Genomic DNA, 71,882 nt, shown 5'->3' with positions numbered 1-71,882 from the left:
AAAATTGTATCAATATACAAAATGTCTTAAACAGGGGTAAAAACATGCATGCACACAACCTGACAAAATAACTTTGCATAGGTGTACAAATATTATAAACAGAAATAGGAGCATATTCAATATAACAAATAACAAAATTTGAACTTGTATCAATATACAAAAATCTATACCAATGTAAATTGTCCATAAATAATAGTCCACATGTATTCATTCTATTATTATTAATGTGAGTAAGTTCATCCTAATCTACCTCTTATCCCATTCGGTTATCCCTCTTTTTTATTTATCTAGGCCTATATAATTTCTACCTCAACCCCTAACCCTATACAAGTAATAATTAACCCCTAAATGGTGTCCCTAACTGTGAGGACAAACTTTGTTGGGAGAGGGGACATTGTCTTCTAGAATCGCTTCCAGTTGTCATGGGGGTGATGTTCTTTCTATGGGGTTCTCTGAAAGTAAAATGATGGTTAAGTTTCAAGATTGCTGTTTTGTATAATTGCAAATGATCTCTGTGTAGTTGATAGGGTTTTTCTGAAGTTCTTATTTGAAGTTCTGACCAGAACGTTGTAAAAAGGTGCACCATTTCCACAGCTGGCACCCAAAAACCAGTCTCATGATAGTGTTATCAGCATCATGACATCATATCAACCAGGTGAAGTTGTTGTTATGGGACCCCATCTACTTCCTGGAAGTTTTAAAGATTACTACAGGAAAATCTACTGTTCATTGTTGAAAACAATTAATCATATAGATATTATATATATATAATATATATATTATATATGTAATATATACATATTCAACATTATTCATATAGATATATATTCAACAAAAGATGTGATATAGACAAAATGGGCATGGAGAAAAGTAAAATATTTCCTTAAAATCTATCTACTTTCTGTCCCATACCAGATGACTCCTGACATGAGACAGAAATTCAGAATTTTTCTTTTAATAACATGCTTGAATTTAGAGAAGGATAGCCATTGTCCAACTCCAAAGCCAGGTCTGATTTTTAAGTAGAGATGTATACATATCCAGATAATCAAATTTCACCATGCAGATGATACAGCGTCATAAGGCAGATTTCTCTTTGCTTGGTGATTCTTTCTGGATAGCTATCTTTTCATCTTACGTATCTAGAGAGATCAAGGTCTCTCGATTTTTTGAAGGTAAATATTTTCCTGAAAAGGCAAGAACAGAACCCTGCCCCAACCCTTATGAGGTTTTCTTACCAGCTGCATGATCGTCACCTCTGTGTGAGCTGTCATATTTCTCTCTCAAGAGGTTTCTCTTTTTCAAACCAAATCTTTATTCATTTTGATGGTATCCATAGCTTTTCTTCTCCTGTGGAAACAAGAGTGAAACCCCTTCCCCAACACAGTAAATTTCCTGGTTTCCATTGTGAGGTCAACACATCCTTGAAACATACTGGCTGATTTAATTCAGAAGTTTTTTTTTCTATTGTGCAATGTCTCCCCACTGCTGTTGTTCCTTTCTCATTAGTGTTAAGAAAATTCTAGGTTAATAAAGTATTACCCAATCTATTTCTGAAAGTATTTTTCATCTCTTTTTGTTTGTTTAGCATATTCTTTATAGTTTGATTTGATATTTCTATTACTGCCTGACCTGTATAATAAGCAAAAAACTGTTTCATTTTCTTAGACACATATGCTGGACCATTGTCTGTCTTTATTGGTGCAGGTATACCCATGATGGCCATAACTTCTAATAAATGTGTACTTATTGAATCAGCCTTTTCTGAGCTCAAGGCAGTTGCCCATTAAAAAAACCTGAATAAGTGTCAATGGTGTGGTGTACATATTTTAATTTTAAAAATTCTGTTGCTCTTGTACCAGCTGTTCTAAAGCCTGCAGTTTTTCTTCTGTTAAAGGCTATTTTTTAACCCATATGGGTTTCTCAGTTAACCATTTTAAAGGCAAGGCCATTAGTACCTCTGAAGGTTTGCTAGTTGATTTGTGTTCTTGTGTAGCCTGAATTGTTGGTGACCTTTGTTTATACTACCTTATAATATCCTTCCCAGAAACATGGGTTTTTGGGACTGCAGGAATGTTAACCTGGGCATTCCATTGCCGCAATAGGTCACAATCCCATAAATTCACTGCAATATTAGCTACATATGATCTCAGCCTTCCTTTCTGTCCTTCTGGCCCTATCTATGCATTCAACCCACCTCATGCTTTATTTCACTTGAGATAGTGTTCCAATTCCTAGGAATTGAATATCTGCCTCCTGAAGAGGCCAATCTGGATGCCAAGATTCTGGAGTAATGATAGTCACGTCCACACCCATGCCAATCCCTCAATTGCAAAGTCATTTATGCACACTCTTAGCTTTGGTCTTTGATCATTTATGGAAGTCTGCCAAAATATATGTTTCCTATTTTCTACTGGAGTTTTTGATTCATCCTCCATGTCTATAGCATCATCCATAAAAGTATGATTTTTTTATAGTTGGCACTGGATTGTTTAATTTTTCTGTTGAGACATATTTCTCCACAGTAACTGGGAATGACTCGATCTTGTTTGACATGGGGCCTGTGAGAGGCCCCCCCAAGGAGTTTTCTGGTGGTATTGGGTTGCCTTGTCTGTCTTTTGTTGACCTACATTCATTGGTCTAATTTTGGCCTTTGCCACACCTCCTATATATATGCTAGAAGGCTGAGTCCTCCTATTCTTGCCATTCTTAGAGGAGACATTATTCTTAGGAATTCCTTGTCTACAGTCCCTTCTTAGATGTCCTATTCTACCACAATTAAAACATTTGGCATTTTGGTGTCTCTTCATACCACTGAAAATCACTTTTTCTACCCAAGCCTCAGTACTATAGTCAAATGTTTCAACATTCATTGTATGCAAGATCCATTCATCTATGGGTGCTGATCTGACCTTTAAAGTCCCAAGGATCTTATTGCATTCTAAATTGCCATTTTCAAAGCCAAAGATTCAATAAATATATCTCTAGTTTCAGGGTCTGTCACTCCTACTTATACAGCCTTAGTTAATCTTGATAAGAAGTCAGTAAAGGGTTCTCTCTGGCCCTGTTTAACCCGAATATATGACTCAGTCCTCTTTCCTAATTCCTGAATCCTTTCTCAAACATTTAAAGTTGCTGTGCTACAAAAGAACAAGGTGCATTCATCATAATGAGCCTGTTCCTGAGGATCAGAGTAATGACCCTCAACAAGAATTTGATCTTGGGCAGTCTCAAATCTTGTTTTCTCCCGTTCTTCTAAAATTTTTGCCTCTTCCCTCCAATAACACTTCCAAAGCAGCTGAGGTGCATCTTCTAAGACCACTGAGATTAACTGAAGCCAATTGTGTGGGGTAGTCTTATTGCCTGAAGCCCATATTTTCACTATTTTCCTGAAAAAAGGTGAATGTAGTCCATAAAAAAATTATTGATTGTTTAATTTCTTTTAGATTGCTCATATATATTGGTTCCCATGTATATTCTTTGACTACCTCAGGGCACTTTGTGCCAGATGCTCTTTCTGTGGAAATTACAGGATATGCAGTTGTAACTCTGTGTAAGTCATCCTGGGGTCTGGCACATACTAATGAGGCTAAATTCTGTCCTTGTACCTTCTGTCCCTGCTTATCAATTTCAGTAAATTCCTCAATCTTTTCAATTCTTTTTACTACTGCCTTTTGTGAAGTCTGAATCTCCTGTCCAATGTTCTGTTTGAATGCCCTCATTGATGATTCCAAGGTTTGAAACTTGTCCAGTAAAGATAACATCTCATCCTTGGACAAAATTTTGATGGTGTGCATATTACCTTCCTGGAGAGATACATTATCCATTAATCTGTCATAACTTTTCAACAGATTCTGACTGTTAAATTCAACAGCACAAATTCTTTCAGGTAAGTCTGTCAAATTAATGCTATCCCTCTCCATAGTATTGATCTTCTCAACTAGCTGTTCATTATTAGTCTGTTAAAACTGTATTATTTCTAAAATGCCTCATTCTTGGCCTTGTTATCAAACCATTTTTAACGAGATAATACAAAAAACAAAACTAATTTCTAGAATCAAATAAAAGGATATAGAAGGAAAAATCACATAAGCCTTGCAGAATACCATTCATAATATAAGCCAAATAATCATTGAACTCCTGGATAGTTATGCTATCAGTAATTTTTATAGTTTTTCAGATCTTGCCTATCAAAAGGCAATTACAATGAATTGGAGTAGGTGTAATGATCATTATTGGCCAGCAGGTGTCTCAGTTGCAGCTGTGTGACCGAGAGATGCTAGCAGCATGTGCTGCTGATTTAGGTACTGAAAATATGCTTTGTTTAACAAATTAAGAGCAATTATTAAGGCAATCAAATGATTCCGAGAGTTGGGGCCCAGGATAAAGAGAAAGCCCAAAGTTTTCCATAGTGCGAGTTGTGGACTGTGTGTGCTGAGAGGACTGCAGGCGGCAGCATGTAGGCTGGCATGTAATGCACTGAGCAGCAGCGTGTGGGTTGTGAGCCAGCTGCATCTGAGTGCTGTCTAGAGCCAAGGGCAGGAGAGTCAGTGCCCAATGCACCATGCAGCTGGTGACCCAATTCCAAAAAGAGTGGACTGGTCCCCACATTTGGGTGACAGATGATGACGGAAGTTACAAAATAATCCCACACTAGTTCAGGATTGCATATAATAAAGGGTTATTTATTTAGGGGTAGACTTACAGATCACAGTTTAATATCACAGTCCTCTGTATGAATGGAGAACAAGAACTGAATCTAGCAGGCAGAGCAAGAACTGAAAGTGAGAGGGTGAGTGCAGTTTACAGATGCATTTACAGTATGAGACCACATCCAAGTGGGCTGGCATCTTAAAGGCTATTGGCTGAAGGAGCTTCCACAGCACAGTGGAATCTCACTTTACTCCATACAGTATGTCCCATAGGAGCAGGGATTTTAAATGCTTCCGTAATTAGCAATGCCACAAAGTATAGCTGGTATATTTTCATTCATTCATTCTTAGCTGTTGAAGTTACACAGCCAGATTTCTCTCCAACTGAATTTCTGGTCATAAAAGTAGACTTCTATCAGGGTTTCACTTTGCTCCATGCACTTGAATGAAGGGTTTGGATCCACTTGTGAGTGCCATCAGCCTTGAACGCTGCTGATCTGTGAACCTCACTAGTGGCCACGACTGATTATTGGTTCTGATTAATGGTGGCATATTTGTTAACAGTCTGAACTTCAGACTGTTGACTTTTCATGGACGAGTGCCTGTGTGGGGATTCTCTCACTCTTGTAACTAACTATTCTCCTAAACCTAATTTGAGATCTTATCTGAATGTTTTATAAAAAATACCTTTCTTGAATATTTCTGCTTTGTTCTTTGTAGTTCTTAGCCACAAAGACCATTAAATGGCTCTATGATAAGTTGAGTTGCAGTGTCTAAAGAGATGGGTTAGAAGACCAGGTTTTGCATAGAGACAGACAGATCTGGGGAGTCTGGGGAAAACAGAGAGCTTAAGGTTCAGCAAGAGACTCTATCTCAAGGGAATAAGGTGGAGGATGCTAGGGTAAGTCATTTGAATTCCTCTGGCTTCTTTATGAACATGCACTGGGGCACACACACATGCACATGTGCCTCAAATGTGCACACAACAAATGTGTGGTGATGTACACCTGTAAATTGCAACGCTTATATGGCAGAGGCAGGAGAACTTCTGTGAGTTCAAGGTCAGCCTGGTCTACACACCAAGCTTCAAGTCAGCCAGGGATCTACATAGGGACACAGATTCTCCCTCGGGGGGAGGGGGGAGAAATAAAAAGTGGGTCAGTCAAGTGCCTAAGAATTTCCATGGCCAGATTTTAAGGCCTCCTGTAACCTACCCTGATTTTCCTGAGTGTACAAAAATGAAGTATTTTCTATTGCCCTTTTGCCATGGATTCTGATCTCACCAAATCCACACTTCTTCACTATGCTTCAAATGGTTTCCTTAGTTTGTCACACAAATGTGTATGTATATTACTGTGTCCATTTAGTTTCTCATATACCTATACATTTATGGTTTCAGAATTTTAGTGTTAATGACAAATTGCAAATTCTGTGATTAAGGACTATTAAGAGATGAAGTACTTATCACAGTGGTGGTTTGAGAATGATCCCTATAGGCTCATATGCTTGAATGCTTAGTCCCCTTAGTGGAACTATTTGGGAAAAATTAGGAGTTGTGGCTTTGTTGAAAAAGGTGTGTCACTGGGAGTGGACTTTGAGGTTTCAAAAGCCCACAACCATGCCTAGTCTTTCCCTTTCTCTGACTACTGCTGGTTGTCTGGGTTTCTGTCCTCTCACCAGGTCCCACAGTCATTTAGTCCCAAAGAAATCACACAGAGGTTTGATTAATGATAAGCTGATTTGATTGACCCATTAGCTCAGGCTTCTTATTAACTCTTATTGCTTATATTAGCCCATTATTCTAGTATATGTTAGCCACATAGCTCGGTACCTTTTTTAGCAGGGCAGGTCACACCTTCCTTCTGTGTCTGGACAGGACTACAGAGTTTCACTTTTCCCAGAATTCTCCTGTTCTCCTTGACCGGCCTCTATTTCCTGTCTGGTTGTCCAGCCTATACTTCCTGCCTGGCTACTGGCCAATCAGCATTTATTTAAAACATAATTGACAGAATATAGACAATTCTCCCGAACTACTTCCCACCCCCCTTTTTAAAAAAAACAAAACAAAAAAACAGGAACATCCATAGTCCAGTTTTTGGGAATATGGGCATAGTCTTCCAGGCTATTTCTTGCTGGTTGAGGGTGTTGATAATCTTATGGGGACCTAAAGAAAATTTAGAATTATGATCAAGTCATGACTGGAGTATCCTGTGAGTCTTGATCATCTCAGGCAGCAAACTTGAATCTGTTCTGGATATAGAACTCAGACATCCAGGACATCGGCTCCTACTGAAGATTTCTCAGGTGGTCTTCCTTGATCAAACCTAATTTTTCTTAATTCAGAATGAATCCACAGCCTCTCATTTCCTGTGGAAACAAAAGCAAGATCTCTTCTCCAAAGTAACATGTCTTTTGACTTCAATTTTATTTTCAAAATACCTATCTTGGATTAATTCAGCAGCATTTATAAGCAAGTATCTTTTAGAAGCAGTTGCTTCTTCCTCAGCATTCAAACAATTCAAAGAGAGCATAATAACATACAGTATCCAGATTCTCTGTGTATTTTCCATCTTTATGTGACTTTACTTTAACCTCTATTTCTTTTATTTTTACTTTTATTTTTTGAAACAGGTTCTCTGTATAGCTGCAAGGTTTTACAGCTAAAGCTGAGTCAGGAAGCCTCTCTTAAACAAGAGCACTTGCCTCTAGCAAGCAGAGCCTACCAAGGGAGTGCTGCTATCAATAAGCTGTGCTTAACTCTATCATTTTATGTCTATAATCAGTTCCCAAGCTGTCAGGCTTTATGTGGATGCAGTTGTCCACACATTGGGTGCCATTTGTTGGCTGAGGTTTCTGTCCTGCCCAGTTTCTGTAGTCATTAAGTCCCAAAGAAATCACACAGAGGTCTACATTAGTTATAAACTGATTGGCCCATTAGCTCAGGCTTCTTATTAACTCTTATAACTTATATTAACCCATTATTTTTATCTATATTAGCCACATGGCTCAGTACCTTTATCAGCAGGGCAAACACATCTTCCTTCTTCTGTGGTTGGGACAGGACTGCGGAAGAATGAGCTTCCTCTTTCCCACCTATTAGCAGATTAGGATGTAAAAGGTCTCAGCTATTGCTCCAGTATCATGCTTATCTGGTCCCTTCCATGGTGGTCATGGACTCACCCTCTAAAACTGTCAGCAGGTCCCCAACTGCTTTCTTTTTTAAAAGAGTTACCTTGTTCATGTTTCTCTCAGCAAAAGAATAGCAACCAAGACACCACCTCAAACTGACTCAAGGTCGATGACCACAAATATCAACCAATCACTCATCTGTTATTAAGTCTATGGAAGAGACTTTTTGTCTATTGTTTGAATCTCAAAAAGAACAGCTTTCTTTATCTCCTAAAAGCAGATGAGCTAGTTGTTTTCCTCTTGTGCACTGATAAGACAACTGAACTTCAATCTCTGGAGCCTGGTCTAGTGGGGAAAGCTCTTGTATGACCCTTTCCTCTAACTCCAGGAGAGCCCCTGTTAAAAAACTATGGGAAGATTAAACACCTCAGGGCTGGTAAGATGGCTTAGCAGTTAAAAGCACTTGCTGCCAAGCACAACAGCATGTGTTTGAACATTTGGACCTACATTCTGGAAGAGAGAACAGGCTTCTACAAGTTGTCCTCTGACCTCCACACCAAATAAATAGAAATGTAGTAACAAAAGATACACTATAGAGCAAGCACTGATCGTATGATGTGTAGTGTATGAAAACAAGTGTAACTAATGTACATGTGCCTGGAATGTAGAACTTATGTTAGGCATTCCATTCTAGTTAGCTGCCCATTTACTCTAGGGACCAGAAATAAAAATGTATTCTATCAAAGGCCATTACATTCCCATTTCTTTTTTATAATAAAAAGATAGAAGATCATTACATTTCCATGTCTTTTTCTTTTTATAATAAAAAGGCAGGAGTTTAGGCACAACAGGTTAAAGGAATTGGGGCAGCACAGTCTCAAAACTGCTTCCTGCTTATTTGTGGGCGTCACCTTGGGGGGTTCTGAGAAAGTTGGGTACTTGCCACATTCTGGCATTGCTGGTCTGTTTGTTCCTGTCTGGTGTTTGTAGTATGGAAATGTCTAGTGTCTCTTACACCTATTTAAGATACTGGCAGAACAGAGGACAAAGTTAAGTTTAGGAAAAAAAATTTGAGGACCAGGGAATTGAGGGGTATGTACCTGACCTGTTTATGGTGGATCCTTCAATTCAGCAACCTGGAACTCACAAGAATTCTTTAGGTTTGTGAAAACAGAAATTTTAGATATATACATTATATAAACAGTAGCATATTTATGTCAGAATGATTGTGACAGATATTTTTGCAGATTGAAAAGCATCTTTAAGACTATGAAAGGCAGCAGGAGAAATTTGACAGCATGCACTTGTTCCTCACACCTTTATAACCTGCAGGTACACACCTTAATAACTTGTATTTGTAATTTAATGAAATTTGTTTGGTTTGGCTGTCCTTTTAAACTGACAAAAACCTCTCAGCTGTCAAATTGCATCAGAGATCTTTGAGAAGGATAAAATTTTTATTGAGTTACTGATTAAAAACGACAGAGCACTTACTCGGCTGGCACCTAGAGCTACTCCTCAGGGTCCTCCATGGTTACTGAAGGTTGTATTTGCCTTTTGCCGTTTAGCGCAGGGTCTACCAGGCTTCAGATCCGTGGGCTAAGAAATCTGTAGCAAGACAAGCCTACATTGACCTGAGCAGCTAGGCTGTTGATTCCAGTGATTCTGTTCACTGTCTGGTGAGCTTCAGTTTAGGTGAAAGGCAGTGTTGCCTGGTGGTCAGCACTTGGCAGTTAAAGAAAAGTGCAGATGAATGTTGTTTTGTGCCCATTTGTCTTTTGTCTTCTTTGGAGGAAATAGAGTACGCCAACCTGTCTCTTTTTGTTATGAAGTCTTTTACTAATCAAATATTTAAATGCCATATTCCCCAGATCTCTGAGCAGTTGAGGACTGTTCATCAGGTATAACTACAGTATAGAATTTGCCTGGAGAGTTAGATCCAAGCTTGACTGTACTGGCTCTCAACTTAACAGGTAAGATTTATACTCGTAAAAGGATAGAAAGAAAATACTGCTTGCAATAGAAGGTTAATGGCAAAACTGACAATAGTAGAGAACATCTTAATATATCTTAAAGCAGGGTATGATTAAATATACCATATTGTTGTAAGAAACTTAAAAGTATATACCAATTTAAAACATGAAACTTATTGCTTTGTAGTATGGAATGAGATACAATGAACATTATAACATTTAACAGTAAACATAGGTGTATTTAAGTTACATGTATGAACACACACACACAGAGTGAACAGGAATTGGATGAAGTGGATGCTCTTGGTGGGCCCTACCAAAGGCATGCCACTGCACAAAACATAGATACAACAGAGTCAACAAGAGGAATTTAGAGACAAAAACATAAGTAAACTGGGGAACAGGCAGGGTATACTTTGGTAAAGATGGCAGGACTTGGTCACCTGACTTGGCTCTCAATTAAGATGGCAGTGAAGTCACCTGACCTTAGTTAAGATGGTGGTAAGGTCACCCATGTAACAGAATTAACACTGGGGAATCAGGCAGGGAATACCTCAGTAAAGAGGACAGAACTTGGTTACCTTACCTGGCTGTCAGCCAAGCTGGCACCTCAGTTAAGATGGTGGTAATGTCACCTGACCTCAGTCAAAATGGCAGTGGTCACATGTTGTATGGAAAAGCCACCCAGTAAAGATGGCGGTGAAATCACCTGACTTCAAACAAAATGGCAGCAGTCACATGTTGTATGGAAAAGCCATAATTTTTGAACTGCAGGAATTTTAAGTTTAATAAGAGAAACATTAAATAATTAAATAGAGGTGTCATCTGCCCTGTTGATGAGCCGCCTTGCCACAAGCCGCAGTGGGGAGCAAAAGGCTGGAATTGGAAAACAGTCGCCTTGTGGATCCGGCCAATCTTGTTGACAGCAGTAGCAGTGGCAGGGACAGTTTAAGGAAACTCCTTCCATTTGCCTGTGTGCTTAACAGTAGTTAGAAAGCTCCCATAAAAGTGGAGCTGGTGGGACACCAGCAGAGTGAGGGTAGGAGCTGAAGAAGTAGGCGTTAAGGCCTGGGGTTTTAGGGCCTCTAAAAGGCATCCCAGGGAGGAGGCTGGATTGATGGGCTTGGATGGCTTGCTACCCATAGCTGGAACTGTGAAAAACCGCGAAACGGTGACACCACAAGGCCTGTAACAGGATGCCTCCCCCTATAGGCAGCGAATACCTCAGGACCTGTAGGAGAGTATCCTCTGCCTACAGGTAGAGTGCTACAGCCTGACTGGATCTGGTCAGGGAGACTTGGAAACCAGAGAGGCCAGAGGCCGCTCCCAGCGACCTTTCACGGCAAGGGGGAAAAAGAAAATTGAGAAAGAAGAATCTGAGGGACCCTGGACCCCCCCACCAACCCCGGGCCATCCAAAGATGATTTTAGATAAGGGAAGCAATCCAGAGACGAATGTCAGCGAAGGGCGCAACCATAGCTCAAAGACCATGGTTAGGGTCTGTCCCCCCCACATCTAGGAACATCAGAAGATTTCTGGGAGCTCAACGGTCAATTCCTCAGGTTTGGAGAAATGGTTAAGCTGACGAGAATGGGAGAGACTCACCAACTGAAGCCAGTGGTTTGTGTAAAAATCATGCTCAGGCATATGGAACACATGGTTGTTGTGGAAAAAAATACCTGGTTCTGGATCCTGACCCCGGGATAACAACTTGGGACAGGAGAGCCTCTCGAGTCTCACAGCACCAATGTAATGGATTAAGTAAAATGCTGTGGATACCCTGAGTGGCTGCAGCAGCAGAAAGTCCTGAGAACTGCCAGTCCCAGGCAGGAACAGCACAGTTCCCAAGTGGCTGCAGTGGGCCACAAGGGGCGAGTCCCATGAGGAGACAGACAGATGGGCATGCCACAAGAACATGCCACAGGTCTCCAAAGGCAGCTGGTCCCAGGGAGGGAGCCATGCAGCGGGTGAGAGACAGGCATGGATAGACATGCCATGGAGAATGAGGTTGGATATTTATTTAGTGGGTTATGGAAGGGGAGGGGATAAGGGAAGAAGGGGGAAGAACAGAGAAAAACAGAGAGAGAGAGAGAGAGAGAGAGAGAGAGAGAGAGAGAGAGAGAGAGAAAGAGAGAAAGAGAGGGAGGGAGGGAGGAAGGGGAGAAGTGGGGAGAATAGAACAAGGTAGAAGTTGACTCTTCAGGGAAGAGAAGGAAAAGAGAAGGGACTCGGGCTAGAAGCTGAAGATCAGCTTGCCTTGGCAGACAGGACAGGGAGTTGGGCATGGCTTGTCTCTTAAAGGGTCAGAGCAGACCCTCAGAACTCCTTGTTTTTAGGGTTAAGTTGATTAAGTGGAAATAAGACAATATTTAAAAGAAATGTTCATTAAATATTCTACTTGTTGGACAAAAATAATTCTTCATTTTTGATACAGTGTCTTACTGAACCTGGAGCTTGCCACTCTGAGTAGACTAGCTAGTCAACAAGTCCCAGGAAACCTGTCTCTGCCTCTCCAGAGCTGGGATTACAGGTCACATTGAGGGGCTTTTGTGTGAGTTCTGAAGATTCAAATGTTTGGTCTTCATGTTTGAACAGAATCGATTTATTTTCTGAGCCATTTCCCCAGTCCCCATAGACAGGATTCGTCTGTGTAGGTTTGGCTGTCCTGGAACTTGCTTTGTAGACCAGGCTGGCCTTGAACTCAGAGATTCACTTGCTGTGCCTCCCAAGTGCTAGAATTGAAGCTGTGCACCATCAACACGGGCTAAGCTGATTTACTGAGTAAAGCAAGCACTCCAGAAATTGAGGTGGGCTATCTCTAAGGGAATAGCAGGTCTGCATAGTGGATTTCTAAAGTTGTATGAAACACTTAAGAAAGAGGCATATTCATGAATATGCCCCAAATCATGGTAGGTCACATCTTAATTTTAGGGTGTACTCTCCTGTTGGGAGCCACCTGGAGGCACAGGTGGTCCTGCAGTTTGGAGGTATACCTGGCTTAGCCACGTGGGGCTGAGCACCCTTGCCTGCACCCTTGCTTGCACATGCTCAGACCAGCAGAATGGCATTAACCAATCAGGACAGCGTTCAAGCCTCTCCACCGTTTAAAAGCAGCTGCCTCGGGGCTCAACTTCCTCTCTCTAAGCTTTCTCTCGTCCCTGCTCTATCTTCCCTTCCCCCAATTTTCCTCAATCAAAGGGCTCCGAATAAAGACATGACCAGGGAAGGAATTCTCGTTTTTAGTGGCGTTCATTCCTGCTGGTCAGGATGCGCGCCGCAACTGGTGCTCGAAACCCCGGGACGCCGAGGGACCCTGACAACTACGCCGGGGCACCCTGAGAAGGAAGCGCCCAGCAACGTGCTGAAAGCCCGGGAGAAAAAGCCGAGATCAGACACCAGGACACAGAGAGCCGTGAATTTCAGAACTCTGAACACGTGGAGCGGTGAGTGACGTCAGTTAAATCCTCCAGAAAGGAGGAGGAAAAAGAATGGAAAAAGTATAGGCCTAAAAAGAAAAGAAAATAGAAAGAATCAAAGTTAAGGTATCTGAAAGAAGGTACAGAAAGCAACGGGGAAGAAAAATCCCTTAAGTTCAGTGCAGGAGGAATGTAAATAAAAACAACAGCAAAAAAGGCGAGGTTTACGGTTGGGAGATCCGCGGCTTCCTCCGTCCGTACTCACTGTTAGAGACTCGGGGCAAGAGTCTCGTAGGGAGGCTGGCTTGATCGAAGACTGCCTTCCCTGTTCTTAAAGAGCCACACAGTTTTGGAGGTGATTTTCGCCTAATTTTGTTAAGAGAGCTCAGTCTCTGGCTCTCACGTACAGAAAACTTTAATTTTGATTGAGGAAGTAGCCGGGCGGTGGTGGCGCATGCCTTTAATCCCAGCACTCGGGAGGCAGAGGCGGAAGCTGCGTGGTGAGCAGCAGCGCCGCTAAAGACGGAGAGGGGCCAAACTCTGAACCGCGTTTCCATAGCAACATGGGCGGGCGGAGGAAGCTCATCGGCGGAGCCACATGCTGAGTGCTCGTCACTCCCCGGCCCCTGGGAAGGTCTGAGACTGGGGCCCCCGCGGCCCTGACCGGGCAGGAGAGGCCCCCCCTCGCCGGAGACTCACGGCCAGCGTGCAAGTTCATTGCCTGAAGTGAGGCAGGGTGCACAGATCGCCCGCGGAAACACGCACGGCCCGGGGCGGGGCCATGCGGAGCGCGCAATAATGGGCCTCAGAGGCGGAGCTGTGGCAGCCACCGCAGCTGCCACCGCTCACAGCCGCTGTCGCCAAAAATTTAGTCAGATAAAAACATTTGTCGCCAAAAATTCAGTCAGATAAAAACATTTATCCCCCAAAAAATTCACAACGTCCCTTTGTCAGCAGGAAGTAGTCAGATCGAATGCCGACGTCCATTTTCCCTCAAAGAACTGGTCCTAATTATCATAATAAAGGCGCGTCAACCTGGTTACCATTACCTATTGCCTCAAGCAACGGGTGGAATAAAACAATGCTACCTAGAGGGTTTTTTTCGCATTTGAAAAGGGGGGCTGGAGAGATGGCTCAATGGTTAAGAGCACTGCCTGCTCTTCCAAAGGTCATGAGTTCAATTCCCAGTGACAACTGTTTTGGTTTTAGACAATAGAGGGGGACTACCAGTGACAGCTTCCCCCAGAGAAAGGATTTCTCTTGCATTCTTTACACTTAATTTTTAATTCAAAATTTTGCTGGTACAGGCAAACAAGATTTGCTTTTTGAAACAGAGATCTGCAAGTCTCTAAGTTCAAAACCAGCCTACTTCCAGTACTGATTGTGCTGAATTTTTACACTGAGATTTTTAGTACTCTTAAATGTTAATTTGGGAGGAGAGTTTTGTTTATGTTTTTCTAGGAATGCTGACATACATCTGGGTGCCAGCAAGACTGACCAGAGAAATGAAGGATCCTGCAAGGAAAGATTCATGCGGAGACAGCAGAGATGACCTTCTGGGCGGTGCCAAGAGCAGCTGTTTCACACCATCAACTTGAGCAACACCCTGTGCAACCTCTTATCTCTTAACAATTTTCTGACTGACTCTATTTTGCCTTTTCCTTCCTTAGGAATGGGTGGGAGCAGAGATATTCTTGGCATGCTGTGTATAGGTGGAAGTGCTGTATGTCTTTGATTGGTGTGCTACCTGCTAGCCCAAGTGAGGTGGGACAAGGTCTTTGTGACACAGGCCTTGGCAGCCTTGGAATGTGTATCCTCACCCCAAGTTTGGCTCTCAGCTTCAAAAGAGCTCATAGGTAATTAGCCATGCATAGCCTTTGCACCCTCTAGGGACCAGATAGTCCCACAAGCACGGAGGAAGGTATGCATTGGCGGAGGGTGTGTCTTGTTTTTCTTTTCTTTAATCGGTCCACACATCATGAGGTGGGGACCAGATTGGAAAATAGTTTTGCCTTATTGCTCTTAAAGACAATAATAGGGGGAGCTGTTGGGAGCCACCTGGAGGCACAGGTGGTCCTGCAGTTTGGAGGTATACCTGGCTTAGCCACATGGGGCTGAGCACCCTTGCCTGCACCCTTGCTTGCACATGCTCAGACCAGCAGAATGGCATTAACCAATCAGGACAGCGTTCAAGCCTCTCCACCGTTTAAAAGCAGCTGCCTCGGGGCTCAACTTCCTCTCTCTAAGCTTTCTCTCGTCCCTGCTCTATCTTCCCTTCCCCCAATTTTCCTCAATCAAAGGGCTCCGAATAAAGACGTGACCAGGGAAGGAATTCTCGTTTTTAGTGGCGTTCATTCCTGCTGGTCAGGATGCGCGCCGCACTCTCCCAAGATTCTCTAGAAAAACGCATAAAGAGGATGTGTCAAAACCATGATAAGGCAGGTAGGCAAGATGGCTCAGGCACAAAACAATCTCCAGAATCTACATGAAAACTGCAGGAGCAGACATCCTGTTTGTCCTCTGACCTCCACATTCATGCTATGGCACACATCTACCCTTGATCCCCAATTATACACACTATAGTAATGTTTTTAGAAAAATACACAATGTAAATCACAATGAAGCTTAAGTCTTCTTAAGCTTTTTTAGGATGTGATTCCTTTGCTAGGTCACATGTACCACCTTAGTTTGGTAAAGCAGGAACCACCGATCTGCAGCCTTAAGAATGCTTAATAAGACACTGTGTCAGGACTCAGCTGCAGCTCTCTGGCTGACTTATCTGCTTTCTGAGACTGTTGAAGGTAACATGTCTGATCTCTGGACAAGCTGTCAGTCTTGGCTATTGTCCCAGTCAAAACAATAGCATTTAAAACAAAAAACAAAACTGATGCCTTATGGAAGTCGGGTTCAGGGTTTCGCATCAGCTTGTCAAATTGTACAAACAGGAACACCAGGCTTGAGCTGCCTTCTAGGCCCTCCCTACAGCTCTACTGATCCTAACTACCATCTTCAATGTTATCACATTTAAGTGTTCAAATGCAGACGAGATGAAGCTGACCACAAAAGGGGATGGCCAGATGTTCACTTCTACTGAGTGATAAAAGAGGTGGGGTGGTGGTGGTACCTGCCTTTAATTCCAGCACTGGAAAGACAGAGGCAGGCTGATATCTGACTTCCAGGTCAGCCTGGTCTACAGAGCAAGCTCCAGGCCAGCCAAGGCCATAGAGAAAACCCTGTCAAGAAAAATCAAAAGGGCCAAGTCTATATGAGATGGATAAGCCAGCACTAAATTCATCCACAAGTCACCTAGTATTTGATCTCTCAACAGTGTCTGTAGACAGCCACGCTCTTCATTGCATTTCCCTAGTCTGACAACGGGACACTTTTCCTTCAAGCATAGAGATGTAGAAACAGATGTGACAGACTTGGAGTAGGACTTTAAAGACTTGCCCTGTGTTTTGTCTGCATGTATGTATGTTCACCACATCCATGCCTAGAGTCCTCAGAGGTTCAAGAGTGTGTTTAATCCCTGCAACTGGAGTTATAGGCAGTTGTGAGCTACTATATGGGTGCTGGGAGCCAAACCCAGGCACCCTGTAAGAACAAAAGCTCTTAACTGCTTAGTCATCTCTCCAGCCCCAGGATTTTGGATACAAATTATAATTCCAGTAATTGGTAAGATATAGACCATTGAAAAATGTATGAATTCCAGTAATTGGTAAGATATAGACCATTGAAAAATGTATGAACACTAATAAGGACCAGGCCAAAAATAACTGACATGCTCACAGGAATGCTGTTTGGAGCAGGGTCTTAGTTCTCCTATACCAGCTATCTAAAGTTCACCTCATTCCCCTTAGCTTAGGTTACTTACATTGATAACTATCTTTGAATTTGTTCTTTGGGGGAAAAAAGGGTATGTGTGCATGAGATTTTCTTAGTAAAATTCCATCCACATTTGGGTCTGCCCCTGGTATTTAACAGTTAAAATTACAATTGACAATGCAAACATGATTTTATCAGAAGGATACCTTTTCCAAGTCCCTTTTAATAGTTTATCTGGTATTCTGACAACTCCTTGCTAACCAGCTACATCAATTATTACTCACAACAAGTTTTAAAACAAGTTTATTGAAGAATATTCTTGTGAAGGCAACCACTTTTGATTTGTCATTTAAAAAAGTTCCATTTATGCTGTGTACTAAAGGTCATGTAAGAGAACAGAGCCACATGCTTCTCTCTGTGGAACCCTTGGGTAGTATAGCACAGTGTTGTCATTTCTGCACCGTGAGAATAAATTAAAAAAAAGTCTCTTCTATGTTTGTCTTCAAAAAGCGATGAAAATAACAGAAGGTGGCATAAAAAAGCCGCATTTCTCTACTCATTCCGCAGTATTGGAGCCAGTATCTAGAAATAGGAAAGAAATCAATTCAAGGAGCAAATCCTAAATATCAGTACTTTAGGTACATCTAGAGAAGGACTAACAGTGTGGGGAGGAGGAGGCAGGGAGAGATGGGCACTCCAGTGAGGCTCAGTCAAGTTCAACAGCTTCCTTCCCAAGGCAGAGGAAAGAAACAGCCTAAGCCTCCAGCTATCTGCTGTGTGATATTGTAAATAGCTTTTGCAGGCCACATCCTGCTGGGAAATACAGCAACCTTCTGACTCTGGCTATTGCTGCCCTTTTCTCTGCTACTTTGTTGAGAACACAGCTTAATTTAGGATGCTAATTTTAGAAGTATGAAATTTTATAGCAGCACCTGATTTATTAGGAATTTTCCTAATTAACTGAATTTAATCTTTAAATGCCAAACTGTATTTTAAGCATGTCTAAGATTTCATCTTTTCCTGTGGATACAGAAAAATGTAATCCACCACAACCATTTTCCTTCCTTCCTTTTTTTGGGGGGTGGGGTGTGTTACACCCCTGGCTGTCCTAGAACTTGTTTTGTAGACCAGGCTAGCCTCAAACTCAGAGATCCAATCTTTGCTGAAGATCAATTACCATGGTTTGCTTTAAATTAGGTCAGCTCTCCAGAGAACACCTAACCGAAGTAAAAAAGGGTAATTTTGCTTTTTGGGTTCAAATGACTGAAACTGACCTTCTACCGGTCACATCTAACCTGCTCAATTCAGTTGTGACTGGTTAGCAACATGCAGCTGTTTAAAATTTAAATTAATTAAATTAGTTAATGAGATAAGATGATAAAAGTTTTTAGTTGCCCTGGTCACATTTTAAGTGTTCAAGGGCCATGCACGACTACTATGGACTGCAGATGAAGAACATTTTCATCATTACACAAATTCTCCTCAACAGAACTGGTACTCATTACCTGCTCCCTTCCCCAGGGTTAAAGATTGAACCTAAGGTCTCATATAAGCTGAGCCCTCTATCAATATGCTGTGTCTCTAGCCTCTTTTTTACTCTTTCTGATAGAGTTTAAGTTGCTCAGGCCAGCTTTGAGCTCACTCGGTCACCTTTCACCTTCACCGAGGCAGGCCTTGAAGATAGTATTTGTTTCAGCTTCCCAAGTAATAAAGATTACTGGTCTGTACCACCTGGCCCATTTATATTAATGAATTTACAAATATCTAGGAATTACAAAAATGCACAAATTCAATGGTTCAATAAACACCCAAAACCCTAAGAGTTATACGGATGTTATTAGCTTAAATTACAAGAGAAAAAAAAACATGAAAGTATAAATTATTTTGAATACAGAAATTTATCCTGTGGCACAGCAAACAGTACTACTTTTGTAGAAATGGAAAACAAAACAAAAAGTGACTCAAATGTACACTGTCCCTAGTAAGAACAAAAAAATCTTACGTATCTGCTGGTTAAACTAAGAAATCTCTAAGACTACTGTGAGGACTCCTATTTAGCTCTGATAAGTCAGTGCAATAGTGCTAATTTCCTAGACTTTTTGACATCTGGAAGACTTTTTAGCCTTTAATCCCAGCACTCTGGAGGCAGAGACAAATGGATCTCTGAGTTTGGCCAGCCTGGTCTACAAGGTGAGTCCTAGAATAGACAGGGTTACACAGAGAAACCGTGCCTTAAAAAAATAAAAATGAAAATAAATTAAATAAGTATAAAGGACTAAAAATTTTATGTAGCTACCAGAAATCAGATTAAAAATACTCTATATGAAAAAATGTGTGTAAAACATGTCCACATATTACTATAAAAATACAACCTTAAGACTTGAAAGTCTGACTTTGGAAGCTAACTTTCTGTACAAGTTTATATATGGAACTTTTCTGTATTCTCTACATTTCTTCAGTGATTAGATATCTTTAAAAATACAGACTGTAGCTAGCCATGTGGCACATGACTTTAATCCTAGCAGTTAGGCAGCAGAGGCAGGTGAAATCTCTGAGTCTGAGGACAGCCTGGTTTACAGAGTGAATTCCAGGCCAGTCAAGGCTACAGAGACTCTGTCTCAAAAAACAAAAACAAAACAAACTTGATACGAAAGTCAAGAAATGGGGCTATTACTTTCTATCTTTCCCTTGCTTCTTAGAAGCCCCTTAGAAGCTTTCTTGGAGTGGAAATCTTTACACTCCAGGGACTGGTTCTTCAAACGCAGCTGTTATCAACTGAAGTAATACACAATAAAACATAGGGCTAGAACATGACTTTGTGCAAATCCAGCAAGTACAAGGCCTTGGGTTCTATTTAAAAATAAACAAAAGGAAATAACCAGTCACTGAGCAGAGGGCAGCGCTGCGCACTTTAACAAATCAGAGGACTGGGGCTCTCCCATTATAACTGCAAAGTTCACGATTAGTTTAAATCAGCTTTAAAATAATTAACTTGTTATATATAATGTATAGGGTATTCAGCAACACATAAGTTTTAAGCTAAATGCTCAAAGTTACACATAGTTTCTTAGAGAAAGGTGGCAGTGAGAAGCCTGATGACTGCTTCAAATAAGCAGCTCAGTGGAAGGAATTTAGCAATTAGCTTACTTTCCTTGCACATGAATTTAATCTGTGTTAAGTGTCTGTTTGCCATCTGAGCATACAGATGTAAGGTCAGTAAAGGAGATAGATGTAGAATCCAGAAGCGAGGTTTTTATCTGAAGGTTGATCTGGCCACTTTCCCCTGAGGCTTGCAGATAGATCAAGATAATTAAAGAGGAGAAAAAAAATATTTCAACAAATTTTACTTTTACAGTAATTAGGGGAGCACTTACTTTTACCATCACAGGCTACAATTTTCACTTTATCCACTTTAATAAGTTCTGTCACCTCTCTGAATTCAACATCATTCAATACAAAAGTCCAAACATTATCGCAGAATCTGTATGTATTTAGAGAGCCCTTTAAAACAAAACATTGAGAAATGCCATGAGAAGCCATTGTTTCCCCTCATGCTTTATTCCAAAGTAACTCAAGAGAAGTTAGCTACCAAGTACATAGCTCCTAAAACAGTATGCTTAATGTTTAGCTTACTTAATTTATTTTCTTAATGTCATCTACGTAGAAATAAGTAAGAAACAACCTGGATAAGTCAGCTCAGGGAAGAGTTTAAAAATATTTTTGCTAACTATTTTTAGCGCTCTAAAACAATCTGCAAATTACTTACCTGAAATGAAAAGCTGTGTGAAAGCTTAAATTTGTATGTCTACTGCCCTCTTGTGGATAAATTATGAAAGTCCATTTGATCTCTTTCTTTTGAGAAAGGGTTGCTCTACATAGCCTTGGCTGTCCTGGAACTCACTATGTAGACCAGGCTGTCCTGGAACTGTGCCTCTGCCTCCCAAGCGCACCACTATATCTTGCCCATTTGATTAAAAATACTAACTTTTATATGTGCGCATATATATACCTGGTACATGCTTGTCTGATTTTATATGTACTATAATGCATGCAGATGGCTGTGAAAGTCGGGAGAGGGAGTCTGATTCCTTGATTTGGAGTCACAGGCAGCTGAGTCACCTGATATGGGTGCTGGAAACCAAACCCACATTTTCTGTAAGAGCAATATGCATGCTTATCCATTAAACTCTCTCCTGCCTAGTTGAGATTGGCTTCCAACTCAAAAGAGATTTGCCTCCTGAGTGCTGGGACTAAACATATATACCTAGCTCCATTTGAACTTCTTTTACAAATACTTAAGGCTCCATATTTCACTGGGTGTTCATTCTCTAAATTCTATAAAAGCAGAGATTTCTTAGAAACATTAAGACAATTTAAATCCTGTAACTGGCTCAGACACATCACTGTCTTCCAAACCAGCCTTTTCTGTGACTGTACTGTCACTCAAGGCAGAAACTTGAAAATTATCAGTTTGTCTTTCCATTCCACCACATCCATAGTGTCAAGTTCCGTCAGATGTGCCTTTTAAAATTTCTCCATTTCTAGCCATCCCTTTTAGAACTGTAAGTAAAGCTGCTTTGACCCTTCTGATTCAGCTGGCTAAGAGGCATTGTCTTCTGCCTCTAGCTTTATTCCCCTGTAATTCACTCTTCATGTGAACACCAAAAAGGCAAGTAAAATTGTGTGGCTCCTATGATCAACGGTCCTTCACTGACCTCCTAGTAACATCAGTACAGGATCTGGATTTGTTGGGGGGTCCTATGGTTTCTCTGAGGTTTCCTTAACATTAGAACCTCCTAAAGAATTGTTGTCTACTAAATTTATTAGCTCATTCATTCACAGCCATCAGTTTTTAAAATCATCCTTATACTTAGACTCAGTTTTTACCAATATGGATGATACTGTAGGATCATTTTAAGATTTTTCTGTTTAAATATCTTGTGCTGAACTTTACATGTGATTGTGTACATGCACACATAGTGGATATTAGGCTTTTGTCCATTGTATTGGTGTTTAACCTAATACTTCTTTTTCACACTTAAAATGCTTCATTTTATGTCCAAGGATATGTTCCTGTTCCTAGATAAAAACCCAACTCCCTCAATGTTTTTATTAAAAGGTCAGCTGCAAAGGATAGTGAACCTTTATTGTATATAATTTTTAGTTACTTAGGTATCTTGCGTTTTTGTATATTTCTTGAGACTCAGAATCTAGTACCTTATCTATTAGACCTAGAAGAATTGCACTTTAAACAATTTTAGATTTATTTTTCTTTCAGAGTTCCTTTGACTCAATACCGATTTTATCAGTTGTCTCTAAGAAATAGAATCTTTTAATGCGTATCAACAATAGATGATATTGTGTTGTTAAACTTAAAACCACCTAAAAATTACACAGTACTCATTACTCACTTTTAGAGATAAACAACAAAACCATGTAAAAATAGAAGAAACTGTGTCATAAGAAGGAATACTTTTTTTTTACCATTTAAATATTTTAATTCTTACTTATTACTGTTTGAAGCTGAGTATTATGATGTTTAATTGGCCATTTCTTCCATCCTCTTAAGGGCACACAGTGGCTCTTTAAAAGTCTAGTTATATGTATTAATTCTATGTGAATTTACTTTCTAAAATCCTGCTATTGTCACGTTTTTGACATTTTACTAATAAATTTTAACTTACAAATATAGCTCTAGTTTTTCATACTTAAGAATTCTTTTTCTTGTAATATCCTACTGAGTAGCATAACTTTTGAATCTAAAAATTAGCCTATATAGTATAAAACCACTCTATTCCTTAAATGGGTAGATCCAATCTTATTGGTAGATCAGCAAACATTATTATACATAAAATGCATACTGATACTGATATTCAATCAAGCAATGTGACTTGGAAAATTAAGTAGTGGCAACATGTTGTCTCTTTGCTATACGGTACACCAAGCTAAACAGAATGCTTTCTGTATATATAGCTTGCAGAGCTGGGTATAGAATCCTCAGCTACAGCAGCAGCAATGGGAAAAGAAAAAGTAAACCGGAAAACCAAGTTGGTCAGGGCCAACTCGGAAAACTGACATAAAAACAGTATGCATAAGAAACACAAGTGTTCAATTAATTTTTGTAAAAGAAACTCATAATAGACACTTCTAACAGAGCAATTAGAAGACTATCAAGGTTTTACTGCCTCTGATAAGTAGTCCATCAATTTTCTAAGAGGTCAAAACTTTTGCAGTTTAACACAGATCAACTTAAAAGTTGAAATTTCAAGCTGGACAGACAGAAAAAAACTTTGTCTGAACCCCTACTATTAAAACCTAAGAATCAACCTGTCAAATTTTATACTCTTAGAGACTCTCTCCCCCTCCCCCAAGACATGGTTTCTCTGTGAAGAAGCCCTGACTGTCCAAGAACTCAGTCTGTAGACCAGGCTGGCAGCAGAGGCAGAGATCTGCCTGCCTCTGCCTCCCCAGTGCTAGAATTAAAGGTGTGCACCATCGTGACTGGCTGATACTCTTCTATTTGACTATTTATGCCTGTAATTTTTAAGCATGAAAAGCTGATAGACATTTATATTTAACATAAACACATGTTTTATCTCTTCAGTAAAACATAAGTCAAATGGGGACCTCATCTATTTTGTTCACTTTTGCATTTTTGATACCTAGCACAATGTCTATTACCTAATAGGCAGTTAAATGCTTAAGAAAATAATATTTACTTTTTTTTGTATTTTATCAACAAAACACTCACCTTTCCTCAACTCCTAGGTTTTCTTAAATGTTACTCATAGATTCTATTCCTATAATGGTCTTTGTGTTTTAAATTTATTTCTATAGTAGGGCTTTAACTTGTAACATAGCTTAAGGTATTAGAGAGATACAACAAGGTAAGAGCAAACACCATTATCCACACGTGTCTCTACCAACTCATATGGTAAACTATTTTGCCACATTTCGCAATGAATTCTTAACCCCAAATTACCACAAAATTGAGAGTGGTACTTTGTTCAAAGCAGGATGATTCAAAAGGCGCTCAGCTACAAAAATAGACTTTGTAAGGCAAGCTCTCTCAGGATAGATGGGAGGCAACATGAAGATTCTACAGATAACCAACCTTTCCTGAAAGGTCACATCTGAGAAACAACAGAACAAAAGGGTTACTCTGTCACTTACCTTCCACCTTGCAGTTAATACTTTCAGGCCTTTGAAATTTCAGTAATTCTTCAGGGACAAAAAAGCCAAACACATACAGGATGATTTGTGAAACAATGAAATTAAAATCTAAAAGCAATTATGTATCTCATGGAATGAAGAAACTTCATACAGCTGATTTAAAAATTTCTATCAGGGCTGGAGCGATGGCTCAGCAGTTAAGAGCACTGCTCTTCCAGAGGTCCTGAATTCAATTCCCAGCAACCACATGGTGGCTCACAACCATCTGTAATGAGATCTGGTGCCCTCTTCTGGGATGCGGGCATATATGCAAACATAGTAAGTAAATAAATCTTGAAAAAAATAGTATATCATTCGATTATTATACAACAAGTTCCCAAAACAGACTAACCAAATCCTCCTGTTATGCTGAGCAGTCCACATAAGCTCTCAGAGTAACCTGTGCAGACTTCCAGATACAGGAAAATATCCTTACCCTGAAATTGACTCTGTTCCTGACTCTCTGAGCCAATGCTGAATTTATAGCTTTATCAAACTGAAGTAGAACTTGAAGGGCAAGCTGGGGGGTGATCTGTTGAGACTGAGAAAAAAAAAATGAAGATCATAAATTCACTAAGGAAAGAACATTAAAGACAAAATAAAGTAAATTAATTATAGTCTAATAGTTAACAGGAGTTAACCAAAACTTCTGAAGCAGAAGTCCTTATTCCCGTGCTCTATCTAAGTGACAATGAAGCAAAGCCTGACAATAACTTCTTTACTATCTTTACAAAAAAGGAAACTTGCAGTGAGTTTGTAAAGCCAGGAAAAACTCTTCCTGTTCTTTCAGTGGCGAACAAAGTATTCAACAAATGGGAAACCAAGTTTTTTCCTAATAAAAGACTCTATATATAAAGAAAACAAAGACAAATCTTAACAAAGTCTACGTAGTAATGCCAAGACACATGGAGCCAGGCATGGTGCTGCACACCTGCAATCCCAGCGGGTTGGGAGCAGCGGCAGGAATACCAGAAGCTCTAGACTATTCTTAACTATGGAACACATTCAATGATAGCCTGGAACCTATCTCAAAAAAACAAAAGCCACCTCGCTCCTACATCTCCCTCCAGATCCCAAAAGAACATAAATAAAAAATATTTAATACTTTCTTAGTTGTGTGATTTGAATAAGATTTTCTTCTAGAACTAAAACAGAAATTTAAAGTTCTAACTCAAATCTCAAAGAAGCCTTCATTATACTGGCCAGAACTACTTTTAAAGTGATAGAATATCCCTTTCTTCTAATTTTGAGATGAGAAGACTACATTTCCAGGGATCATTTCTATACTTTATCACTAATAATAAGGGGAAAATCATTCATTTTTAATTTTTTTTACAAAAAAAATTGAAGACTTATAAAGCATGTTTAATATTTGGCCCCCACCTGTATGAGCTCATCAAGGCTCTCTTGAAGACTGTTTCCCAAAGTCGTATTTCTGTATAACTGATATGCCATGGCTTAAAATGAAGCAATTACTTTTTCTTCAGGCTTGCATTGATGTCCTACAAATTTAATATAAAAGACCAATCTGTAACAATGTAAATTATATATAATAGTCTACTACTTCATGTATTCTAACATAGAACTATTAGAACTTGTTATCGATTACTATATTAATTACTGTATAAATTAAAGAATTATTCAAAGTTGATTTATCTGATTTTAACATTGGTATGGTATTTATCTTCTTATCTTCTTTTTTGTTTGGTTTTTCGAGATAGGGTTTCTCTGTAGCTTTGGAGCCTGTCCTGGATCTAGCTCTTGTAGACCAGGCTGGCCTTGAACTCACAGAGATCTGCTTGCCTCTGCCTCCCAAGTACTGGGATTAAAGGCGTGTGCCACCACTCAGTTGGTATTTATCTTAATTCAGTATGCTGACATATTCATTAAAATCTTCACTCTTACTTTCCCCACAGGTTTCTCTTAAGTTTAAAATTTTCCATATAGCATCCATTCTACCTGTTGTCACATAGTGACATGGCATCTGTATTTTGGCCCTTTATTTTTATGTTCTCTTAAAATTCCATTAGAGTTCCTGCCAAGAGGATGGCACTGTGACAGGAAACAGAGACAAGGTGAACAAAGACAAACTCCGGGTCCTAAAAATCTGACTCTACAAAGGTAACAGACACATTAAAGAGGTGTAAAAAGGAGTGACACATTTTATCATGTAGACTGCTTGTGGACCAAGTTGGCTTCCCACTCTTCAAGCAAAGGAGGAAAGCCCCTGGGATGACAGGAGGGTAAGAAAAGCCACAGAAGTGAGGAAGTGTAAGGTTTGTGGACATCTGTAAGTGCGGGCAGACTGTAGCGGTAGGTGAAGCCGAAGCAGAGGACAGAATGAATTTAGTCCACAAGGGAACTGCAGGAACAAAAAGTCCTTGAAACAACATTTCAGGCAAGAAAGGTACAAACCCTGCTTGCTTATGGGACCTGAAAATGTTGACAGGAGAATATTCAAAAACTGTTTACTGTCCAGAGATGGACATACTCAAACAATCACTATCAGATAAGACTTGGCAAAAGTAATGACCAGCCATCTTTATATACAGTTGGCCATTATCTCATCCAACAGATCATTCTGTGATCTTGGGACATTCCTTTAGCTATTGCGGAACCATCTCAGTTCTTTACTCCCTACTGTATTTCCTGTTTTCTTTGGCAATTCTTCCTCAGCTCCATAACTTCCATCTCCTGTGTGACCCTAAGGCTTCTTAAGTCTTCTCTTTACTGGCTTTCCCCTTAAGTTATTCCATCTAAGCTTATGTTGTTAAACCCCATCTATATGTTGATTACTCCAAACTTTTATCTCTTGTCCTCACTTCTCTCTTTGTACCCACAAGAAAATTGCTTATTTTACACTGAAAAAAAACCAAATAGTTGAGACATCTCATCCTGCAGGTAAGAGCAACTGTAGGGGATCTGGGTTCAGTTCTGAAGCACCCACAGTGGATAAATCACAACCAGCTGTAACTTCAGCTCCAGGGGATGCCATGTCCTCTTCTGACCTCTATGAGCACCCACATACATGTGTGCGTGTGCATACATACACACACACACACAGTTTCACTACTACCAATTACTAAGGTTGACACACGGTATTGTCTTCATCTACCAGACTAGATGACACATGAAGACAGGGAAATCCAGTTCAGCTATGTATTTACCACTCTGAACAATGCATGTATTATGTATTAAAAGAATATTTGTTGAGTAAAAAACTTGGTGGCATGTCAAAAACACTAGAAATACATTCATGTGGGGCACATTTCTACTTTATTGATGAAATCAGATTGGTGGAAACTAGAATCTCAGCACCACATCCATCTACTCACCTACTTACACTGCCTGTACCCACCCACTGTCTTTCTGTCATTACACTCAACACGCTTTTATCTACATGCAATTTCCCACCTTTGTATCAGGTCTCTTTCTCTAGCATACCTGAGGATATTGTCTAACAATTCAGTCGTTCCTTCTTTCTCTCATCATCAATATCAGCAAACAAACTGGCAGTTAAACTTCTCCCACTGTGGGTAGAGTAACAACCACCACTATTCAAAATCACTTCCCCTGCCACCTACATTCTATTCCTGTTTGGTAAAAGTTAAGAGTTATTTGACTCACTGTTTCCAGTTCTCCCTTTCCCCTAGTCATACCGAGCTTTCGGCTCTAAGTGTAATGAAACCGATGCTGCAGGCCGCTGATCTTCACCGACTAGCGCATCAGATATAGCTGACTTCGGTTACAGGATCTCTGCTTGGTACTTCACTTTGGGGGTGGTCTTCTTAGATTCACTGGTTTAAGCGGCTGATTGACCCTCTTGTCTGGAACTCAGAGATCTGCCTGCTTCTGCCCGCTGGGTGCTGGGATTAACGGTGCACGCCACCAGGCCTGTCCTGTCCCCACTCTTTACAATCACAAGACAGTTTCTTCCTTTTCCGTCCATTTGTGAAGGGCTACCATTCATTCTTATGGCTTTAAATATCAGCTGGTGATTCCCAAATTCACATGTCTTCCAAACAATTCTCAATTCTGGTATTAATTTCCTAGTCAAAACTTCTACTTGTCTTTTGTATCTCTCAGCTGGAGTAACATCAAACTTCCATTGACTTAGACAAGACCTTTAATGTCGCTTTCAAAGTCACGTGAACCACAGAGACGTTCAATTTCTAGCAAATCTTGTAAATGCAGCCTTCAAAATAGACGCAGTATCCAACCATTTCTCAACACCTCTATTACTTCCTTGTTCTAAGCCACTATTACAAGGCATCTGGATCACTGAAATGGTGTCCCGATTTCACTTTATTCCACACTTGTCCCCCACACGCTTTATAATTTACAGTGTGGTTATCTTTTGAAAACGTGGGCTAGAAAAATCTTTTTCTCCCACGGCTTTCATCTGCACTGACAATCTGGCTACCTTTTAGGTCTGGTCTTACTGTCTGCCTCTAACCCCTTTCTTGGACATCCTAACTTCCCTGAGCATGACAGGTATGTTTCTGCCTTTCTGGTAGCTAGTCTTGCTGCCTGAGATGTTCTTGCTGAGATATGAACTTGACTACCACACAAAACTCATCCTTGTCCCAACAGCTCCCACCCAATAACGCCTCAACTGATCACACACCCACTATGGAACTAATCCAGACCCTTTATCTCGCTCAGATTTTTTGTTGGCACCATATGCCAAGTTACATAACGGTCTAGTATTTATTCTCTGTATAAAATGTAAGGTCCACGAGAGCATGAATCTTTGTCTTTCGTTCACTGAGGAAACCTGCGGGCCGAGAACAGTACCTGACCGACGACGGGAGTCTAACGAAACATTTAGTCCGTTGAAGGTAAACACCAGTCGGTACACGTGTATGGAGAAGAGGCGAAAAGGGTCAGAGAGATGCAAACTTTGCAACGGGCCAGCAGAGAGCCGTGTCGCGCTCCCATTCGACATCTAAGCATTATTTAGAAAACTGCTAGGAACGACTTCAACGGCTGCTGAAGCTAGCCCAATCCTTTAAGGTGGCGACAGCTGCAGAACTGCGGAGCTCCCTCCTCCCGGGGGAGATGAAACGGAAGCGCTCGGGTCGGGTCTCTGCGGCAGACGCGCGTCCACCGAGCGCGGCCTGAAGAGAGCGGGAAGGCTGCTGCTCCCGCGCGGCCGCGTCTGCCTGGGGGCGGCTTCCGGCGGCCACAGCGCTTGCTACCGCCCGCCCCGCCGTGGCTCCCCCGCTCCCGGCCCCGCCGCCGCCTACCTGAGGGAAGGCGCTTCCGCCGCGGCGCTAGCAGAGCCGGGCAGGGCGCCCGCTGCGACCACCTCCTCGGCCACGGAAACCACAGCGCTGGGCCGGCGACCCGGAAGTGCTTGCGCGACCCGGAGGTGACGCCCGGCCCCCACCTCAGCTTCCGAGGAGGAGCGTGGCCCCTTCCGCTTGGGCGGAGGAACCCCAAATCTGCCCGGAGTTTGTGGCGCTAAGGCGAGTGGTTGTGGTTCATTAATCCTTTCCAGTTGGAAGAGCGGCTGTATAAACTTCCTGACACTGAAGCAAATACGTGGCTGTTCTGAATTTCAGAATCTCCGATTCCTTTTGGTATCAGCCCAGGTGCTTGGCTTTCTGCTTTGAAAACAGCAAGTATGTGCACAGCAGAGGGCCACTGAGCACCTGCATTGTGACTTTGGGGTCAGTGCAAAAACCCGAGGTTGGAGAATGAAGCAGGTACTCCTTTGTGCCCTGCTGTGTTTTCCCTGTTAGCCTTTTTGTTTGCTTGGTTTTCAAGACAGGGTTTCTCCTTTAATAGCCCTGGCTGTCCTGAAATTCGCTTTGTAGTCCAGGCCAGCCTCGAACTCACAGATACGCCTGCCTCTGTCTCTCAAGTGCTTTCAGCCTTTTGAAGTTACATCCTTCCACCCCAGAATAAAATAATTCTAAACTATGAAATACAAGTCTGATTAAAGTCCAAAAAAACAAAACTTTAAATAGGCTGAACTCGTTATCAGTCAAAAGAATCAGAAACGCCCATACTGCAGGTTGTAAAGGCCTGCTATTTGAAAGCCTCACCAGATAATTCAGTGTAAAAAGTTAACATAATTAAAAGATGAAAACAAGGCACAAATGTATATTCCAACTATTTTATTAAAATGCATTAATGTAGTAATATGTGCAACAAATTAGGACACACCACTGTATTCATAACAAGCCAAAAGGATAGTGCATTTTGCTGCTAAGGGGCTGCTCATTAACTGGTATCACAACCTGTGTCCCGCAAACAGATTGAATTCTCACCGAAATAACAGTACTAGACTAGTAAGCACAATTTAAAAATAGCAAAAAAGGTCACAGTAAGTTAATTTTGTCTCAATGACAGCATGTGAACTTGTAATGAAAATATTTTTGATATGAATCAAAGTGCAATAGTGTCTGATGAACTCTGAATTGTACTTTTGTGACCAGCACCAAGGCTGTGCAAGCCAGCAGCCCTGAACATCAATGTTTACTAGTTCAGTTTCTCTAAGAAAACAATGAGGCAACTCTTAGGATGGCATTACCTTTGGAAGTCTGTAAAGGAAGATACAATGGAGTAGCTGACAGCTATCAAATTTTTGTTTTGATAAACATACAAATACAAATATTTGTATAAATATTTGATAAACATACAAATACAAATATTTGATACAAATACATAAAAACTTCAAATTCCAAAATTTTAAACTATTGTAGGAAGTAAACAGCTATCTGAAGCAAACAGCTTACTGTCATTGTTTACTAATTTGAATGCACTAAGTGTTGCTCCACTCCACGCCACCCCAGGGCAGGTCTCATCTACACACCACCTAGGTGTCTCCAAACTTGCTCCAAACTCCCAAGCCTGTCTCAGCTTCCAGAGTACTGGAATCACAGGCACATGCCATCTAGTAGTTGATTTCAAGTGTTGTATGTGTATTTTTCATAGCACTTTAAATTTGGTTCCACAAGCATTACATATTACATGTAATTGCAATAAAACGTCCAAATTGCAAGGCCCTCTTACTCTTCCATATACTGTTTTGTTTCAGTTACTGTTCAGAACTTTAAAGCTCCATTGTTCAGCCTTCTGCTGACCTGATTCAGAACTCATTCAGAATCTCAGAAGGGGAGCTGAAAGTGAAGGGCTCCTCCAACAGGTCATTTTGTACTAGCTTTGAACAGTGGGCAGACGGTGTCTTGTCTCCTGCTGCTGCCCCAGTTCTTGATGGTCTTAACAACTCCCACTCCACAATCCCATTCCCTAGGACAAGATAAACTCACTAGCACAAAGTTAGCTTGGAAGTATATGGATTCCTCTTATTTCAGCCCTCTGAGATGTGATAGATCCATTTCTGAACTATCTAAATAAAATAGGGGCAGAGGGAGTGGAGTCAGACATATGAGAAAACCAGAGCAGAATGGGGTGGCCACCTCTGTAGTCAACTATCTCTTCATATCTGATCCAACACTGTAACAATTTTCTACACCCCCCCCCCCCAACACCTTTTGGTTTGTTTTAAGACAGGGTTTTTCTGTGTGGCTCTGGATGTCCCGGAACTTGCTTGGAGGACCAGGCTGGCCTCAAACTCACAGAGATCCTCCTGCCTCTGCCTTCTGGAGTGCTGGCATTAAAAGCATGTGCCGCTGCCACCACCACCTGCCAACGATTTTCTACGTGTACCACAGGAGAAAGAAGGCCAAAGCTTCTTTCATGCAGATCTACCAATTCCATCAAGGAACTGCCTGCTCGGCTACATGCATCCTAGTGCTGATTCCCAGCAGAGTCGTTCCCTGCAACTCGCGACTGCCTCTTCACGTCCCTGAGCACTCTCATGCATGCCGCAGGGATGTGACATAAGTCCTCTGGAAGAATACTGTCAGGGAGCTGGTGACATTAAGTTGTGACACTTGGCACAGAAGCCAATATTAATGTTTGCTAACTGCAAAAGGCAGTAAGTGTCTCCACTTTGACACTATGTCACTGTTCAGACCCATTTCTATCTAAAGTCGAAAGAACAGAGAACAGGATTGTCATTACAAGGGTCACTGGCAGTCTCCTTTTCAAGTCATATCTTATGTGATCTCTGCTTTCCCTTGTGGATACAGGAAATAGAACCACCTGCTGCCATACTGAGTATGAGGAACACTTTTGGTGGCATATAGGTAACATCCAAGTCTTTCTTTATAATGGCCTTTTTCTCACTTTATCTTCTAACTCTGCTTAGCACCACACTCCCTGGCACCACTTGCGTCCTTGAGTTAAAGGCTTCAATACGGGGCAGAGACATCACACTTCCCTTGGTGCTTTTTCAGGAACACAAGCTGAACACAGAATCACATTATTTTCGAAGAACAACTTTTGATACAAAGGGGTAGTAGAGCCAAAGTGTAACAAAGATGGTAATACAAACATAAATTAAACCTGTCAAGTTTATCCATGACCTCAGCAAAAAGTCAAAGAATTATTCTATGCATTTTCACCTGAATTAGTAATGGAAATTAAATACAATGATGCAGGAAGATGTTATACCATTACCAGTTTAAGAATCAACAGAGTATGACTTTTCCTCTAGCCTACTAGTCTTCAACCCAGACTCACAGGCAGGTTTATATTTATTGTGGATGCAGCCCTATACCACATTCAAGTGTAGGTGAAAGCAGTTTTCCCCTGTAATTCAAGTTGTTAGCAGTGTTCCCTTTTTCCCTTGAGTCGAGGGTTTGCTATGTAAACTAGATGGGCCTCAAACTTACAGAATCTCCTCTCTCAGACTCCCTAGTTCTGGGATTCAAGGCATATGCCATGATACCTGGATGTCCATCCTGAATTTTATTCATTTAAAAAAGATTTAGCTTTGTGTATGTGTGTGTATGGCACTATGTATGCCACTATGGTATGCAGCAGGTGCCGAGAAGCCAGAGAGGGCATCAAATCCCCTGGAGCTGGATTGCAGGTGGGCATGAACTGCCCGCTGTGAGCACTGGGAACTAGACTTGGAAGTGCTCTTACAGTCACTGAGCCAGCTCTCCAGTCCCTCCATAAAGTCCTTCAACTTTATGTTCTAAACTGAATATAGGCTACTTCTACTCTTTAAAAATTTAGGGAAAAAAAATCACTTCTGAAAAAAGTAAACAAAATAAAAAGCTGAAGCTACTGTCTGTATTTTGAAACTGAAGATCCAAGTACTTTTTGTGGAAGAAAAGCAGTGACAAAGCTCAGCCTATTTGGAGGAGAGAGGCGGATGAGACCTTCTACCAGCTACTCATGATTCTCGGGGTTGAGTTCAGAAGGATGTCTACAGAACTATAGAGCCCAGGCAGCCTTAAAATCATAGAGCTCTGTCTGCCTTTGCCTCAAAGTGCTGAGATTAAAGATGGATGCCATCACGCCTGGCTCTATACAGCTCTTCTAAACTTCCCTTCACCAACACAAGTCAAATGGTTCTGGCTCAGCATACTACAATGACAGTAGCATAGGACTTGCCGGGGGAGCTGGATCCAAGCTGAAAGGCTATGGAGCAATATTTTACCCAGAGTCCTCCAGCTTGACTGTGATTGTTTTAACTTAGCAGGTCAAATTTATACCTGCAAAGGACAAAGTAAAGAAAAATTCCCTTTTGCAATAGAAGCTTAACACTAAAAACTGACACTAGGAAAGGTCACGTGTTCAGTACAGGAGGGAATAATCTAAGTTTAGTTCATACCTATTTAATTTTGCTTTGCTAGGTCACTCTTGTAAACAGCTTACAGTAAAGACTGGGTGGTGTGAAGCTGATACATCAACTAAATATGTACATGCCAGACAAGTTCATGACACAAGACTAGACCAAGTTCTTGTTTGAGAATTACTTTGTAGATAATTAAACCCTGCTTGGAGGCACAAATAAAGTTTATTTCAATGTTCAGTCAAGGTACTTAACCACATGAAATAAAGACTTATGTACAAAAAAAATGTCATCCTGAGTGCATACCAGTGGTGCTCCAACACTTAGAGGACGGACCCATATCTAGCACTGTCATGCCACCCAAAAGCTACATGAAGACCTATCTGCTCAGATCAAATAGTACTGTGGTCAAATAACTGACAAGGAAGTACTCTGGATAAGTGCCCCGTGAGAGGATGTCAATAGCAGCCCATCTGCTCTACAGATGCAGCTGACCGTGAACACTGACCACAGTCTGCATACCTCACAGCATCACACACGGACACAGCTCATTTCACCACGTTAGCGAACATAGTTTAAGAGCTCTCTCTCTCTCTCTCTCTCTCTCTCTTTCTTTCTCTCTCTTTTTTAAACAGTTCTGACTTTGGGTAAATGTCCCTTATATACATATATACACACCCTAAATACTAGCTTCTCAAAATCTCTCGTCCTAACACGTATTTCGAGAGAAAAGTGAGCTGTTCACCTGCCTATACTTCCACCACATTAAGAAGCAATGTGCTTTCAGGTGAGGAGAAGCTCGGGCTGCTACTACTGACAAGATCATGTGCATGACCCTAGGTACTCCGCATGAGTTTAACTGTCCCTGCTTTAGGACAAATCAGCCTAAGCTACCCAGGAAATGTATCCAACCATTTACAAAAACAAGTCTTACATGCACTTTACATTTAAAATTGTGTGTATTCTTCCACGATAGGTACACACTAAAAAATATTGCCCCCAACATAAAAAATATATATTATTTCTTTCCTTTGTCATTTATGTATATAAATATTTTACTGAAGATGCATCATTCAAATAAACAAATGCAAAAATTGCTTTATATAAAGTGTAGTTCTCTGCCATTCAGCAATATAAAATGATTACAATATAATTAGTCATTAAGAGCTAAATTCAAGAATTGCAAACCATTACAGCAGTGAACAGTCCCTTATACAAGAGTCCACTTGGAAAGGAGTCAAGTAAATTTTGTAACAGATTACATAAAAACTCGAGCCATGAATGCACTACGAGCTTCCCTGGCGCTCTTTGTCTCATCTGGACAGGACGCTGAAGCTACTGCTCACTGTTTGGTGGTTCTTGTTTTCCATTAAGCTCTTGATCAACTCTGTTCAATGAGAAACACAGGTAATTAAAAATAACCAAGACACTGGCAACCAGACAATTTCCTTCAGAAAAACAACTACTTTTTAGCACAGATTATTCTGTTAAATAAACAAAGCCTTGCAAACAAAGCAGATACAGTAGAAAGAAAAACAAGCACAAAATAATTCCCCAAAGAAACAGTACACCGACAAGGATACAAACGCCACTGTTTGGGCTATAGGATACTTTATGTTCACCGTCATAAACATCCTAAGAGCCCATGGCTTGTAATTCCCCTACAGCAGGAAGTTTAGTAGGTGAGATTGTCAAGAAGAAGGAACTCTCTCAAAAATGACTACTAACTGAGATTTAAATATATCACTAAAGTCACCAACTGATCAATTAATTTAAAATCCAGAAACCAACTGTGTTTTATAGAATGGTAACTATTTTCTGAAATTCACAGGTATATTGTGTACCAAAACCTTCCATTTATTTTGACAATAAGCCATATGGACTCAATCAATATTCAGGAATATCTACACGAGTTACAAAATCTCACTGGATTAATGTTGGCTTGGCCAGAAGTTCTACCAAAACTTAGGTAAATTGAAATGAAAAGATAACATGACAACAGTATTAACTCTCTGTAACAGTATGAACAGCTGATTGGAGATGTTTAAGTGACGTTGGTACAAAGCGGGAAGGTACATTTCACATCTTTTCCCATCCCTACTATCACCTGGATATTTGTCAATCAAAAGTAAAAAGCTCTGGTCTGTTGTAAAAATACAGTATGTTGGCATCAAAGATTAGATACCTACTCCTGTTAAGGCCTACAATATACAGCCGATCTTTTCAATATGGACTATTGTTAAGAAGTAGTTGTAGGCACTGCTGAAACAAGACAACCTGTCTGGCTATAAACCCCACATTGCAGAAAGAAACACTTAAAAGGACTTCAATCCTTAGTTCCTACCAAACACTGGGAACATCCTCATCTCTGGGATTCTACCTAACAGATGCTTGCCATACCTACAACCCAAAGTTTGGTTTTAAACATATTTCTATATTTAAAACTAATTGAAAAAAATTGTTTCTCAAACTGACCTTTCAATGCTAAAGAAAGTTCTGTAAGAATTAAATGCTGAAAGATATATGTAATTGCCCTCCTGAGGACTGAACAGAAGCAAAAGCTGAGAAAAATTTACGTGTGCGCGTGCGCGCGCGCACACACACACACACACACACACACACACACTAGCAGAGTGAACATAGATTAAGAAAAAATGAGAAAGTGGAAGAGGCCACAAGGGAGGAACATTCAAGATGAAATAACTGTGACAGGTTTCAAACAATGAAAATAAAATGTTTGATTTCACTTTTTATGTGATGCCTGATTATTTTTGACAGTTGATCAAATACTAAAAGCTTTTTAAAAAGGGAATTATCAGTACATTTCCTCAACAGAAGCAACTCTTTTTTTGACATAGGGTCTCTCTCGGACTCTGTCATCATGGTTGTCCTGGAACTCACTCTGTAGACCAGTCTGGCTTCAACTCATGAAGATCCGCCTGCCTCTGCTTCCTGAGTGCTAGGATTAAAGGTGTTTGCCAGCCTCCAATTCTCAGCAAATCATTTTAAAGTCTAGAAGGTAGGTGGCTTCAAACTACTTTACAATTATCGATGCTATTTTGAATTTCAGCCACTCGTGTGGCGTATACACAGCATTGTCTAGAGAGGAAAGCAGAGCCCGTTACCCAAGCCACTGCTAACATCACTTAGCGAGTCTTGGTTAATCGGAACAGTGATGCACAGAAATGTCATTACGATTCTTTTACATGGTTAGCTGAATTCTTTCCAAAAGAATCAAAGTGTTCAAAATTAAGATTTTACCAACAAAGGTTCTAACTGGTTCCACAGATGGGTACAGTAATACATATAAATTTCTTATCTTAATTCCTAAGATCATAGTAAGTGATATTTTGCTAATGTTGTTAAATTTTTTTAAAAAATAAAATCTATTAACAGTGGGTTAACAGTGGTATGGTGATAGAGAGCCACAACCTCACATTCAGAGACTGAGGCCGAAGACTGTGAGAAAGAGAGGTCAGCCTGGGCTACAGAGTAAGAACGTCTCTAAAACAAAACAAGACCCGCAAAACTAATAAATCAGACCCAAGGCCTTCACTTTTCTACACTACTCTGTAAAGTGGTAAACTATTTTATACTCTACCTTTCATATTTCTAAAACATTAATAAATGAAAGGTTGTTACACTCAAAGCAAAAGTCTTCAAAATTAAAGTGGAAATCAGAGTTTAACTGTTAAATGGTACACTGAAGTTTAGGTATTTCATCGCATGTAGAGTCTGACTGGTTAGCAGGCTATTTAATTTAAGCATATAAAGAAAACCAATGTTGGTTAGCCAAAGAGTATATGCATTGTAAATATAACCATTGACCCCGAGGGAATAAGCTGTTGCTGGAAAATGTCTGTGTAACTATTTCAAAGGCACAGTGGGAAAGTCTTCAAAGGCCTGGGATTTTAAATAGCAGCCCAGTCATTTCCCTGGTTCAGCATTGTATTCCGACCAGCACAAGAAGGGCTTTGATTCCTAACAGGCATTAAGTATGCTCATATTCGAAAGGAGCTTGGGGTTTGCTCTGTACTGGGCTCTGGGCAACATTTATATTTACAAGTGCTATTCTCTCTGTTTGCGAGCTAACCAACAGCAGCAGGGTTAGTCTGCGCGATGCAAATGGACTAGTCTATATGCAACCCAGTCAAGGTGTGCATGTACCTTTTTTGTCTCTTTTTAAACTTTTCTTCTTCATACCTTGGTAGGGAAGAGTTATTTCAGTAAATGCACATTATGAGATTTAAGAAAAAAAAAGACTGACAGTGTAAGTTTGCAGGCACAACTACAAAATGCTAATATTTAACACATGACGTAGAAAATAAAAACTGACTCATTAAACTCTGGTTTGGATACAAGTAAGCCTAAACTCTGAGACCACAGCACTGGGATGCCAACTGTTTATGCTGACAGTCTCACCAAGTCCCTTAGAAGGCAGCTGGAGGTCAACTGTGAGACAGAAAATGCTAGTCTCCAGAAAATATTAAGACCAAGTTAATTTAAGCAACAATTCATTTCTTTAGCAATATGAATGTTTCAATAACATGGTAAACTCATTCCATCTGGGAAAGCCATATGTCAAGTTGAGAAGTTATTCTTTAGGCCTGGTACTTCAGGAAACTCTCAGGTTATAAACAGCATTTCACACATATAGGATTCATGACCAGCCATCAGCTCTGGTAATGTAAAAATGCTGCTGTATGGGGGAGGTATGGGCAAGGTTTCTTGTCCTAGAACAGAGCGGAAGGAACTCGCTGCTCCTGCAGACAAGAGCAGAAGGACGAGGACAGCACGCACCGTCTGATGCACTCTGGGATGCCCACATACTCCATGGGAACGAGCTCTGCGAGCTCCGCCAGGTTAAAGACGTATCGAATTTTCTGACTGAATTTTGAACTAGGGAAGAAAACACAAGCAATTATCTCAATATTTCTGACACATAAAACTGACATTTCAATACAAGAAACTTGTTTTTAAAGGGTCTTCAGAAAATTACCTGATAAATGGTCTTGTAACAGCCAGAAGAGTTCGGATAAACCAAGAGGGGTGGACAATAATTAGAGACTTCAGGTTTTTCCGTAATCTGGGGATAAAAAGAAAAAAATTACAGAAATTTCTATAAATTATAACACAAGAAGTTAAACATAAGCAAATATGTGCAAGTTTGTACTAAATAACTAAAAAAAAGTCACCAAAATTTGTCATTTAGGTATAACATTTCTAACAACAAGAAAATGCATTTATGAATTCTAAATATCTCTCCTATGCTGTGAAATAAACTTTCTTTCACTTGGGTAAATTCATGTCCTCTTCTGTTGTTTTCTCCTAGAACATAAAGTCGTATCCAGAGCTGTCCAGCAGGAAAAGAGTTCATACCGAACATAAAAGCAAACCATTGCTTCTGTTTGAGTCTGAGAAGAAACTGGCATTTGTTTCTAACACCACGAAAAGCACCAACTTGTAAGGAGGACAGGACAGAGACAACCAAAGGACAGAGCAAAGGACTCAGACCCAACCATGTTCTAGAGATTTACAAATCTCCAATCATAAGGAAAGTCTCCTTTTTAGGCACATGTATATGATTTAAAATAAAAAATCACAAAGGATAACTGACATGTTTGCTTATGAAAGTAAACCTATTAACAGGCCTCAGTAAATCAGTTGATCCGGCTAAGGTAAAATCAAACCACTAGCAAGAGTAAAGCTGCCCCACTGGCATGGACAAATGACTCTCAAGAGAACACACTTCTAACTTGTTCTGAAAAACTACAGCTGAGCTAGTATCCTGATGAAACCTAAGAGCTGGGGAGAGGGCCCAGTAGGCAAAGTGCCTGTTTTGTAAGCATGGAGACCTGGGCACCATTGCCCAGAGCCATGTAATCTCAGCGCCGGGACACTCTAGGCACCTAGCTTAGCCGAATCAGTGAGCTCCAGGTCCTCGTCAGAACTGTCTAACAAGGTGGATAGTGCCTGAGGAATAACCTTAGGCTGACCCCTGACTTCCACACAGAACTGTGCAAAGCAGTACAGGAACATTCTCCATCCTTTCCCAAGATGAGTAAGAATGTGTTCCAAATGACAGAACAAAGAATGGAGAGCAATCTTGTGTGTTCTGAGTAATTAAAGCCACTCTTACTTAATACAGCACAGACTTAAGTTATTCTCCATGACACTGTATAATGCCATTTTTAGAAAATAAAAACATTAAGAAATTGATAAGTACAACTGAAGAAAATGATATGGTATCTTTAAACAGTAACAAAAAGTATACTTTAATAAAAACCACTGTAAAAATCTCCCAGCTAAATGTACAGTACCGTCTATCAATCTGCTGGTAGCATCTCCGGAGCCAGCCCAGACTGGGCATCTTCCTTCGGGTTGTTGCGCCATTTAAGTAGATGATCATGTAGTTCTCCGCGACCAACAGCTCTAAAGTGCCAATAACATACCTATAAAACAAATTCAGTGCATGTCTTAGTGCCAGTAACATACCTATAAAACAAATTCAGTGCATGTCTTAGAGTCACTAATCAGAACTGAACTAGGCCCTCCAATTAACACAATTCCCTTCTTCCCCCCATAATGAGAGCAAACACCTGTAGCAGGTTATGATATGACTGTTCAAACAAAGTCACACCAAACCCACAGACTGAATGGGACTGTGTGCGGTCAGGGGAAAGGTGGGACCCGGGCATGATACACACTGCTTTTCTCTGTGTGTGCTGTGGAGCTTTGCAGTAAAAAATGAAAGATGACACTAAGCTGAGAAAAAGAGGGACTGTGGAAATGAGAAAGACCTTGTCAGCTCATCATGCCGAATCTCCAAGGACAGATGTAATTTAGTCACATAATTTTGAGATGGTCAGTTAGTTACCTCTTTCAACAACGTGTTTCCAAATAATGAAGTTGGTAGATAATTTATTCTAATTTTAAGAGGCATGTTTTTTCTATTGAATTGGTAAATATAGTTTCATGTAATGCCAAAGGACTTGGGGACTCAGAAACAGGGTAACGTCTATATTTTGTTACTAGTGTCACCTACTGGGGTATACACACGCCAAGCTGGAGCTGTCACTGAGATGTATCCCTAGTTCTTTTTGATATATTGAGGCAAAGTCTCATTAAGTTGCCCAAGTTGGCCCTAACCTCAATTTGTATGTAGTTCAGATGCGCCATCAACTTGTGATCCTTCTCCCTCAAATTTCCTGAATAGCTGGGATTACTGTCCTGTACCATCAATGCTTCTTCCTAATTTTTACAAAGCTTAGTTCACTAGCATAAACTGAGTCTAATTAGCTCCAAATTCTGTTCAAACATCTTATTAAGACATACTTACTTAAAGAGATTGTCCATCAGATATCTATAGTTAGGCTGACCACTTTCAGGCATAAAGCAGACAGCAAATACAACAATGGCATTTAAACCATCCCCATAATAGCCTGAGAAGAAAAAAAAGGGTAAAATCTTCAGCACAATTTCACTCTGAAGGATTATCATTTTTAATTTTGTGTGTGTTTGTGTGTGAGAGAGAGAGAGTGCAGAGTTTCCGGATGAATGCCGACCGTAAAGATGAGCAAGGGATACATCTAGAAAAGTAAATTCAGTGGGAACAATTTCATATGAGAAAGAAAAGCCCATTTGGCCAGTGTTGGGACTTGAGGCTATACAACACGTTTTATCCAGTGAATTGCTTGCCGATAACGAAGATGCTGAAACTATCTGCCCCGCATGGCACAGCTGGAGCAGCAGAGTGACAGCTGCAGTTTCCTGGCTTTCTGGCCCACTTCCCAATCTTCTAAGGGAATGAACTATTTCCGTGTATCTCATAAACAAGTGGGTGCCCCACTCAACACGTGGAATCAACAGTGCTCCACTTAGCTAGACGAGCTGTGCACAAAGTGAAGAAAAGGTTGTAGCCAAAGCTCAGGGCAGCTTGTGCCCACACTGCTGCATCCTAGTCACATACCAAACTGTAAGCAACTCATACCTAGCAGCGCTGCAGCGGATCCAGTTTATTTGGGCAATCAAATATCCAGTGATAGAGACTAAACTAGAAACACATGAATGAAGCTCAAAACTCTGCTGAATGGCAAGTAGTGCACACCATAGTCACATGGAAGGCTGACTACGGGACAGGATGTGTAGTGGCTTCTAGAGAGGATGGACTCACTGGAGAGGGACGGAGAGCTTCTTGGAGAAAGTGAAGTGTTCTATATGAGTAAGGGTCATACCCATGTGTGCATCTATGTACATGTTTATGTATACTGAGAGACATATAAGCTTTTGTTGACATTTATCTATGTATTAAGATAAGTAAAGTGTAAATGCTTACAAAGGGTTCGAGAAACTAGGTCTTTTTGAGAAGTAAACATATAGGGTTCAACTACTGTACTTTTTAAACTTACAGCAAACATATAAAAATAATTTTAAAAAGCTATTTGTATGGTGCCCATGGAGGCCACAAGAAGGTATTGAGTTCTATGGGACTGGAGTTGCAGATTGGCTGTGAGCTATCATGTGGGTGCTGGGAATTGAACTTGGGTTCACTGAAAGAGCAGTTAGTTCTCTTACCCATCTCTCCAGTCACTATATAAATATATTTCGAGACAGGGTTTCTCTGTAGCTTTGAGGCCTGTCCTGGAACTAGCTCTTTTAGACCAGGCTGGCCTTGAACTCACAGAGATGAGACTGCCTCTGCCTCCCAAATGCTGGGATTAAAGGCATACACCACCACTTTTAATCTATATAAGTAATTTTTAATTGTACTTTTATTGTTTTACTTTAAGTCTTTTATATTTCTGGGGCTGGCTCCGCAGTTACAAACACGGGCTGCTCTTCCAGAAGACTCAGGCTTGATTCCCAGCTTTCACATGGCAGCTCAAAAACATTTCTAACTCCAGCTCCAGAGAATCTGATACCCTCTTCTGGCCTTCATGGAGTTAAGAAACACACAAATGGAGGTGTCCAGACATACATACAGGCAAAATATCCAACCACATAAAAAATGTTAAAACAAGGCCAGATGGTTGTAGTGCACGCCTTTAGTTCCAGCACTTGGGAAGTAGAGGTAGGTGGATCTTTGTGAGTTTGGTACCAACCTGGTCTACAAAGCAAGTTCCAGAACCACCAAGGGTACACAAAGAAACCCTGTCTTGAAAAACCAAAACCAAACAAACAAACAAAAAATACCCAGAAAAATCCTTTTATATTCTGAATTTGAATATATTTTTCATTTTCATTATTCTTTCAAAATAAACTACTATCTCTAGGCACATTTCCTGACTGTATTTAGAGCTAAAGATTCAGAGGATGCTCCCTAATCCTTACCTCCATGGCTAATAACTTTTTTGTAGGGTTCGATTGCTTTCATATCCACCCTGTGGTCCTGTTCTCCAATCCTGAACATGCGCCAACGGCGCCCATCTTCCTTTTCTTCTGTGGCTGTGTATTCAGTAATTGAGCCTTTCCTAATGACTTCAGTAGTTTTGGGTTTGGGAAGATCATCTGTTAAAATAAAAGGCTTTTCAATCACAAACTGTCATTTACATAATAAAAATCAAAACTGTATGTTAACCACTTTACTATCTAGATTATTCCGAGTTTTCTGTTTTCTTATTGGTGTTCTGATATGCTTCCCAGGCTAGCCTTACCCTCATGGGCTCAGGTGATTCTGCCTCAGTCTCCCAGTATCTGGGAAAACAGCTGCACACCACCTGAAATTAGCACTCACATAACAAGAAAAGATTTGTTCTTACTTAGGGCCAATTTATGGCTTTAAATTCAGTTTCAGAACTTTCCATTGCCCAATTCAACAAAGCACAAGTTAGTGCATCATTTACACCAGCCTTAGGAAAGACAGAGCTATCACAATCTTACTACACATGCCTCACATGCCTTTCCAGAGTCCACTCAGGACAACAGTGTCCATTAGGGTTACTAATATAGCTTACTTCAAGTAACCATCTGACAGCCAATTGTTTTTTAGTACATACATTAATTATAAAGCATTGTAATACAAGATAGAAAGTGGTTAACTACTCAGTGATCATTTTCCATTTGATCAGTTTTATAAAGCAGTCATATACTTTTCTGAAGAATACATGCAAAAATTTACATAAATTAATACTAGCCAAAGCACCAATGATTACGTACAATTTACATTTGCAGATTGCAGTTTAGTTGATTTAAAATGAAGGAATGATTTTTAAAACTTTAGTATGACAGTCCTTACCAAAAGATGGGGGGAGGGGAAACCTACTGCATGTTAGTTGTTTCCAAGACAAAGCTGTTAACGGAAAATTTCCTTCCAGGCAATGACTACAGCAGCATTAAGGAGAGAAGAGACAAAACACACAGGCAGAGAACTATTTCAGTGTCTGTACAAAAGACTGCTTCTTAGTGGGCTGCTTACTGAACCGTAAAACAGGGAAGAAAAACAAAAGAACAAAAGCTACAGAGTACCATTCTTCATTACCTATAAAGTGTCTACAGCTTAAGTACAATTTTGATGCAAAATTCACTTTAAAGACGAAACAAAAAGATTATCAACATTTGTCTAAATATTATAGTCAACTACTGCCTAATTCTAATGCACAAAAAGGAAAACACACACCAATGCTTCTGAACACAAACTAACTAATTAGAACGGCAACGGCAGATTGGGGCCAAGCACTCACTGCTTCAAGGTGAGAGTTTTACAGGTACAGCAGCCCTCAGCACCTCTCCTGCCAATCCTTAGACATTTATTATTATTATTATTATTATTATTATTATTATTATTATTATTATTATTGTTATCATTATTATTTGAGACAGGATCTATGTAGTCCTGGCTGACACTGAAAATGCTGTGTAGACCAGGTTAGCCTGGAACTCGAGACTCTTCTGCCTCTGTAGTGCTGGGATTAAAGGGATGTGCCACCATGCCCAGCCCTTATGTGTTTTCAGTATACTCCTAACAACTCTTTAGAGGACTTTTTTCCTTACTAGATTGACTGACAAGAAGATACTGGAATATTAGGCAATACTTTTGAAGCAACTATGAAAAAACAAACTTTACAATACTGGGCAAGTAAGAAAAAACAAAACAAAACTAAACTAAATGAAAGCTACCTGCATAATCTACAGTCTTGAAAACTTCAAGTATTTTCAGAATCTTCTACTTTAGTAACAAACTTAGGAACTGCAGAAAAAATAACATATTTTAAACAAAATCCTTCAATGGATTTTAGCAGGTTTCATGTTTAATATTTGGACATATCCTACTTTTCCTAAAGAGAACACCAGGTAAACATTATAATATAAACACTCATTCACAAAGCTCATAGGAAAGAAGTGAATTACCTTCCCACTCAAACTCATCACTGTTCTCTGATGGGGTGTCTAAGCCTTCCAGGTCAACCTCCCCACCTTCGTCCAAATCATCCGACCACACAGAGCCTTCACTAGGATCCAGGGTCAGGCTGATGTCTGGGGCCATTAGTTTCTTACGAACTTTATTTCCATTAACTTCTAATGAGCCTGAAATTGGAAAACAAGAGAGAAGACTGCTCAGATGCCCCAGTTGAAAGAGAAACATTTTAGTGACTTCATTTTTGAGAAAAACTCTTAAAATTCCAAAGCATTAATTTATAAACCTTGGTTGTGATCACTGCCACTACTTTTTTAAAAAGACATATTTTTATTCTATTTATTTTTATTTTATGTGTTTGGGCGTTTTGCCTGCATGTATGTCTGTATACCACATGTCTGTAGTGCCTGAGGAGGCGAGAAGAGTTCATCAGATCCCCTGAAACTGGAGTTATGGGTGCCTGTGAGCTACAATAGAGTTGCACCTGCTGTGAATTGAAGCCAGGTTCTATGAAGAAGCAGCAAGTGTTTTTGTTAACTGCTAGGCCACCTCTCCCAGTTGATTTTTATTTTAAAATATGTGAATAGTGTGTATCTCTGTGTGAGTATGTGCACACTGTGCAGTGCCCGCAGAGTCCAGGAGAGGACACTAGACTCAGAGAACTAGTTATAAACATTGTGAGATGCCTGAGGTGAACTTTGAGAATAGCACTCACTTGTTTTAAAAGAATTATTTACTACTGCTTCTTTGTCAAGAGATCAAGAATGTATCAATGTCCTTTTAAACAACAGAGGCAGACTTCACAGTTCTTATTAATATGGTCTTTTTATTCCTTATAAAAATTTCTAAAACCAAAGGCATATTTTTTATGAAGTTAAAATACTCAAGGATTTGCCAAAAATTTGCCTTTTGGTTCCCCTATCAGAATAAAAATTCAATGTGTCTTGTTTTCCTCTCTACAAAGAAATGTGTCCAAAAGTAACACAAACTTCACTGAAAATCTTCAGTTCTTACCAGGTTGGCTGTCTGGACCAGTAACATCTAGTATATCTGCTTCAATACTGTCATCTTCTGGTAAAGGTCTAGAAGACAAAGACATATTCTTTAACCCAGAAGTTCAAAGATTCATGAAAAATACTGCTCACAGTTATAAAGACTAAAGCTGAGTTTCTTAAGCCTTACAAATCAGTTTGTATGTGTGTGTATGAGGAGGTGAAAAGATAATCTCAGATGTTCCTCAGCACGTCCACTATGTGAGACAGCATCTCTCACTGGCCTGCGACAGGCCAGTGTGCCCTGGGGATCCGGTCCCCACTTCCCCAGTGCTGGGGTTCCAAGTGGACACCACTATGCCTGGCGCTCCACTCACTCTCGCAGACAGCTGACAGCCCATTCCTCTACCAGGCCGAGACCTTAGCTGAACACAGCTAGAAATCTGAAGTTGACAGGATTAAAACAACTATGAACGATCACCAGTCACATATTTAGTTAGAAAATAACTTGTGCTTTCTAGAATCCAATGATCACGTGTAACCTTTTCGAAGTCCAACATACGCAAGCTGTCATTTCAATAGAGTAATTTTGATGCTTTGTTCCAAATCCATTTAATAAAAAGTATTGCTCACATTGGAAAATCTTCATCCTGCCATTCTTCTTTCAGCTCCACACCTTCCATCCTCAGCCTGGATTCAATGTCAACTTCCAGCTCCTGGCAATCCAGGCAGCCGAGGTCCTGGGAGGGAAAGACGGACAAGAGCTCAAATTCCACTTTATTTATTCCTCATCTGCTGCAAAGGTGCAACAATCCCACCCAAGTTCACATCAGCGCTCCAGCAGCCACAGAGGCTTTTAGTTCAGTGAAACCTGACGCTGGCTCAGATAGACAAATGCCTTCTCTAGCACAGAATCATAATCAAGCCTCCAGTCAGGAGTGATTCTAGAACCTGCACTGGTAACTTACAGGCACATGCGTACTCACCAGAGCGCAGTGCTATGCAGCGTTCACAGTTCCTCCTCTTCATTCCTGAGTCACTTAGAGTCTATCCAGGAACTTGTCTAGCAAATGACCTGTACTAATTTCTGATGTGCTTTCCACTTGTACCACGCCTCTCTCATAGAGCATGCTTTCACATATACAACTATGCATTCTAACTTAAGCTTCAAAGTTTTAGTTTTGTAAGAAAGTGTAAGAATTCTCACTTAAGGTGGAACATTGACTCACCTTCTGTCTGACAGAATACAACATCTGAAGTACACTCTAAGTCACAAAGAGGAGCTGGAGAGATGGCCCACAACTACCCGAGACCCCAGTTTCGCGGGTATCTTCTGACCTCTGATGGTACAGCATACACACGGCACACAGACATGCAGGCAAACACTCACATATAAAATAAAAAACAAATCTTAAAAAAGAAGTCACGACAATCAGTGGTAAAAAGCACCACAGCAGCTGACAAATCGCTGAAGCAAGAGGAATCACTGAAATTCAGTTCATTTCCATTAGAGCAATCAATGGAGCGAGTTACTACAGACAGCACTAAACCACGTTTCTGTCTCTCTTTCTCAAACATGTTCATGCCTGTTAGGCTGTCTTCAAACTTGTGACCTTCCTGTTCCAACCTCCGAAGTTCTGAGACTAAGGGCATGGCCGTGATGCCTAGCTTCACATTTTTAACTCACACAGTGTAGATGGAAGAATAAAAATAAATAAAACAATGAAGTAACAGTCCATATATCACACCCACACCCTTCTGCATTACTTGATTTAAAAAAAAAAACTGCAGAGCATAGCGGATGGTGCATATCTTTGACTCCAGCACTTGGGAGGCAAAGGAAGGTGGATCTCTGAGTTTGAGGTCAGCCTGGTCTATAGAGTGAGTTCCAGGACAGCTAGGGTTGCTATACAGAGAAACCCAGTCTTGAAAAACCAAAGTCAAACCAAACCAAACCAAACCAAACAAAAAGCTACCTCTCTAAATAAATGATGAGAACCATTCACATTCATATCAAATGATATTCTAAAAACAAACTACAAAGGAAGTTAAATCCCTAATGTGTTATGTTTCATATAGCGAGTTAAATCCATTCCTCTAATAACTAGAGGTCTCTACCTCCCAGATTACGTACTTATATTTGGGGAGATCTCAAAGGGTTTACATTTTGTAAATCTATTTATTAGCACAGAGGGAAAAAAAAGGTAAGCTGTCAACTTTGTCACTGAACTACTTGCTGGGTAAATAACCACAATAGTTCCTGGTCCTGTCCTACCTTTCTATATGGCCTTTTTCAAATAACGAGAAAAAAAAAATCTCAGCAATAACAGCAGAGTCTGACAGCTGCAATTGATAACTTCTTCATCTTAGCACAACGCTCAGCCCTTTACAAGCCTAACAGTGAAGGCATACCATTACTAGGCAAGTCTTTGCTCAACCCCTTAAACTTGTTTTGCTTACTGAACTATATAAATAGGATTCCTGTTAAAAGTTTTTCTTAAAATGTTATGAGAATACTTTGTGAGAACATAAATACACACAATATAAATTACTGCTGGCAAAACTATTCGTTATTTGCTAGAAGAAACATTTCTCTTATGAAACGGCTCTAAACTGCTTCATTGCTTGAAAGAGAACTTGTTCAAAACTTTTCATGGAGGCTCAGGTTTGCAATCCCAGTTCTCTGGGGCCTACAAGAGGAATGCTGCTGAATTCAAGACTAACTTGGGCTACATAGCAAGACTCTGTCTTTTCAACTACTAAAATAAAACAACAAAAAGAGCTCTTTATACACAGGCTTGTAATCTCAGTTATCGAGGCTGAGGCGGGAAGACTGCATGTTCAAGGCCAGCCTGAGCCTCTGAGTTAGACAGTCTCAAGATAAAACAGGAAGGCAGGGCTGGGCTGTAGCTCAGAGACTGCTTGCTCAGCATCTGGGGCCCTGAATTCAATTCTCAGCATCGCAATCAAACCCAGAAAGCCCAACTCCTTGCTCCCTTGCAGTCTCCACTTCCTCAAGTTTTACTCCAATGGTCTCACTCATGTGATGTTCATACACCTCTATACATTGCCGTGGGTTCTTAGTTATGGGGATGATTATCTAGGCTAATTAAACAAAGAGGGGACAGAGAGAAACAGCTAACTCCATCATTCCATCAAGAACTCTGGGGGCAGCACACTAGGTGGATAAAAACAGTCAACAATTGAGCTCTGTTCTGGGAAGCACTTTCTCACCGAGCAGCTGTAGGAACAGGAAACAACATGAGAGGAGTTGAAATAAGCACAACGGCTCTGGAGGGAATCCGGACGCCTCTGACTCACAGGTTTGCTGGTTATTTCCCAGTTTTGCTTTTAGAACCTTAAAATGTCAGAATAGGGAAATAGTTTTGATACACTTATGTGCCAAACTCACATATTTCCACAGTACTAGTCTGTCTAGGTAGCTCGGCAGCACATCTCTATGCCAGGTATCTGTGGCAGTCGTAATGAAATCAACAGCCTTTGACCCCAGTCAGGATAAAAATCAAAGATGACAGATTCCTGTATGCACAGCTTAGGATGGGTGGTGTGAATCCAAACAACATGGAGAGGGGAAAAGCCATATGCAGTTTAGGAAGATGAGCAAGATTAAGTATTAGGATCCTATCTTGCTCTACCTAGGCTGTGACTAACAGTTCTCAAGGTAACTTTACTATCATGTAGTTTAAGCACTGCTGCTAGAAATAGGTGCACACTGAAACCAAGTGGCAGAAGGCCAGTACTGACACAAGAGGTTCTGCTTTATTTATGACGAACAGCCTATATACCCTTGAAACTCAACAAAAAAATCCCCAGAAATATCCTTCAGATTTGCTTATCATTGATCCCAAAGATAAGATCATATCCTTCTGAAATCATCTTTTTTAAACACATACACACACACACATGTGCACACGCACACCAGTGCACACAGGCAGGGTGGGTGGGTTAGAAGTGTGTGCCTTTAGCAGGAGAGTAGGACAGTTTTCAGGTGTGGTTCTCTTCGTCCACTTTGTTTTGAGACAGGGTCTCTCATCTATCTTCTTAAATCACACACACTCCCAGCTAGCCAGCCGTGAGTTTCACAGAGATTCTCCTGCCTTCTCCTTCCATGTTGCCATAGGACTGCTGGGATTATAGCTGACTTTTTATGTGGGTTCTAGAAGTCAAACTCGGGGGGGAGGGGGGTTCAGGTTTTCCAGGCAAGTGCCTTTACTGGCTGATCCATCTCTGCTACCTACTATCATGTAGGTTTTTCAAGAATGAAATGAAATACTTCCACAAAAATGGTTGCGCGCTCTCTCTCTCTTAACAAACTAGAATGGTTTGAGAGAAACTAACTTCTTTCAAAATTGTGAAAAGATAGCATAGGATAAACACACATCTATAAGAATACATTTACTAAACTATCAGTATGCAGAATGTACCGGAGATGTGTTGACACCACTGCCCCAAAGGGTATTCCAACTTTACTAGCCATTTTTACACCCATTAGCGACAAATGATTAGTTCGTGCTCCAACCGACCAACAAACGTGTGAGACAGAACGTGATGTTATTATCCCTTTATCTTAGATGGGAGGCAAAAGACAAGACACCACATCCTGATTCCCAGGCCTACAGCAGAACTGTCTGCAGTAAAGTACACTCCAGATCACGACCAACTCACCACAGGTCTGTAACGCCTGATTTGGTTATACTTAGTGTGAACGGTAATGTAGTGCCTAAAAATGTAACTGTGCTGATTTATGGTAACTTAGTTCCTACTCCATGCACACACTCGTTTCCCACTTCCTAGTCTAACAATCTCTAGTTACAGCTAGAAAAGACTTGAAGACTGAGAACGGCATTTAGGAAGAAAAAAAAAACACCCCAAAGTTTGAGTAACTTAACTAGATAATTTCAATCCTAACTTTGAAGAAACATCCATTCATAAATCACAGAATTTCTACAAGTGAAGGTTAGAAGGCGGGCTCAGTGGCTAGGCATTCTGGCTGCTCTTCAAGACACGATTTCAGTTCCCACCACCCACAATGTCGGTTCACAACAGCCTATAACACCAGTTCCAGGGGGTTCCAATGCCCTCTGCAGTCGCCCACACTATGTGCCATAGACACATTAAAATTTTTAAGAAGAATGAAAAAAATTCTACAATTGCTCGATTCCTATAAGACAAAGTACGTTTCATTCAAGATGGGAATTTAAGAATAAGGAAAAAGATCATTAAAATAAAAGTGAGGCTAAAGAATGAAATACGAAGAAAAACAATCGCAGATGGTCGGCACTAGAACTACCTTGATAAACACCATAAGAGCCGTGCCCTCAAAGACTTCCCAGGACAAAGGAAATTTCAAAGTAATATAATAAAGATCCAAATAAGTTTCTGCTTGAACGTCAGCTGACCTAGGGAGTATTCTTCAGTGGTATCGGGTGCGTATAGCAATCCAAAGCATCCTGACCGGTATTTAAACGAAGAGGTTAAGTGTCTGAAAACAAGCAGGGACCGGGCATTGACGTGCACACCCTATCCCGGGATAGCAGCCTCTGGACGGAGCGAGAGAGCTTGATGACTTAAAGGATGCAGCTTGTGTACGCCTCTGCGTCCATCCCCCGAGGCTATGGGGTGTACTACACGCCCAAGTTTCTTTGTTCGGCTCCGGACTGACGCCGGAGAGGAACACGGAACAAACGTGGCTAGGGGAAGCCAGGAACCGGGAGGTTCCGCCCCAGGCACTCGGCCACAGACGGAAAAGGAAGGGGGCGCGAGGCTGGCACCAGCACCCGGGGCGGGGCCCGGCGGCGCGAGGACCCGGAACGCGACCAGGCCAGTCCCCGGCCGCCGCTCCCGCCTGGCCTCCGGTCCTCCCGCAGCCCTCCGGCTGCGCCCCAGCCCGACCCGCTACCCCGTCCGCGCTTACCCCGGAGGAAGCCGCGGCCCCCTCGTCCTCTTTGCCCCTCCAGGCCGGCGACGTGGGGCTGACGGCCAGGTCGCAGAAAGCGGCGGCGGGCAGAGCCCGCTGCCCTCGGTCGGCGGTGGAGACTGGGCCCAGGGCTTCCCGGCCGGTCGCAGCTGCAGTCCCCGCGGCAGCAGCTGACCCGGATTCAGTGCGCACACCCCGGCGGAAGTGACCACCTCCGGACCGGCGCTGGGCGAGGCTGAGGGAGGAAGCGGAGACGGAGCGTCATCCCCAAATCCCCAGCGTCCCTCCTCTCTGCGCACGCGCGGTTGTCCTGGTCGGCTGTCCTCAGCCTGCTGAGTTTCTGGCTTGCAGAGGAAGAACGTCTTCCAAGGCTCTCGCTCTCTCTTTCTGTTTCTGTGGAGACATCACTTTGCTGCCTGAAAGGGCCAGTACTTTCTTTCTGTTTGCCTTTACTTAACATTACGTTAACCACATTACAACGTGAATGCAAAAAGAAGGGTCCTTAGAAGAATCAACTTTGATAGAATTCGCCCATGTGAAGAGCTTTTCTCTCCAGCAGTGCTTCTGGGAGTAATTCAGGCTCTCGCGTGTCCCGGGTTGGCCTTGAACTCCTCCCTGGGTATTTGAAATAACCTTGAATTCTCTGGCCCCAACCTCTATAGAGTTCTGGGAGTACCAACATGATTGTTACCACACCTTTTAAGTGGTAGCAGAGATGGAAGGAGAGGCTTGCTGCCTCTGCTGAGATCTCATTCCCTCACCCTTTAAAACGTGCTTTTCCCAATTATTTGTGGGTCATATCTTGATGAAACAAATGAATGAAAAAAAATGAAGTCTTACCTTAAATACTTTATCATCTGTGTCAACAGTCCTAAAATCGGCCTAAAATCGACTGTTGTAAAAACACTTCGAAGGATCTCAATTTCTGTGCGGACCAGTAACGCTTTTCTGAAGGGCTTCAGTCTATGAAGCGTACTTTAAAGAAGCATCAAGGGACTATTATTTTGAAGGATATAGCCATCCTTCTTAGAAGTTGCACTTGCTTAACCTATAAACGGTCTAGCAGTTAACTGGGCAGTTCTATGGGGGATGGTAAGTCAAAAGAATTTTAAATTGACCCCAACCACAGCACTTTGCAGTCACAGTCCACGTTTGCTCTTTGTTGGCAGAGCTAAACGTTCTGTGGCTTACCTATAAAATGGGGAATAATGCCTACCTCACAGGGCTTTTTTAAGAGAAACAGTACATGTTTATGAATCGAGTGCTTGGAATATTGTGATCACATGTTAGGCATCGTTATGTCCCCTAGCAATCTCTTTAATTACTGGAGGGAAAACATGACAAACCAATTAACAAAGTTTTAGGAAACCACTTGGGCCAGAAAAAGGCATTTCCTCTTCAGTTACAGGGTGTTTTTTATTTTTTTCTTTTCTTTTCTTTTAAAGAAAACAAACTCTTTTTTTTTTCATTTTACATACCAATCTCAGTTTTCCACTCCCTCCCCTCCTCCTTTTCCCTCCATCTATCCCCCCCATCTCACCTGCCATTCACTACTCAGAGAGGGCAAGGCAAATTGCTTTGAGGCAGAACCAAGGCCCTCCTCACTATATCCAGGCTGAGCAAGGCATCTATTCAAAGAGAATAGATTCCCAAAAAGACAGTACAAGCAGTAGGGACAAATCCTGGTGCCACTGCCATGGCCCCACAGTCTGCCCCAGCCATACAACTGTCACCCACATTTAGAGGGACTAGTTTGGACCTATGCTGGTTCTGTCCCTGTTCGACTGGAGTTGGTGAACTCCCATTAGCTCAGGTAAACCCAGGTGTCCCCATCATGGTCTTGACCTCTTTGCTCATATTCTCATTCCTCCCACACTTCAGCTGGACTTTGGGAGCTCAGTCCAGTGCTCCGCTGCAAGTCTCTGCCTCTGCTTCCATCAGCCATTGGATGAAGGTTCTATGGTGGTGTTTAAGATCAATCTGATTACAGGGCAAGGCAACAACAAATAAATGGGACGTCCTGAAACTCAGAAGCTTCTGTAAAGCAAAGGATACAGTCAGTAAGACAAAAAGGCAGCCTACTGAATAGGGAAAGATCTTCACCAACCCCACATCAGACAGAGGGCTAATCTCCAAAATATATAAAGAACTCAAGAAATTAGACATCAAAATTCCATATAATCCAATTAAAGATGGGGTACAGAACTAAACAGAGAATTATCAACAGATGAATCTCGAATGTCCAAAAGACACTTAAGGAAATGTTCAACATTCTTAGGCATCAGGGAAATTCAAATCAAAACAACTTTGAGATACCATCTTGCATCAGCCAGAATGGCCAAGATCAAAAATACCAATGATAGCTTATGCTGGAGAGGATGTGGAGTAAGGGAAACACTCCTCCGTTGCTGGTGGGACTGCAAACTTGTACAACCACTCTGAAAATCAGTATGGCAGTTTCTCAGAAAATTGGAAATCAACCGACCTCAGGACCAAGCAATACCCCTCGTGGACATATACCCAATAGATGCTCCATCATACTACAAAGGCATTTGTTTAACTATGTTCGTAACAGCATTATTTGTAAAATCCAGAAGCTAGAAACAACCTAGATAAACGGTTTTTTAAAAATGTGGTACATTTACACGTTGGAGTACTACTCACAGGAAAAAAAAAGACATTTTGAAACTTGTGTGCAAATGGTTGTAATCAGGAAAAAGCATCCTGAGTGAGGTATCTCAGACTCAGAACATGGTACGTATTCACTTAAAAGTGGGTACTAGCTGTAAAGCAAAGGATATTGAACCTATAGTTCATGATCCTAGAGAAGCTAAGTAACAGGGGGAACCCTTAGAAAAACATATATAGATCCACCTGGAAAAGGGAAATAGACAAAATCGTCTGACAAAATTGGGAGCATGGGGGTGGGGGAAGAAGGGAGGGTGGAGGGGAAAGAGGAGGGGAGATGGAGACAGGGAGGAGAACTTGAGGGAACAGGATAGTCGGGATGGAGGGAAGACAGAGATGGGAGCAAGGAAAGAGATATTTTGATTGACGGAGTCATTATGGGGCTGGCAAGAGACTTGGCCCTGGAAAGATTCCCGGGAGTCCACAAGGATGACCCCAGCTAAGACCCAAGAAATAGAGGAGACAGTTACAGGTTTTTCATAGTTCCTGTTTTTATTTCAGGTCTGCAGTGTGCAGAAATCCCCACAGGGTGGCAGAAAATCGTTTGCAGTCATGCAAAGGAATGAGGTTTTGTGGTCTTGAGTTTCTTTCTTTTAGTAAGTTTGTCATGAAATAAACTTGATCCATGTTTGGTTCTAAGTAGACTATGCTGATATATTTTCCTTTTATCTCCATTTCATGAACTATTTATACTTATTGTTGAAACATTTGAAACTATAGAGAAACCGAAAAGATAGTCATTATGAGTAGTTATATGTATAGATCCTCAAGATTTGGATATACATATATTAATTTCATGTCCTTCCAAAAATCAGATAATGTTAAGTTTATAGTGTATTTATTTAAAGATTTCTAAATTTATTTTTAGTTTTTTTTTAAAAAAAATTACGGTGCTTGGAAATGAACCCAGAGCCTCATGCAAGCACTCTACGTGCAAGTCACAATCCCAGGTCTCAGCACTCTACCACTGAACCACGATCCCAGCTCTTAGCACTCTGCCACTGAGCCATGATCCCAGGTCTTAGCACTCTGCCACTGAGCCATGATCCCAGATCTCAGCACTCTGCCACTGAGCCACGATCCCAGCTCTCAGCACTCTGACACTGAGCCATGATCCCAGCTCTCAGCACTCTGACACTGAGCCATGATCCCAGATCTCATCACTCTACCCCTGAGCTACGATCCCAGTTCTCAAAACTCAACCCTATCAACTACTCAGAGACCATTTGCAATTATACAAAACAGCAATCTTGAAATTTAGCCATCATTTTACTTTTCAGGATCCAATAGAAAGAACATTGTCCCATGACACCTGGAAGCAATTCTAGAAGACAACATCCCCTCTCCAAACAATGATTGTCCTCACGTTTAGGGACACCATTTAGGGGTTGGTTATTACTTGTATAGGGTTGGGGCTTGGGATGGAAATTATGTAGGCTCAGAAATGTCAAAAAAAGCAGGAAAATTGAACAGGATAATGGGTAAATTAGTGTGAACTTACTCACACTAATAATAATTATAGTGAGTAATAGAATGAATACTTGTGAGTTATTATTTATGGACAATTTATACTGGTATAGATTTTAGTATGTTGATACATGTTTCTACCTCTGTTTATGGTATTTTGTATATTGATACAATTTTTGGATATATTTATTATATTGCATTATATATTTCTACCTCTGGTCAAGATATTTATGCATTGTTTACATTTTGAAGTCATTGTCCTCCTTTCCTGCACAGTTGTTTAAAGATTGTTTAATATTCTGATATGAAGTCTTAATCTTTAAGTTGTATAGGTATTACGTATTATAGGTCAATAGTCATTCATGTTTGTTTTACTTTTAGTCAGACCAATTAGGTTCTTTAGATATATACAGATTGTATTCTGCATAGATAGGTAACCTTCAGCCACTTCAAAGATCTGTAGAACATGGCATTTAAATAATTTAGGATTCTGTTGATATGAGACACGATTGCTCCCTGCAGCACTGATCTATTCCCAAGAGAGTGTTGAGCACCAAAGACATTTCACTTGGAGTTGTTTTCTTTTGGGCACAACTAGCGGTTTGGCAAGGAACTGCTTATGCCTTGACCACTGACAAAGTGATGTCCAGATTGGACAAGCAGGATACAAGAAAAAAGACTGCAAACCTTGCCAAGACAGGGTAAGATGGTTCTGAAAATTTTTCTGCCTCTGAAAATAGTCTGTCAGTTACTCTAGGCCTTAGCCAAAGTTGGTTGCTTCAACATTGCAAATGAGACTTTGGGTGATTGTTCAGGTAGCCAGTTGTCTCTGTCATCGACTGCACATTTTGAAAGCTGCTGATTGCACTTCCTTCCTACTCAAGTAATATTATCTCGCTTCTCAGGCTTTTGATGGGGTTGAAGATTAGATAGTCATAGTTACTGTTCTCTTATGATCGAGCCAAGCCATTTTCAATACAAGACTTAGACTCCTTAGGATAGAATGTTTATTAAAAACATTAGGATATGTTCCTTGCTTAATATTGTTTATGCTGCTTGTAATTCTAACATTATACTTGATATCTGTTCCAAGTGTACATTTTTTGTTTTGTATTGGGTTTGGAACTCTCTTATTTAAACAAAAGGAGGAGGTGCTGTGGGAGCTCCTTCAGCCAATAGCCTTTAAGATACCAGCCCACTTGGTCTCTTATACTATAAATGCAGCTGTATAGTGTGTGCTCACTCTCTTGCTTCTAGCTGTTAGATTTGGTTGCTGTTCCCCACTAGTGCAGAAGACCGAGATCTGTGAGTCTACCCTTAAAGGAATAATTCTATATTATACATAATTCTGAACTAGTGTAGGATTATTATGTCACTTCTGTCATCAGACATCCTCATATTTAGAGCTAGACTGTAGCCGTGTCCAGGAGATGCTAGGCTTGTTTGTTAGTGTATTCTATTCACTGGATTTTAAAAATTGGATTTACTCCAGAATGGGTAGGTTGTGACCTGAGGTTATATAAGTGTGAGAGAGTTCAGATTTGGACATGGCCATGTTTGTTGATGATGAGAAAGGTGTGATCTTCATCATTCAGTGAGGAGAGGTTAACACTAGGTTAGATTACCTGGCACAACCAATAATGGGGCTAATCAGAATCTATATTTACATTTTGGGTAAGATGTTTCTTCGAGTCTAAAAGAATTAGACCAGGAAGATGGTGCCATGGGTAAAGTACTTGCTGTGCAAAGATGGAGACCCCAGTCTGGATCACCAGCTCCCAAGTGAAATGTCAGGTGTGGTGTATACGCCTGTAACCTCAGAGCTGGAGGACAAGCCCAGGCAGGTACTGGGGGCTTGTTGACTCCACAAATGGTAAGTAGGGGGGACTGTGCCTCAAAAAATGAGAGGGAGAGCCACTGAAGACATCCTAATGTCTCCTCTGACCTGCACATGTGCTCACGTGAGTGAGTGCATGAATGTCAGTGCACATGCTGGCACACACACAAACGCACATACACACATGGGGGGATATAAATGAAGAAGTGACACTTGTGAGTTTAAAAGTATCTTCATTTTATAACACAAATTCCTAAAACGGGTGTGGTGGTGCAGGTCTTTAATTCCAGCATTCAGGAAGCAGAGGCAGGTGAGTTCAAGGCCAGCCTGGCCTAAGTTCCAGGACACCCAGGGCTGGTAGACAGACCTGTCTCAAAACAAGTAAACAAACAAACAAATGCCAAGCTTTGGTAAAATCATGGCAACCTGCTATCATAGCTGCCACAGAGATCTGTTTCCAGGGAATTCATTTACTTTGATCCTTCACTTTGAAAGAGTACCCAAGACCCCCTGTCCTGAACAGGGAACACTGCAAAAAGGAGAGAAAAATCACTTCACGTAGTAAGTAACACGCTTGCAAAAGCATGAAGACACCAGCTCAGGATTAATATCAGGATCAGCCCTGAAGACGGAGGTGAACTGTGGCATGAAGTATCAGCAGCACGAGGACCATTCGAAAAAAAAAAAAAAGTAAGTTAAAAAACACTAGAGACAGCATGGAGTTGATTGACCACTGGTAGGATAGTGGCGATGTTAGCTGTGGTTGGTCTTTCTCGGTATTGGGTCTACTAAGCATGAGGATTAACTGAGGTTGACTGTTTAGGGCTTGCTGATGGAACCCTCATCCATATCAGCACAAGCTTGCAATACTGTCATCCAGCAGAGGGTTAGTCAGCTGTTTATCTTCTTGAGAGTGTAGTCTACCTCTGTTTTGGGTAAACAAGTCCATCGCAAGATACACAAGCAGCTGTCACAATCATTGGAATTTTTTTAGTTTGTCATATTTAGCCAAATAAAGTATTAACAGGACTGTAGATTAAAGGGTGGACATCAGCTAAGCGGGGGCATTTTCATTTGAACCACCACGCATCCTGAGAGTGGTTTACTCAGCTGAGAGAATCTAAGGGATTATTTGTGTTGCAAAGCAGAGTGGGAGCCAGGCATGATGGTGAAGTGAAGGCCTGTAACTTCAGTGCTTGGGAAACCCGAGGCAGGAGAGCTGTAAATTCAAGACTTCTATGAATTATATAATGAGTTCCAGGCCAGCCTGGTTCTATAGTGAGACTCTCAAAGAAAAAAATTCAAAACAAACAAAAAACAAAAAATGGGAACTTACTAGCAATTTTCTGTGTGTGCATGCATGCACATGTGCGTACAAGCATGTGGAAGCCAGAGGACAGCCTTGTGTGTCTTTCTCCAGATCTGCCTACATTGTCATCATCACCATTGTGCTTGTGAGACAGGGTCTTTCAATGACCCGAAAGTGCAAAAAGGCTAGGTTGAAGGGCCAACGAGCCCCACGGATCCCCTTGTCTCTACCTGCTCAGTGCTGGGATTTAGAATGTCACCACACCCAGCTTTTTCAGAAGCAAAACGAAACAAATAAAAATACCCCATCGATTCTGGGGTTTGACCTCAGGTCCTCATACTTTCAATGCAAACATCTGACAAGCTGAAATGTCTCTATTCTTTATTTACATAGTTCTCTTATGATGAAGATAAACACTTTCTTCCAGTCCATTTTCTAAAGAACCACATTATACTTGTTTGGAAAAAGGAAGAAAGATTTTCTAGTGCAGACAGACAGACAGAGACACATGTACAATGCACATACACACAAGGAATGGAAAGAGATAGAGTGGCAAGCTTCATATGAATGCTTAAAACATCTTTGATTTCTAAAATTCTGGACTTATATTGAATACAGCCTTTGCCCTTTAGGGGGTCATTCATCCATTTGTGGGACTATACATATGCTTTATATATGTATGTATATGTACATATGTGGCTTGTGTTTAGTTTGGGGCATAAGAGAGTATGGAGGGGAGGGTCAAACCAGTAGGATGACTAATTACTTTGTTAGTCTTTCCTTAATTAGTTTGTGACACTGATTCATGTTAAAAATGCATTCTATTTTATGGAAGAATTTTGTGCACAAGCTTATGCTAAAGTAGAAGGCGCTGGCGTGAGAGGAGGCATTTTAGACCTTATTTTGTTATCTTGCCTGAGACACTGGGCAAGTTATGCAATTCTCTCTGACCTTTCATTTCCTAATAGTTTAAGAGGTCCTAAAGATTTGTAGTTGGATTTTATTGAAGGCAGGCTAATAATATGTGAATTTTAGGAATTCACAAAATGTTATATAGACGTTCAAGCATAAACACCTGGAAAAAAAATCACATCTTGTCTATTTTTAATCTTTAAAAAGCATGGCATAAGCAACCAAACAGTTCAAATTAATATATAATTCCCATGTCTCATAAAGAGAAAGGTGTCTTAATCTAAATATTTATAAGTCATATTTGAGGTTTGAAGGTTTGCACAATGTACTTGGTCCAGCCATGGACACAGAGTCAGTGAACGTTCTTTGAAATTCCTATCTTATCATGGATGTTACAGATTTCTCCCCATTCCTTTCTCTCTATCCATCTCCTTAGACCAGAGAGCAAGTGGCAGCCAATGAAGAGCCAGATAGTCTCAGGAGTCCCAAGGGATCTTAGTCCTTGAATTAGTCATTTATATTTAAGGACCGCTCAGAAAATGGGGAGACCCTTCCAAGTTTGGTTGAGAAGACCATTTCTTATGGTTTCACCTCAGTGCTGAAACGACTTACAATACAGTTTTTGCACTTTAATAATTTCTGTTTAGTTTGATTATTAAAACCATCCTGTAGTAAATGGACTTCTATGAGCTGTGCTGTGGGTTTTTAAAGTACCACTTAAAATGTCTATGTTTTTTAGGTTCGTCTACCAAGTTATATTTCCAAAGGTATCCCAGGGGTCTCCCAAATAAGGGATTTTTTGATTAAATTAATAAATCAACCTAAAATTATGCTTCTTATTTCAATTTATTTTAGAAAACAAAAGAGCACAGACTATAATCCTGATTGCCCATCTTCTCCCACACACTCATAGATTGGTTTGGTGTTTAATTTTTGAGCTAGGAAAGAATAATTCATTTTTATCTTCATTTAATTTTAATAGTCAAGGAGTAGCCTATAGAGATGGAATAAATTTAATCCTTCTGCAATTAGTGTCAAATTAATTCACTCTGGACTCGAATAACTGAAGACATACAGACCCTCCCACGGGCTGACAGACACCTTTATCAGGTTTAATGTTTTATGTAAACGACCCCACTTGGAAAGCTTGTCCTGTTTCTTCCCTCCTTTTCAGACCCTGTTAATTGTTTTTTAATAAACCTTCGGTATTCTCTCAGGGCTAACTGTTCAATGGAGTCAATGTGGGATTCCACAAAGATAATGCTTCGGCTCTTGGCTTGGTTTCCCTGGATTGAGAAATTCAATTTCCTCCTTCTAATAAAAGTTCCCAGCCACATAACTTTGGTGGGATGCTCCAGCGAAGATGATACGGTCAGACCTCACGAGGATTGAAACGGTTGGGCTGTGCCTGGTGTGCAGTGAGCAGATCGGACTGTTTTAAGTAGTCATTTATCTCACACAACACGGTCCATCTGGACCATCCCTGATCCGTTACCCGGGAATGTTTTTCCCTCTTAGGGAGAGGCCTCAGTACAAAAGACTACCAAGAAGGCCAGCATCCAGGATGTTTCAAACACTCCTCTTCCTCCCCTCTAAAATCAACAATTGGGGTCATGTGGCTAATAGCCATATTTGTTTTATAATTAGCCAATTTGATATGTGAAGAACATAACAGTCAACTACAGTTCCCCTTCTTTTTATGACTCTGTGTAAACGCACGCTGGTGATCACTAAAAATGACTCAAGATTTTTAAAAAGATAACTTAGTTATCTCTTGTCAGGTCACTATTTAATGTTGCTTTCTATATTTGCTGTGATAAGCATTAAAATCTGTATATTGGTTGATAAATCATTGTTTAGGAGTGCCTAAAGGGTTCAGTAAATGGTATGAAATTGCCACAGTGTAATAAATGGTTATTTGATAATGAATGAAATTGTTTGAAAAAAACTGTTAAAATGTCAAGTTTAAACATATATATCATTACTCAAAAAGAAGGCAAACATGGAAACCACAGTGACATCATAAATATACTGCAATAAATGCATTTATTTATACCAGGCCAGTTATAGGTACTTTGTATAGATGTGTACAAATTGATATATGAAGTTAATTTCAATGTGTAAAAGTAATTGCATTGGTTTAACTTATTTAACTCTCCTTACAATAATATTTATTTCAGCAAAAGAGGTAAAGAAATAAATGATGATAAATAGATAAAAGTACATAGGCAATGGGAATTGTTTTACAATTTAATTATACTGTCACATAAAATTATCACACGAATACACTAACCCGACAGCAAAGATACATTAAAACTCTATTATCCACTACACTGAGCAGTTCCTGTTGTTGGTCTTCATTTCATTTACACATTTAAATTTTTTTAATTTTGTTTCTTCTACAAGCCTAAATTGTCTAAACCATGTCAGAAAATGAAAGACTAAATTGGGAAGAAAAACTGTTTTATAAAATAAAACAATAGTCATGAGTGCAATGTTGTGAAGATGGACGTTCAGTCTAGGAAATGGCCAACAGCTCGCGTTTCCCCCACAGCTGAAGCCCAGATGGAGGTAAGCTCAGAAATCCACAGGAGAAAAAGTCATTGAGTTGAGATAGACATAATTGCAAAGACCCATGGACCTTACAAAACCAACTCAAATGTTTATCTCCTGGGGAAGTGCTGTGGACGTTATGTGGACTCTCTCTTGAACTTCTTGCTGATCCTCTAACCAGGGAGGTGAGGCTGCTTGTGAGAGAGAAAAGGTTTTTGTGTCCTGCTTGGTGACTTTGTTGTTATTGTCAATCAGCACGTTGGATCATTTTGTTCTGAGTTTCTGTTAGCTAGGACCCTTTGTCACCATATCTGGCAAACCTTTGAAAACCTGAAATCATTGTCTGTAACTGGTATCTACTTATTTTTTAAAGTGTTGCAACACACTTAATAGTATCTATACTAGATATGTTTGGGTTATTAGAACAAGTTAATTTTATTCATTCTGTACCAGTTATGGTGGTACATGCTTGTAGTCCAGCGTTTGGGAATTGAAGACAGGGGACCAGAAGTCAGAAATGCAAGGTCACCCTCAGCTATGTAGAGAGCTTGAAGTCAGCCTGGGATACTGGAAACTCTGTCTAAAAAATATTTTATTTATTCTATGGTAGAAATTATAAAGTTTATATTTGGAAAAGTGAGCAGGATAATTAAAACAAACTAGAAGAAAAATTTTGAAGGAAGCTGGGTGGTGCTGGCACACGCCTTTAATCCCAGCACTAGGCAGAGGCAGGCAGAGGCAGGCAGATTTCTGTGAGTTAGAGGCCAGCCTGGTCTACAAGAGCTAGTTCCAGGACAGGAACCAAAGCTACAGAGAAACCCTGTCTCAAAAAAAAAATTCATTGAAGGAATAAGTGAGAACTGAAAGTAGTAAGGATGTTATAGAAAGCAATACAATTGATAGCATAACACAATTCAGTAATATATACAACGTTTTCCTATGAGTCAAAATCTAGCCATGGATAGTAAGCTAACTTCTTAGATGACTTTCAGAAAGTGTTAATAAAACAAAGCTGTGTTTCCTCTTCATTTTACTCAGCCATTCAAATAGAAGGCAAAACTATGGAAGTTTCGCAGGATGGGGTGAAGTAAGATTGTCAACACAGTGGCCACATCCTTACGAGCTGGAGTTTTCTTCACAGCTGCTATAAAATGTCTACCAGGGAAACCTAGGCAGTGCTGGAAAATCTGGAACAATGTTTTCATGATTATAGTCGACCAGATGAGGGACGACTTGAAATGAATTATATCTTCCTTTAGACGAGTTTGATAACTCTCTGAACTCTGCTGGCTGTCTGAAGCATCTTTACCTATAGGTGGTTATGAGTATTTACAGCACTGTCTGCTGTTTATATGTCCTTTTCTATGTCCACATATACATTCTTAGAAAGACTTACTTATATATAGGTTCGAATCTTTCACTGGGCTTTTTTTTAAAGTGAAACAAGAAGTGGGGCAAAGGAAATATAATTTTGACAGCACTATAAATTAAGAGTTTAAAGCTGAAAAATAAGGTAACACAGTAAAGTTTGAATTTCTGTTTTTATTCCTGTTAGAAGGTCATTCTAATAAGCCTGATTTAAAGATGAGATGAGAGAAATAATTCTTATCAGAGAGAGCCACACCCCATTTTGTGTTAGGTTAGAGGACGACCTAAAGTCTGTTTTAAATCGGAGGGTCTCTAGGGTCATTCTTGCACTGAGTGAATTCATTTTCTGGAGGAAAGAAGCAGACATTGAAATAGGTAAAATGCAATAAAGGAGGTAATTCAGACATGACACTGGAAAGGAGAGACGCTTAAGAAGAAATCGAGAGCAGCAGATATTGATGAACGTAGACTCATAAAATGTTATCCTTAGAATGGCTTTCACATCCCTATAAATTAAAGAAATAGACTGCACATTGGGATGTTCAGAATGAGAAGTGTGTGCTGAAAATATGATCCTTTTATTGGCTGTTGCTACAGAAAGGGTCGTAAGTAATGCCAGCCATTCTCAGAACTTAGAATTAATCATTTATTATGCTCATAACAGCTTGTTGTATATAATCATTATATAAGAAAATATTGAACATGGAGATTAACATAAACTAAAGTTCAAATTCTTCTTTTCACAGAGGGAGTAATATTTAATCATTGGAAGAAACCATGCTATACCTCTGCTTCAATAGAAACCAAAAGCAAATAACCAACACAGGTCAGTGGGAATGCTCGCACCTTTCCAAGCATAGCAACTGTCATGCTGACACTGAATATTTAGTTTTCATTTCTAATATCCTGTGGGTGTTAATGCATTGACCGGTTCCCTAGTACGATTACTGCTCCTTCCTGCTCCACCCTGACACCATTTTTTTTCACTGGTCACACTTGATTCAGCTGTGTTATTTAGACCCCAGGGAAGTTCTGTGTTTTTGTGTATGAAATTACCAGGAGGAAATGGATAACTCCTCCTCCATGAGATTAGAGGTGTGTGTGTGGGGTGTCTTACAGAGATCTGCTTCTTCTGTTTGTACAGAAGCTACATTCGGATCAGGCCAAACCTAAATAGGAAATCGCCAGCTATTCCTGAATTTCTAGTCAGTGGAAGGACAAATCTGAGAATGCTCCACAGACCTTCCTAAGGGACCTGTCATAGGTACCTATGCATGTCTGTGGAAAGAGGCTACTCCAGGGTACGTAATACAGGAGTGAAAATACCCGAAGTCCTGTGTTTGAGTGGTCTCATACTTTTTCATAATTTTAGTGTAAGGATTGCAAAGGTGGCTCAGTGGTTAAGAATCTTGCTGTTCTTTCAGAAGACCCACCTTATGTCTGATAACCTCCTGTATCTCCAGTTCTAAAGATTTCAACATCCTGTCTGGCCTCTGAGTGCACCAGGTATGTATGTACATGATACTTATATATACATGTAGGTAAAATATTCATGTACATTAACACACACACACACACACACACACACACACACACAATTTAAATATGAAGGGCCAAAGGAGGTCAAAGATAGTGGAGGAGCAGAGGATGTACCTATGTGGAAACCCAAGGTTGATGTCTGGACTCATTCTTGATCTCTCTTTCACCTTATTCACTGAGTCAGGGTCTCTTAGTCAAACAAGAGTTTATTGCTATGGCTAGTCTCACCAGCCAGCTTGCTCTTGGAACCCCCTGTCTGCTTTCTGGGGCTGAAATTGCAGGTGGTTGCCATATCCACCAAGTATTTCCATTAGTTTTGGGATCTATTAGACCAGAAGACCAGAGCTTTCTAGAAGAATGGTTCCTTGAAAATTGCTATGTGCACTCTGGGCTGAAGTTGGTAAGGAAGCCCCTCAGTTTTTTTTGTTTTTTGTTTGTTTTGTTTTTTGAGACAAGATTTCTCTGAAGCTTTGGAGCCTCTCCTGGAACTCATTCTGTAGACCAAGCTGGCCTCAAACTCACAGAGATCCACCTGCCTCTGCCTTCCAAGTGCTGGGATTAAAGATGTGTGCCACCACTGCCTGGCCAGGAAGCCCCTCAGTAATGACAACGGGCAGTTTACTGTAACTTAAATCTCTTTTTCTCTGCGTTCAGTATCTCCTACTTGTCTGAACCAGCCTGGGCCCAGTCCTACTGGGATGGGACTATCTCCATTCTGTGTGCTACCTCTGCTACCTTGGCATTTAGTGTTGGCATCATCCAGCTTTGGCATCAATATGTACACAAAAAAGCAAGAATAATTCAGATTTATAACCAGAGTGACATTTAGGGCATAGATCCATGTAAAAAGTAAAATCAAATATTGAAGCAATTATGATAATTATCCAAGCAAAGATATTTTTTCTTCCTTACATGGATATTTTATGAAAAATTTGGAGGGTGCTTGTCATTAACCAGCTCATTACTTTAATTAACCACTTCATTATGTAAGTGTAGTCACATCTTTAAAATTATTTATACTGTTTCTTTCTGTGTGTAAATGCAAAGTAAAAATATTAATTTATGAATGTGATCATGTAGGTGATTGCTCTGCATTAACTCAGAGCCAGCAATTAGTGCATGCAAATCAGCTAAGACAAAGTCTCTTCTATCCTTGTCTGAATATAGGAAGAGTTAATTTGCACAAATGCTCACTCCTGGCCCACGTGACTCTCAAAAGTCACGTACTTTCTGATGAAAACCAGAAACCCATCCTATTTGTTGTGAGCCTTACAATCACTCCGAATGCCCTGCAAACACAGGAAATACAATGCTAACAAACCATCATCCAGGACCTAATTATCTTTATCCAGACCGATAAAATTAGGGTAGTGGGAAAGTGGATTGTGATTTTTTCCCCCCGTTTTCCCCTCATTTGGCAAACAGAGATGACATCTATAGCTTAATTAACCCTCACAGTGGCGTAAAGGGTCCTTTCTAGTCATCATACCTGGACCAGAGGTGTCAATGTGTGTGGATTCCAGTTAAAACAGCATCCCTCCTTGCAGGTAGTACTGATGGGATTGGATGCTCGTCTACTCATACTGTAGAAGGGAGGGGAAACAATGACTGGGACCTGCAGGCAGAAGAAATTCTGATACAGATGGAATTTTGAGGAAGAGTGTTCCTTCAGCACCCTGAATGTCTGAGAAAAGCGATGGTGCAACCCCCGTGAACTGTAGAAACAACTAAAGCAGTTGGTCTTCAGTAGAACTTGTGCTGAGGATGAACTAGAGCAACCGAGTTGCCCTGATCATCTGATAATATTGGGACATTTATTTGTAAAGTACTTCCTTTTTTCCAATTAATTTTTAGCAATTTTTCTCATACAATACAGTTAGATCGTAAGTTCCCCCACTCCCAATACCTCCCAAACCATCCCCATCTCCCTACTCACTCACCTTCATGTTCTTTTTTTCTCTTCAAAACTAAACCCAAACAACAAAATCAAAACAAACAAAAAACTAATCAGACAAAAAAAAAAAAAAAGCCAAAACCACAGAGTTTGTTTCTTGTTGGCCAGCTACACCTGGGTATGGGGTCTGCCCTGGATTGTGGCTGATATACCCAGCGCTACTCCCCTGGAGAAAACTGATTTTCCCTTTCCTATCGAGTATCAGATGCAATTAGGGTCCTGCTTAGAGATAGGGTTTCTTGTCTGTTTCTCTTTCTTGTAACTGATTTCAAAGCATTCTTCCCTGACATTTTGTGACAGCACCCATGGGTCTCTAAATACGAAGGATACATCCTGTAGCCACTGTCACTGGCTGGTGTGCTCTGAGAAAGTCACTGAGCGGCTAGTCTCGCTAAGGTAATGTCTACTTTGAGCAGGCAGGCTTCACTGGTTATGGAAGAGGCAGGTTGGTGGTGAGTCCGCTTCTCATGTATGTCTATATTCTCTTTCCAATTTTGTTCCTCCGCTTAGCTCAACACTTGACTCTCCCAGTAGCAGCAGAAAGTGATGCTGGTAAAACATCATCAGCCTTCATTTACTTCCTACCTCAGTGATGGATAACTTACCAAGCAGTGGGTGGTCTCTGGGTTCCAGCCGTACGCCGGGTATTTTACAGCATTAGTTTGTTCCATCGTTACTCTTTTAAGTGTTAATTACATTGCTTGTGAAAAATCTATTGGTGGCCAGGCAAATCTCTGTGAGTTCCAGGGTAACCTCACTTACATAGGGAGTTGCAGGTCAGCCAAGCCTGAAAACAAAACAAAAACAAAAACAAAAGCAAAAAATAAATAAAAAAGAAACAGAAAAGAAAAGAAAAAAAAAGATTCTCAGGGTACCAAAAGTGTCCAGAGCAAACTCCCTTGGGCTCCTGACGTCATCAGTTTTCTACAGTATTTCATTGTACAGATACTTAATTTCCTCAGTTTGTACAAACACCCTTAAAGGCTTCCATTATCCCTGTTCTCTTAACAGCGCTGTGGTTGCTGTGGAAAGGATAATGGGGAGTGGCCCTGTGCCTCAGATTCTTGTTGTGTTGGGAACTGGGATGTCCAGTGCAGATCTGAAGGACTTGAAAAGATTCAAATAATGCCTGAGACAGGCCGAAGGCTTGCTCCCTCAACCCTCTCACTTTCTTTAGCCAGAGCACTGCTCTCCAGCTAGACATTACCTCTCCTCTAATGGCCGTCAGAATGTTTAAAGTCTTCTGGAAATATTCTCTCATCTGACCCACTTGTTTGTCTTTCTCTGGGAAGGAGGGACTCTGTGGGGGCCCACAGACATGCACCAGTTCCACCTTGACTACAGGTCGGAGAGTTTGAGTTTAGTTTTACTCTTTCAAAGTTGTTGACAACAGGTGTGGCAACAAGCAAAATATCCTGACCTAGGGTGTGGTTACTTGGTGTTTTGGACATTAAAATGACCCGTAGAGGTGGATCTACTCCACCCTGACCAAAGATCAGAGAATTCAAGCCTATTCCTGCTCCTTTGTTTTAAAATGGGAGGTTTGACATAGGTAGTCACTGCATATCTTGCCCAAAACCATCAGGATGCTTAACTCAGGAAATAGTAGTTTGATGTCTCAAGTATTGAAGTAAGTAACTGTTCTGGTTGTCCTTTGCATCATGTTAAAGCAGTCTTTTGCCTTCTTCCCCGCTTTTGGATTGGGGTATATCAGCATAAGGAAAATAAATGTGTATTCAGTATTCTCCGAGTTGCCCTCCTGGCACTCCCTTATATCTCTGTGTTGCTTTTATATCTTTCTCTCTATTCTGTCTAATATTTCTAATCCTACCCTGGAACATACGGACTCACTGAGGCTGGATCCCAACAGAAGTCCACTTCCTGTACCTCTGAACTTCAGTGTTCTAGCTCAACAACGCCTACTGGTCCCATTCGTTTATGAATTCATTCAGCCATTCATTTGTTTTCTCTATTCTACTATCCTGAAGGAGTTTTAGTAGAAAAATGTTTTAATGTGTGTGTGTGTGTTTGTGTGCGTGTGATAGAAACACACATGTGTGCAGGTGCATGTGACGAGGCCAACGGGGGACGCCAGGTATCCCTCACTGTAACTCGCCACCTTTTTCTCTTGAGACAGGATCTGTAACTGAACCATGAACCAAGCTGATGTCAAGAAAGCCCCAGTAATTCTCTTGCCTTTGCCCCACATAATACTGAGGTTACAAGCATGTGAGTAACCACATCAAGCTTTTGATATAAATTTTGGGAATTTGACCTCAGGTCATCATACCTGTGCAACAAGTGCCGTTACCTAATGAGCCATCTCCTCAGCATGGTAAATGTTGGATGAAAGAATCAAATATAATAATATGAAGAAATTAATTAAAATTACATACTGGGGTGGTCGATAAACACTTGTTTAAGAGAGAAAATCGAAAAGTAAAAAGATTCAGACCAGTGATATAGATATAAAGTTTATGATATTGATCATAAACACAAGGAAGATGATATGAAATATTAAATGCTAATTATCTAATCATAAAGCTATAGGAGGAATGTTGGAACCTCTGAAGCTGGGGTTACATTACAGGCAGATGTGAACTCTCCGATGTGTGTACTGGGAACAGAACTCAGGTTCTTTGCAACAACAGCAAAAGAACTTTCAACCTCTGAGCCAATTCCCCAGTCCCACATGTTGTCTTAAAAATGACCGGAATCTGGGACTATGGAGATGACTCAGGGGCTAAGGACCCTTCCAACTGTAACTCCAGTTCCTGGGGATTGCATGTCCTCTGGCCTCCTCAGGCACATGTAAGCACATGGTACACAGTAACTCACACAGGCGCATGTATACACATAAACAGCAATAACAGATCAAAAAAACTGAGTGTGATCAACTCCTTTCCACTCTTACTGCCTTCCGTAAGCTGGGTTCTTGCCATGCCTTCTAACCCTGGTCTTCTAGCTGACCCTCTTCCCTCCCAGACAGGCTCACACACAGTTACTGCCTGCGAGGAACACTGTCAAGCACAGCATAGAATTTTTCTCTTTGTTTCCAGGCTTACCGAGGCCTTAGAACACAAGCGGGGACTTTCTTTTGTACACGGTCCAGTCTTTAGTATCCAGAACAACGCTTGGCAGTGGCAGCTGCTTAGTTACGCATGTCAGTCTTTACAGAAGAGCCATTCCCTCTTCCACCATTCTCTGAAATCTGACTTGGTCCATCGAGACAAACCGTTTGTCATTCTTTTTACTCCCAGCAGTTTTATTCATTTCATGGAACTCATCGGGTTCTGCTCTGCATTATTTCTGAACGAATCAAATCCTCTACTGGAATATAGCAATGTTAGAGTGCAGCCTCTGTGTTTCCCGGGCCTGTGTTTCCTTAACAAACACCTTCAATGGTGGAGATACCAGTGAGCATCAGGTTAGCAAATAGTTTTGGCAGCAGGAAGCTCTGTCCATCCTTTGGTCAATCCCAGTGACCTAACTCATTTAAAGCGATCATGCAGTCTGAAGCTCTGTGAGATACAAAAGGAATCTAAAACACACTGCTGCTTCTTAAGGGGCTAACAGATTAATCCAAACTAGAATGTGCTTTCACTGACTCACATCATCAGAATGACCCGGGTACTTGTCCAGATTTTCCCAAGGCTTCTTGCATCAAAATTCCTGGGGGGGATGGGTGACTGAGCATCTATGGTTGGTCTACTCTTGGGGTTACTACTAGTCTCAGTAAACTGAATTAATGATAGTCTCACTCAGTTTCATTCCTTCTTTTATCCCTTTATTGTAGATGCAGTTGGCTTCTTGTTCCTAGGGATAAAAGTAATGCATGCATGCGTGCGTGCGTGCGTGCGTGCGTGTGTGTGTGTGTGTGTGTGTGTGTGTTGGGAGATGCAGGGAGGATGCTGAAGCCAGAGGATAGCTTTGTCTGTCATTTGGTCCTCAGGCACACACCCACTTCTTTTATTTATTTGCTTGTTTGTTTTTGAGACAGCCTTCCACTGTGTAATTTCCCCAATCAGGTGAAACTGGCATCTTAGTGAGCCCCAGGGATGCTCCTGTCTCTGTCTTCCCAGCACTAGGTTTACAAGTGTGGGC

General features: G+C 40.8%; 2 protein-coding genes, 1 long non-coding RNA gene and 1 pseudogene across 7 annotated transcripts; 2 read left to right on the top strand and 2 right to left on the bottom strand.

The window, feature by feature from the left end:
* Positions 1–13,740: 13,740 nt before the first annotated feature.
* On the top strand, positions 13,741–13,924 carry LOC148122221 (Nuclear RNase P; annotated as a pseudogene).
* Positions 13,925–14,698: 774 nt separating this feature from the next.
* LOC148122220 (uncharacterized) lies at positions 14,699–15,583 on the top strand. The gene is made up of 2 exons (XR_015737671.1): positions 14,699–14,934; positions 15,154–15,583. It is a non-coding gene; the product is annotated as an uncharacterized LOC148122220 (long non-coding RNA).
* Positions 15,584–17,282: 1,699 nt separating this feature from the next.
* Positions 17,283–29,599, bottom strand: Gtf2a2 (general transcription factor IIA subunit 2). 4 transcript variants are annotated; one of them, XM_085689286.2, is made up of 5 exons: positions 29,457–29,599; positions 25,591–25,709; positions 24,644–24,748; positions 20,370–20,496; positions 17,283–17,577 (listed from the first exon to the last, which is right to left on the bottom strand). In XM_085689286.2, exons 2-5 carry the CDS (start codon positions 25,660–25,662, stop codon positions 17,552–17,554), a joined length of 330 nt encoding a protein of 109 aa, XP_085545412.1. In that variant the 5' UTR covers positions 25,663–25,709; positions 29,457–29,599; the 3' UTR covers positions 17,283–17,551. The 4 variants fall into 4 exon arrangements, with proteins under 4 accessions (XP_085545412.1, XP_085545413.1, XP_085545411.1 ...); XM_085689287.2 differs by lacking the exon at positions 20,370–20,496; XM_085689285.2 differs by lacking the exon at positions 17,283–17,577 and having other exon boundaries at positions 20,314–20,496.
* Positions 29,600–30,317: 718 nt separating this feature from the next.
* Bnip2 (BCL2 interacting protein 2) lies at positions 30,318–52,282 on the bottom strand. 2 transcript variants are annotated; one of them, XM_048423822.3, is made up of 11 exons: positions 52,149–52,282; positions 46,847–46,953; positions 46,236–46,303; positions 45,215–45,391; positions 43,199–43,375; positions 41,208–41,310; positions 40,189–40,320; positions 38,868–38,954; positions 38,669–38,767; positions 38,036–38,071; positions 30,318–35,255 (listed from the first exon to the last, which is right to left on the bottom strand). In XM_048423822.3, exons 2-11 carry the CDS (start codon positions 46,894–46,896, stop codon positions 35,204–35,206), a joined length of 981 nt encoding a protein of 326 aa, XP_048279779.1. In that variant the 5' UTR covers positions 46,897–46,953; positions 52,149–52,282; the 3' UTR covers positions 30,318–35,203. The 2 variants fall into 2 exon arrangements, with proteins under 2 accessions (XP_048279779.1, XP_048279780.1); XM_048423823.3 differs by lacking the exon at positions 38,036–38,071.
* Between the last annotated feature and the right edge of the window lie 19,600 nt (positions 52,283–71,882).

Source organism: Myodes glareolus, chromosome 4 (genome assembly GCF_982192425.1).
Source record: "Myodes glareolus chromosome 4, mMyoGla1.1, whole genome shotgun sequence".
Classification (NCBI taxonomy): Eukaryota; Metazoa; Chordata; class Mammalia; order Rodentia; family Cricetidae; genus Myodes; species Myodes glareolus.
Note: the sequence above shows the minus strand (reverse complement) of the source record. Positions and strands in the feature narration are given on the sequence as shown.

Coding starts and splice junctions, on each gene's coding strand:
- Bnip2 (XM_048423822.3), bottom strand. CDS start 46,896: ATGGAAGGTGTGGAGCTGAAAGAAGAATGGCAGGATGAAGATTTTCCA. Junction 45,392..46,235: donor TGGTCCAGACAGCCAACCTG/GTAAGAACTGAA, acceptor TTCCAATTTCAG/GCTCATTAGAAGTTAATGGA. Junction 38,768..38,867: donor GTTACAAGACCATTTATCAG/GTAATTTTCTGA, acceptor TTTCTTCCCTAG/TTCAAAATTCAGTCAGAAAA.
- Gtf2a2 (XM_085689285.2), bottom strand. CDS start 25,662: ATGGCATATCAGTTATACAGAAATACGACTTTGGGAAACAGTCTTCAA. Junction 24,749..25,590: donor GCCTTGATGAGCTCATACAG/GTGGGGGCCAAA, acceptor TTTTTTTCTCAG/TCTCAACAGATCACCCCCCA. Junction 20,497..24,643: donor GGAACAGAGTCAATTTCAGG/GTAAGGATATTT, acceptor TTTGTTTTAAAG/GGCTCTCTAAATACATACAG.